Here is a 70,055-nt window from a genome sequence, read left to right as displayed (position 1 = left end):
AAAGAAGACAGATGAAGACAGAGTGTGTCCTTGTGTTTGTGACAATGTGTGACTGAATTTCTTTTTGTGACAACTCTGTCATCCTTGGCCTTCCTGACACTGACTCTAAAAGACAACCTAACTCAAGAGACTAGCTTTGAAAGCATGCTGTATTGCACAGTGCAGTCAGGCCTGTCTCAAAACTGAGCATATTTGATTCCACTGTGAATTTTTTGAGACCAGCTGCCATGAAAAGTCCCTTGACCTTTTTTTTTTTTTTTTTTTTTAAACATATTTGTCAATTCATCTGTTTCAGTTTCAACACATGGTTTGGAAAACCAAGTGTTCCATGAGATGGACTGAACTCATATATGTAAAATCAAATTCAGCTTTGGAGTACTACTTCCATAACATTTTACACCCTGTTCCTCTGTTTTATCTTAGGAGAGATAAGCACTGAAGCCCCTTTGTTTGCAGGATCCTAATGCATGCAAACAGAGAGAGCTGAGTGAGCATAGGTTCACCGGGGGGAGAAGGAAAAACAATATTTTAACACACACACAAACACGCATGCACAAAAAAATGCACTTACATCCACACAGCACGAGGGAGGCTTATAGTGGAGAGGAGAATAGTAATGAGGCACAGCTTTGTAATATTCTAAATTTGGCTGCGGATCTTCCGACGCAGGTAAGTGTTCACATCGCCCCCTCTTTCCCCTGCATTCCCTGCTGTGTATAGATGAGTGGAGCTGTCTTATGCTAGATATTTCCCCCTTAAGGCTGTTTCCATTTGGGGTGCCCGGAATAATGTTACACACTCCATTATTTTTATAGGCCTTAGGCAGCTCACTCAGATCCGTTCACGAATATATTGACTTTCACTTTGCTGCATGATTGAGGCTTGTTTGCCTTGCTGCTGGTAGACAGCACGGACAACCAGACTGTAAAGGATGAGTTAAGGGAAAACTCCACCACATACAAACACTACTCTCGGAGCAGTGTGGTTGCAACGCTATGTGAACTGCTGAGATTATCTCAATCCCCTGCAGGAAAATTTAAGTATTAACTTTTCTCTTTTTCTTTCTTTCTTTCTTTCTTTCTTTCTTTCTTTCTTTCTTTCTTTCTTTCTTTCTTTTTCTCTCTCTCTCTCTCTCTGTAAAGAAATGGAGACCGATGCTCCACATATGATTAGGTTAAGATGGGGAAAACAATAAACATTACTTGGATCTCTTATAAGGACCAGAAAGAGAACTTATTTTAGTGTATGGAAATGTGTCAGTGTTTAGTCATAGGTAATGGTGCCTGTATTCAACCTAATTTTTATATCTTGAACATTGTCTGTGTGGGTAATGACAATCAGCCTGTGTACCTATCTGTCCAGAAGTATGCTTCTGTCTCCTGCAGTATTTCTGGGGCCTTTTCATGCATTTATTTGATCAGGGCAGTGAAGACAGACAGGAAATCTGGGGAAAGAGAGTAAGGCAGTGACATGCAGCAAATGGTCCAGCCAGGTGGGAGCTGAGCCAGTCAAATGCTGGTGGACATTTACACCAGTGTGGTAAGTGCCCTAACCACTTGGCTGTTGGGTTGCCCCTGCCACCAACAATATTACATCTTGGTATGTGTGTGCATGAGAAAAAGGCAGGAAGAGGAGTTGCCTTAATATAAATTTCCACTCAGCTTGCACACAAAAACAGAGACAGATTACCCACAAATCCATAGAATTCCTCTATGTTTTCCTGCTTATCTGGGTTTGGAATGTTGTGGCGGCAAACTAAGCCGAGAGCCCCAGACAACCTTTCTCTCGAGCCACATTTTTCAGCTCCTCCTGGGGAATCCTGAGGCACTCCCTCACCGGATACATAATCCCACCAGCATATTTGGGGTCTGTTGTAAGGTTTCCTCCCAGTTGTGTGTGCCCAAAATACCCCTACAACAGTGAGTGAGGTTCCCAGGTGGTGCCCTCTTACCACTATAACCCCATGCAGAGACTCCAAGCAGGCCTGGTACTCCAAACTGTTTCCACCTGCATGCTGCAGGTGAATGTCAGGCTTGCTCTCAATTACCACAAGCTCCTTTTTCGCTGTCTAGTATGCACACGTGGCATACCTTTGCATACGTTTGCTCATGCAGCAGTGTCTTTCTGTTTATCTATTTATCAAAGCACATGCTCTTAATTATGGGGATGTTAACAAGAACGCTGCCCCTGCTGGTGAGTGAATTGTCCCAGGACACTCATTTCCTTGTGGGCAGCCAAACGCAAATATGTCTCTGTTGGTGTACTGTGACACTATCATCATTAGTCACATTTATTCAATGTGACACTGAAACCCCTGTTACATCAACTACTGTGGCCCTTACACCCTTGGGTAATGAGTAATTCTGCTAATGATGAGTGAAAGACACAGTCGCAGTTGCGTTAATGTGTCTGAAAGTGACACCTTGAATGCAAACCATGCAAGTGAGGAGAAGAGGAACCTCTGCTGTTGTTAGGTATTGGTAAATATGTTTACATTTTATTGTGTTACTATTTTTCACTACTGAAGCCAGCTCTATTTCCTGCAACAAAATGCCACCATTAATTGAAAAAAATGAACCCTCTTAGCATATTCCAACAACAAAAGGAGAGGGGAACAGCATTGGCACTATTTAAACATTTGTGCCTGTGCCTAAATGCCTGAAGTTATGCCTTGTAACTATAGTTCTAGGATCAAATGGGGAGCTTAGTTACAGGGCTTTTATGGCAAAGCACTAAATATTGCATTTACATGCTTAGACAGTGAAGATGAATGAAGGCTGGAGTGGAGGGTACCCCTGTGAAAGGGCAGCAACAATGTAACACCAGCACATTATGTCCCACACACCCACCTTCTCCGCTAAAGGTGTTAGAAGCTAAAGGCTTTTCTCCTTTTTGTCCTTTCTTAGCCTACCAGCACACACAAACTTGCAATACATCCATTTTCTAGCTGCTTATTCAGGTCAGAGTGGGATCATAACTAGTCACAAGAGCTCCCAGGCCACCTGGAAGATGCATTTCCTCCATGAACCTGGGTCAGGCCAATGTCCTCCTCTCAGCTGATCAGACCCAGAACACCTCCATAAGCAGATGGAAAGTATATATTCTTACCAAACACCCAAATCACTTTCACAGAGGTCCTCCTATATTCAAGGAGCAATGGCTGCTCAGCAAGAAATTATTCTCTTAAATCAGTGTATTAGGAATCAAAGACAGGGAAGTGGGCGATACTTACCTGAATATTAACTTGGCGCATTTGGCCTGATTACTTTGATGAATGGGGTTTGAAGACATTGTTTTGGGCTTATATCCACCCTTGCTGTAGGACACATGATCAAAGAAAATATCAATGAACACTCATTAAAAAGAGGAAATTACTGCTTTGTATTTGTAACTTATCTTGATTCACTGAAAGATGTCTTTTAATGTGTCTCTCTGCTTATCCCCTTTCCCCTTCCATGTGATCGCAGTTGTTGGTACTTTTATGTAACAGCCAATTTATACCACTGACATAGATTAATGATGGGAATACATGCAGTTTAAAATCATTTTGTAGCCACATTAACACTCTGACACTGTTCCGGAACAAATGAGGAATGCATAGGACGGGAGCCAATTCTCACTTACGGCGGGTTCATTTTCTTGATTGACAGTATCACATTCAAACATCTGTGTAGGCTCCAGCTGCTTATGATATTTGGATTACGCTCTTGAACAAGAAAGTGACTCCCCCCACCAGCTTTGAGGGGTCGCTCTTCTTAGGGTGCCTGCAGAATCAAAGCAGGCTGTAACTGTAAGGAGCCTCTGCCTCACAAGCTCCATGTCATCTTCCTCCCAGGGGAAGGTCGAGTGAAAAGAGAATTTACTAAATGGGAATCAGTCAGGGATCACAAAACTGTAACGCTGCTGCAGTTTTACTGGAATAATGAGAAGCCAACTTTTAACTGAATCTCATCAATACTTAAGAACATTTCAAAATGCTAAAATATTGAGTCCCCTTCAGTTCAAAATAGAGCACAGACAAATCAGTTTTATCACACCCAATTCCCATCACCGCTGTCTTCGGCTTACTTTAAATTATCACAAGACGCCCAATACGCAAAGCAAGGCTTACATTCCAGACACACAAACTGCACGGCACACTGTGAGTGCACCGTATGAGGACTAGTTGAGATGTTGTGGTTATGCTTCTATAGATCTACTTTTGAAATGTAATGTGACTAATTGATGTGACACGCAAGTGGACAGTGTCACTGATCCACAGGCCTCATGTGACAGGTTCCAAAGCAACATTGGGGTGGGTACTGGGGGTGCCAGGGGTGCTGGGAGGTGGTAGCCTCTGTAGTATTTCACACCAGCACTGCTGTTTTGATGCAGTGCTCACAAGGAGTCAAAGGAGGACATCCATGACATGGGTGACAGGAAGAACAACTTCCCCTACAAGGCTACTGTTGTTAACCCAGTGCAATGAAATTGGTCACTGAAGCCCATAACTTCATTCTGGTAATTTGTTGTGCCGTGCATCTTGAGAAAAGTCCAGCAACTGTGCGGCCTAGATGATGTTCAAGCACCTTTTATGAGAGTCAGTTAGATCATGTAAAAAAAATTGACTGCTTGTTATGTCTTATATAATTTACATAATATAAAAACAAATCATCTCCCTATTGACACAACTCACCTTGAGACCAAGCCAGGATGAGTTGATGTGTGTAACTGTAATGTAATACAGCCTCCTTCTCTACTGCAGGGCCTCGTATTCAGAGCAGCCGCCTCCTGAGAATAACAGGCAAACGGAGCATGAAGGGAAGGCGAGGTCTGGACCAGGGGAAGACAGCATGACTGTCTGACAGGATGTGCTTAGTTACACACTCTCTGTTCCTACTAGAGCCCAGACAGCCCACCAAGGCCACACATGGGAGAAGAGAAGGAGAGGGAGGAGGCTGCAGGACGTGTGTGTGTGTGTGTGTGTGCATCTGACGCAAGAAAAGATATATCGTCCCCTGCTTTTGCCTGGAGAGGCTCTGGGACGCATCCAAGATGCCAACAGCAGTGACAGCATCATCAACAAAATGTAGCTGTGGCACGCGCGCATACACACACACACACACACACACACACACACACACACACACACACACACACACACACACACACACACACACACACACACACACACACACACACACACACACACACATACATACACACACACACACACACACACACACACACAGATTGCTGCTGAGCCACTTGAGAAAAACACTCCAAATGTGTTTAGGAAACTGCTCTGCCCCGGGAGGGAAAATCACTTTTTTCCTTTTTGTCTCAAGCAAACAAACAACTACACACTTTCCATCCTCACTCCACTGAGTGAAGATTCCCTCTCGGTGGAGCAGCAGCATGAACGTGAAGTCTGTTTTTAGAAGGAAACTTTTCCCCTTCATCGTGTCTACTGGCCATTAAGCCAATTACAGCCAAATGAAACTAAGTGGGGGAGGCTTAACAGAGTGTCAGATTGCTCCTGAAGGTCAAACAACACTCAGAATGAACGGCCTCTGTCTATAAATCCCACCATTCAGATGTGTTGCTTGTTGGCAGTCTACATCAGCACACCTGTTTATCTGATGAAGCTATTTCCCTATAAAGGAAGCCTTTAAATGTCTGGCCATTTGCCCAGTTTACCTTTATGGGCCAAGTCTTGTTCTCATCTCTCCGTCTCCTGCTCATCTCTGTTTCATTTCCCAAGTGGGTGATTCAGTACCTCGAAGCAACAGACATTTTTCACTCTTAGAATCACCTGAATACAACCAGCCAGCATGGGCAAGGACTTAACAAGAACGTAGAAGATGTGAGGACAAGAGCAGAAATGCTGACTAGAGGAAACGATGATGAGAGATCTAATGAAGTTGCTCTAAAGTAGGTTTGACTCAGCTTCTAGTAATATAATTACTATTTCTGCCTTTGCGTTTTTAATATTTTGAACTATCAAGCACATTAGATTTTAAAAAAAATCCTTTCTATTTCTTGCATGAATACAAAGTAGCCTAATTAGCAGCAGATATGCCAGTGAGGGGGTGGTATTGCTGAATAGGCCAAATGCTTAATGGTGCCAAATAGATCTCAGGGGAATAATGCCACTCATGTAAACAAAACACTGTGTATGAGAACGAGGGGAAGGGTTTTTTTTTAAGGTGAGTGACCTATTTTAGATTCTCTAGCTGAATGAATGAGTGAATACTGGTAAATGAATGAATGATGCAAGTCTGAATGAGTACGGAAAGAACTCTGACACCACGAGTGGGAGGAATAGCAACAGAGGGAGCAGCTGAAGCAGAAAAAAGCGAGAGTGAACCAGAGATGAGAGCAACATATGCTGATGATGAGGACTTCCCAAGAAGGATTTTAATATTTCATGTGTCCTAGATTCCACCATAACCCCCCCCCCCCCTCCACCACCACCACCGCCTCCACCCCCCGGGACCAAAAAAATGACTGAGGAGCCAGGGATGGAGGGAAGGAGGAAAAAAAAAACGAGTGAGCGATTTTAAAAAATGGGAACATGAACACTCAGTTGGTATGAGTTAGACCTTGTACCCTCAGAGGATCAAAGTAATACTACACCAGGTCATTTGTTTTGTAACACCTATGGGAACTTATGTGCCACTGAGCACTGAGCTGAAACCCAAACAGCGTGTGACGATACAGACGATAAAGTGAGTTTTTACTCCTTTTGCAGTTTACACTAACAATGATTGCAGGTGGCCCGGTAGGTTTTTTTTTACAGATCGAAAAGGGACTCTTTACTCACAAGTTTATACGTTTTTTTTTTTTTTTATGCATCCATTTGGCACACAGAAGCAATTCCCTCCTACCTGACTACTATTCAAAAGGCAAAATTCAAATTTTCAGGAAATGCACGTATTCACTGCCTTGCCAAGAAGACTTTAGATATGAGGCCAGTAGATAGTTAGCTTAGCACAAAGACTGGAAACAGGATGAAATCAGCCTGCATGACTCTATCCAGTTACTGCCTACTACAACTTCTAAACCTCACTGATTAACATGTCTTGTTTTTTTTTTTAATGCACTAAAACTAGAATAAAAATAACATATTGTGTGGCTGATAATTTCACTACTGTGACGGCAAGATTCTAGGAAGTCACTGGACCTGCCCAAGAAGTAGCCCAGCACATGAACCCCACTAAAACTACAACCTGTCATTTTTACTTTTTTTTTTTTTGTACAGATCAATTAAACATAATTTAACAGCTGTTTTCCCCTGCCGGCAGTCTTTATGCTCAGCTGTGCTTACTGCTGGCGACAGCTTCATACTTACTGTACATGAGAGTGGTGTTAATCTTTTCATCTAATTCTGCTGGAAAGCAAAAAAGCCCATTTCCCAAAATGTTCCTGAAAATTTTCAGTATTCAAATAACTTTAAAAATTAATTTAACAGTAACAAAAGGAAATGCGAAGATGAATCTGGAAGATGAATCAGCAGTATTGAGAAGAATAGAGTAGAAAAGACCTTCTGGAACACGCTGACCTTGAATGACCTTGACGTTGTCATATCCGTGCTGGGAGCAAAAAAGCCTTTTCTGCAGGATGCAACACTTCAATAGTTGTTCCAGGCAGTATTTTCCTCTCTACAGTTCACTGCATATTTTAATTCACCAAGAACAAGCCACCAGTAGCTTGCCACCGATATTTGTCTCTGCCACGCGATCAGACAGCTAATTAGCATGAGAAGTAATGCTTCTGCCACTCTCTCAGTGTATTTATGTGTCTGTCAGCCTGTCTGTCCACACACTTGTCTGCCTGTGTTTGTATCTCTATTTGTCTGTCTCTGTTTATAGCCATGAATGTGTATGTGAGTGTGGTTGCTGCACTTTGTGTTTTGCTGGTCTGCTGCTTTGCAAACATTGTCTAGACTGGGGCTGCCTGAAGCCCCTGACCCTGCTGATCAGCTCAACCCACAATAACCCTCCAACTGGCACCTTAATTAATCACGTTAGGCTGGTGGGATGTAGTCTTGCATCTCAATGTTCTGCACCACAATAACGAGGAAATATTAAAATAATCATAACCGCCTCCACCCCACTACCTTCTTATTAGATGTCAGTTTCTCTCCTGCCCGTGTGAGCTTCAGTCTGTAAGTGTTAGTGTAGATACTGCGCTTGTGTTCACCTGCAGCACAGGTAACGACCATAAAAAATGATTTAAAGGTGATGAGAAGCCCAGCACCTCTCTGCTGGCTGCCACTCTGTGTTATCTTTTGGATTACCCTGCAACTCACTTCACCATTTCATTTATTTCAGAGATAACATTTGCAGCCAGCAGGTACAGACGCACTCACACATGGAGGCAAGCATACACACACACACTCACACAATGACTTGCATTCATTACCTGGAAGCTAACTTTTACCTTACTGAAACTGAAATAATGACAGAGAACATTTTAGCTAATGTTGCATGCCACTGCAGTGACCACAAATAAAGAACACTGATTTCATCTCCAGCTAGACAAACTATCCCTTCTCGCTGTGTCAAAATGTGTACCCAGCTGAGAATTGCAACGCAAACACACATCTTTAGACTATTTTTGATTGTAAAGTACATTCTATGTTTGTGACAGAAAGCTTTCAGATTAAATATGGCCCAAACCACCACAAAATTATTATTCTCCTCATGGAGCTCTGTCTGCTAAATCTGCATGTTTTACACTGCGCTGTCATCCCTTTATGGGAAGGCATAATGATGAAGATACTGTTTAGATATTCGCTTATTATCTCCGGGGCTCAGCTTGCAGACAAGTTAAGGCTTCCTGTACTAACCAGAAAACTGGAAATATCTCAGGCTGCCTTTTCTCTTTCTATCACCGGACAATTACAATATTTATGAGAAAGACCCTGTAGTGGAAAAACACAGTTTTATTCTCTAGCTATTTCTTTCCCCCCTTGTACTGTAGGTTTTTTTTTTTTTTTTTTTTTTTTTTTTTTTTTTAATGAAACACCGCCAAGAAAATCACTCAAGCATTTGTCAGTGTAATTGTACAACACAATGCCATGAATGGATATGAGCCTGCCGTTTCAAACTGCTGACAGGCACAGAATAAAACACCTCGCACTGAACAGGGGATTAGGGCAGAGAAATAGAGTGAGTTAGAAAGACAGCAAAGGAGAAATGATGAGAGAGAGTGTGTGTATGAGTGTATTTTTTTTTTCATTTCTATTATTTCCTTCAAGCTTTTAGAAAAAATAATTCCGTTTTAATTGAGTGGGAATAAAACACTGATTAGGCTGACCTTTTTACACACATCACGAAAACATTTAAAGGAAGAGCAACAGTTGTGCTGGGGGCTCCTTCATGTCTCTGTTCAGCAAGTGATGTTCACCATTATGGGAAACTTGAAAGTGTAAGCTTGCCATCCTGGTGAAACTGTGTATATAATTCTTTGTAATTGGATGGATGTTTGACTGGAGGTGTATTTATTAATGATGATACAGATATTCATAATGTTGGTTTTGTTTGTTGTGTGTTTTCACCTGGACTCCTGAGTTGTTGCTATCTTTACATCAAGGACCACGGTGAACTTTACACTGTTATCATTGACCTTTTTTTAATTAGTGTGATTTGACGTCTACAGAGACTTCAAAAGGGCACGGTGGGATATTATTTCTTCTCCACTTTTGCGTTCCTTAGCAGTGTGAAAACTTGGATGGCTGTGGGAAGGGATGTCATGAACTCTGATGGAGCTATGGTTGTGGCTTTGATTGTTCTGATGACCAAGGCTCTGGCATACTGCATTAGGGGGCTGGGCACGGTTGTGATGGCTGAGCGTTGTGACGAAGCTGTTCCTGAACCCACCCCTGTGGTACATATTGGCAAAACATCTGTCAAAACTGACAAAACCACTGGGCAGGTGTCTCACTTAAAGGTCACTTGTGGAGTTTTTCACCCCTGGTAGTACTATGGAGCAGTTTTTCAATGAGTGGATCTCTATTTTGTTTGTCTCATGCATATGCACTAGGATGTACATTTGTGCACATGTGCTCACACGAAACGCAATACATCTTTTTTACCGATGGTGTTACACTATTCCACTGATCTACAGGTGGTGGTTATGCACAAGAAAATGCACCAATGGGCCAGCAAAAGTGGGAAAGAAGAAGAGTACATATTCATCAACATGGATCTAAACAATACAGGCTTTAAACTCCACTTTGCAAGTGTCTTCTGAGGAACATAGAGTGCTCCATCATTTGTTAAATCTCACTGGTTACCTTCAACAATGCTTTCTCAGTTATAAAACACATAGACACAAAACAGCCACGACAGTCATTTCCACAGGACCTTACAAACAATCACATCTGTAGCCATTGTCCCAGCAAAAACCAGATCCATGGCTTCAACCACAGCCAGTCAGAGCAGCTGCAGTTGTTATCATGGCCCCAGTGGCTGTAAACTGTCAGAGCTCGGCCTTTAGAAAGGAATAATGAGCAATAAACGCATATTGTATAATAGTGTCAGATCATTTCTCCTTATCTATCCTAAACTGACAGTGTAATACAACTTTCCCAAGGACTGGACCAACACACTCACACGCACTCTGTTCCCTTTCAGGCAGCAGTGGTAAGTAACCAAGTACATTTACGCACGTTCTGTACTTAACTACAATTTTTAGATACTTGTACTTTAGTTTTTCCATTTGATGCTCCTACTACTACTACTATACTTACTATACTTACTTACTACTATACTCAAATTTTCATTGTAGTTTCACATTTCATTGGAGCTTTTCTTTCTTTTGGGGGGGAAGTGGGGGGTGCCCGGAGGGGGTGTCGCCCAGGGAGTAATTCAATGTAGAACCGCCACTGACTATACATATTTTTCTTCCCTCCTTGTCCCTCCCAGTCAGTAACTACACAAAAAATTGTATGTGTTTCATGAGAATCAGTCCACACTGACAGATGTCCTGGCTCCTAAGGGATTTGGGAGGCTGGATAGCCAGAGACCATCTATAGAAAAGCAGAACACGCAGTGATTGTAAATCAGACCTCAAATGGTTGCTTCACAACAATGCAAGCCTTACTGAAGCTTCCCTTTTAACTCCAGAGATATTTTGCTCTCCTGCACTGATATTTCCTCACAGCTCATTGCCCCAGTTTTGGCTCATCTCTGGCAAAAGAGCAGGTTTACCGTGTAATTTGTGTGTTTAGTATGTTTCACTCTGCACGTGGACTCTTATGTGGGAAGACAGAGAATTCAGCATCACCTGCCCGGGAGCTTATTGCTCTTGATTCGTATTTGCATTGTAAAATGCGAGGCATCACAACACATTAGTAGACACTTGAATGGAAAAAGCATTCTCAGAGAGAGTTGTATATGTGCAGAGTAACTGAATATAAATGTGGCCTTTTTATGAAAGCATGTTTCACAGCCAGACTGGGGATTGGATTTAATCAAGTGAGACTTCTAACTCTACTTTGCTCAATAACTGGGGGATTGAATAGACTGTAACCTGTACTACATGCTGCACATCACATGTCCATGTTCTATTCTATCTCGACCCACCAGGTTCTTTATATAGCCTTTGGTGAGTTTTAAAGTCTATGTACACGTGAGTAATAGCCATTTACTTTTTGTAAATGGATGTGTCGCATTGAATTAAGCACCTTCTTTAATTTCATCCCCTTCCCATCAGGGTTCCCAAAGCACACTGCAATTTCCTTTTGATCACTTGCCTGTGACACTGCAGATCAGCGTGTGTGTGCGTGAGTCTTTGTGTGTGTGCGTACTGTATGTACTTGCATTTTGCTCATTGTGCATGTGTGTGTGTTCATGCATACATTGCGCAGGGATTTCCTCGTCAGGGACCTGCAATGACAGCATCCTGCAGTCTATCTCTATCATTATCCCAGAAAAGAAGAAAATCACATCACACACAAACCACGTTCTCTCATCCGTACCTGAGTGAATGATGGATTGCACTCATGTTTAAAGTCGCCAGTGTAAAGTGAACACTGAGCCCGTTCTTTTTGACCACTCCTACCTCTTGTTGTACAACCACAAGTACCACTTAACTCAACCTGCCACCCAGAAAATCTAATTTTGCATCTGTCAACAGCAGCCAAAAGCACATGGATTCATTGCTTGAGAGACGTTTGGGTTTTAATGTATTCATAAATATTTCAGTGACATGTCTTTGATTTACAAATTGGCAATAATTTTTGAGCTGGCCTTTAAATAAGTTATCTATTCACCTTTCAACTTCCAACAGTTTCTAGCCAGACTGTTGTAAACATTTTTTTGTGTGTGACCTGCCTGGAAAATAAAACCTTAATATCAGTGGCTGTAATGCCCCCTGAATGTTGCAATGGGGTAACAGCTGAGGCAGAGAGTTTGTTCGGCATTTGCAAATCAATCATCCATCCATAAAAAAAGTCATCCGCAGCTACACCTTTTATGACATGAGATACATTTTATTAGCCTCGCAAAAACCAGAGCACTTGTTACAATCACTGTGGTCTGGAAACATTCAACAGGCTTTTGCTTGGGACAGACAATTAAGAAAGACAGTCAGTGGTAGATGTTGTGGTTTTGTTTACATTACAAAGCCATTCAATATGTTTGGCTTCGTTCTGGTGAGTCTATGGCAGAGAAGATCATCATTTCAGGTAGGCTGCTTAATAGATGACTGACAGTTCCCTCCTTCACTCAGACATTAATCCCTTCTTGCTGATGGTTCACTGCACCTGTTCCACATTATAACAAGTTTCTCTTTAAAGTTTCATAAAATTTTACAATAAAAACTGTTTTGAACACATTTACAAAAAGCTTCTATTTACATTCATAACAACTACATTAAATTGTTGTGCATTCAATATGTTGGCTGGCATGGGTTAAATACCATATGGATCATCTACTAAATCTGTTTTGAAAGAAAACAGACCATGAAGTTGCACAATCAGGCTTAATTTTATATTTTATAACATCTAAATTAAATGTTATTCACATGTTTCAGGGGTGACAAGAAATAGTTTGTCATATCATCATCTGAACACTCCCTGTAGTTTACTAATTGGTCTGTTTTCCAGCTGCTGCGCTCAACCATCTCTCAGTGGATGTTGTTCAGAATATATTCTTGTTGAGAAAATTGAACTGGCAGGATGTTGTCCTCATGTACCGGAAAAAAAAACAAAAATCACTGTAGTACCATTTGTCTGTTTATTTACCATTCAATACAAAGTGATCCCTGGTTTTGTAAAAGCACTCTGGACGTTTCTATCTTTTAAGAGGACATGAGACTGACTGTGGGTATATTGTGTACACATTTCTCACAGACATGAGAACTGTAAGTGAAAGCCGTGTCACGACCAGACAGCCAGGAACACGAGGGAAGGGAGGACCCAAATGCAATACCCCCAAGACAGGCGATGAGAAAACTAAAAGTCTTTAAATTAAACTCAAAATCACTGAAGGGCCAAGGGCCAGAGAACAAAACTTAAACAACTAAAAATCCTCCATGAAGGAGGAAAAACACAGGTAAAGACACAGGCAGAAAAAGGCAAACTGACAAGGACACAGGGAAACAACGAGACTTATATACATGAGGTAATAGGCAACAGGTGAAAGCAATTAGGGTGGGGCAGACAATCACAAATGGAGGGAAACTTGAAAAAGACAGGAAGTAGAAAAGACCAGATACACTAGGGACAAGACTTCACAATAAAACAGGAACTAAACAGTCCAAAAGCTCCAAATGTCCACAAAATAGTTCAAAACAAAACAAAAGGGTTCAGAAAACAGCCCTCTTAGGGGCTGGTCATGACAAGGCTAATACTCCATACATGAATCATAGCACTTAATGTGACTCTACATGTGTGTGCAAAATGGGGATTAGAACTGTGGAAATTAAAATGCCATGGTGAATTAATCTACATGTTTCTAGGGCTTAGGCACCCATTGCACATTTGACATTTGACATAGCCTTCTTTAATCACAGCTCTTATCTCCAGCTTGGCAAACGCAGAAATCGTGTTAATTATATTTGATGAAGATGCTATCCCTTTGGAGCCTTCTTCTTCGTAATCCCTCACAGCTAAGTCTCTTGCTGTCTACAATAATGGGCTGCCATCTTGAATCCCAAGACTCTAAGCGCAAGTTAGACTGCTGATGACAGAGACTGGGCTTTCATGGGATTTTAAGGGGAAGCTGGTAAGCCACTTAACATCCCACAAGTCAGAACATGAGGCGGGCTGCCAATGGCTCACCACTTAGATTTCCAAGAGCTGATTGCTAGAGCTCCTGCCAAGTGTGGTGTCACAGATTTCAATTTAAAAGTGCTGCACACACATGTGAGACACTCACACAAACTTCCACAGTGTAACTGCATGGATTTGTGATTTCAGCATCACACAGACCAACAGGATGGTTTTTCTTTTTTTTTCTTTTTGTGTTTTCAGGCTGTCACAGTGGCAAGCAAAGGTTTCCCTAGCAGTAAACATGTAGGGATGGAGCAGCCTATTGAAACCGAATGCAATTCTATTTATGTTTACTTTAAAATTCCTGTCAGTGTTGCAGTAAGTTGGTTACTCGAAGGGCACAGAAAAAAAGAAAGGCAACTTCTCACAGAAACTAAAGTCGTGAGCTCAGCTGTTCCCTGGACCTTATGCCTTTTTTCACTGAAGACATTTTGACATGTAATATTAGGAAAAGAGCCACTGTTCATGTGCTTTTTCTACTGAAACAACTTAGAATATCTGCTGTGAAAAGGGAGACTAGGTTATAAGTTAAACTAGCCAGGGTTAATGTGAGATAATGAAGTACTAAGGAGAAAGCATGGTAGAGAACATGTGAGTATAGGTGTGTATGTCGTGTGTTGGCTTGGTCAATCCCCTGTAGTAAGCCACAGGACAACGAGATGCTCTCTGAGCACTGTAGTCGTTAATCAGCCACTCATTATTGAGCTGTGCTGTGAGATTTACAACCTTAAAGCACACAGGCATTCAAGCCGCCCATGTAAACACATACACACTCACATATGTGCACAAACACACAACACATGGTTTAGTTCTGCTTCAGCCTCCCAGCTCTGACCTCCTCAAGCCCCTCCTTATATCCCACAAATACATAAACCATTAGTCAGCATGTGGGGCTGCTGGGGAGAGGGACACAGAGGGCAGAGGTATAAAAAAGTATGTGCACCCTTTCATGATCACCACAAGGCAGATCTCATTATTTTCCCCAGACCTCCTTGGCCGTTGAACGAGTTTTCAGCGGACCTCAAGTGGACCACTTAATGTTACCTCATGAATGTATTTATGAGCCAGAAACCCAATGAATTTCACTGTTAAAACATTCGTCGCTTCCGCTTTGCTTAATTAGCATGCCGCATATTTAGCATTTCCAAATTACCATTTAATATTTATCATTTTAGTGTCAGCTGTCAAGGCTGCAGGTGTTCTTGATTACATACCCCCAATCTGTGTGTATGCACGTGTAAATGTCTGAGTGTGTGTATGTGTGTGGCCAGAACACATCATTATGCACCACCTGTTGGGGCAGGAGCAATGTGTGGCCTGTCACTCATCACAGGGCCGCTTGGCCGAAGAGAAGGCATCTAAAATGAAGTGGAAATGTCTCAACAGTCAATCATTCTGTGATAAGAGCTTGATGAATGATTTCACAGAACGGCTTCCGTTCACCCCATTACATGAGGACACTGTCACATTCTGCAGCTCTTTCCCTTTCCTCCTCAAGGACAGAATCATATTTATCCTTTAAGCATGGTTTCAGGAAGCAGAGCGTTTCATGCCCACTCTGTCTTGCCTCAATGCATTCCTAACCTTATTTCCAATTCTTCAAGCAAAATATTATCATCAATCAGCCACACACACACACATGCACATCTGTCCCCGCTGTCTTGCAAAGGTGTCACAAACAGCCTTTGCCTCTTGGTGTGGGATGAAATCTCTTTGTTCCATACAAGACAAAGATTTATAACAATTCCCAGTCCGTCACCACCTACTCCTCCTCCCCGTCCACATACTTTATAAACCATCGCCATCTGTGTCAGTTTGGAATGAGGAGGCTTGACTGCCCAGTGATCTACTGCGTCCAGTCTAAATCTGTGTCCAGCATGTTGGCCCCAGTGAGCGTCTCAGCATGTGCACATATGTGTGTGCACACGCTTTCATGTGTGTCAGTGCTGCGGCAGTGCCAGTCAACACGGTGCTGTCACGGAGGAACAGAGGGCTGTATCTCTGCTGCCTCACACAGGAGAAAGGTTGCTACTGCAGGCCGACTCATGTCCTGCATCACATCTAACACATGTAGAATGAATCTTACACAAGCAGTTCTCCAGTGTCCTTCTTCGTCCCTCAGGAGGGCTGATAACGGTGGGAGGACTCCAGCTGCTTCTTCACTTATGTGCGCCATGCGTGAACACACAACCGAACACACAGGGCAGAGAAGCACCGATGTGTGCGGACACACGCACACATACACACACATACAGACATGCACACCCCTCAGAGTCCCCTGCTGAGAAGGTGGAGAATGAGAGGATCACACTGACATTTTCTCTTCAGGCAGTCCCTGCCAGGTGACTGCTGTATTGTTTTGTGTGTGCGTGCGCGCGTGCGGGTTAGAAGCCAGAGAAAAAGAATGCTAAGTAAAAAGGAGGAAGAGTGGTTGAAAAGGAAAGATACATACAACTGCATAAAGCAGCAAATGCTCACACAGTTCTATCAGGTCCTAGGAGTTTGGCCTTGAGAGCATTTTCAACTCATGGATGGACGTGAATCATCAGTACAAACCATGAACAAAAAAGAAGTATGGTTCATTGATAAAATGTCAAAGGTACAGGTTCTTTTACATAATGTCTTTAGTAGAGAAGACAACTACGAGGCCCAGGGAACACTACGGCAAGAGACATCTAATCATCAAGCTGAAATACTCATGCTGCCATTAGAGGATTGACAGTAGAGGTTGATCTTTGTAAACCTTGGTAAATAGATTTATCTGCTTGAATCAATTTAGCAATGATGGTGCTGTGTTTTTTTTCTTCCCAAATTACAAAGATAAAATGATCTGGATACACTACAGCCCTGAGCCTCTGGCTGACCCCGTCTCTAGCACAGTGACTGCTAAGGCTCAGTTGATGTAGTGTAGTGTTTAGAGTCATTCAGTATGCTAAATGAATGATAAAGAAACTAAAGCAGTTAAGGGAAATTCAGGCATCATTATGCTATGACATGTTAAAATATCTTCCGTGAATGAGGCCCATGACAGTAACATAACCCTATAGTATTGTTAAAGGACTGTAACAGTGCTTTTACATATTTCAGCCCCTTTATTAGAAATTCTGAAAACTTTACAACATATCTGCCGGTTCTTACGTGTCCTGTGTTTTCAGATCCTGTCATTCCCTGCCTGACTCGCAGTAGACCTCAGTCAGTTCTCACCATTTGAGAGATTTGTTTGCCTTCATTCATTAGGTGGATAGATTTCCATCGAATTTTTAAATGGTAAAATGGTAAAGTGACTGCATTTCTATGGTGTTTTTCTAGTCTTTTTGAAAAGTCACATTCACCACATTGACACACACATTCATACAGCACTTTCTTACTCTAAGTACACAGTGCTTTCAACTAGCGCATACATTCACACACTGATGGGCACATCGGGGGCAATTTAGGGTTCACTATCTTGCCCAAGGACACTTTGACACATGGAATGGAGGAGCCAGGGATCAAGCCACTGACCTTCTGATTAGTGGACAACCCGTTCTACCTCCTGAGCCACAGCCGCTCAAATTTTTTTTTAATTTGGCACATTTCTGTGTAAATCTGCACTTACATTGCTTCTGGTCAAAATTAATATCAGTGTGTGTGACTATGTAACAATGTGCAAGTTTACTTAGCATACGAAAAAAAAAAAAAAACAATGGCTTCCTGGAACAACTTTAAATTATAAAGGAGTTTCTGAGTTTAGAAGGTATTCATCGAAACTTTACATCCAAACATTAATTTACAACCAAGAAAAATACTTCCCAGCCTTGCAACTCAAAATGGGACATATGTATGGACAATGGGACATATATATCACAGATTTGAGTGGTATATATGATGCGCTCACTCTTAAGTACTAACATTAGTATTGCATACACCAAAGCAAGGGACAAAATAAGTACAAACATTACATCTTCCCAAAAAAAAAAAAAAAAAAACCCCAAAAACTGGAGTGGTTTCTGGGGAGCAATACTGCTGACAGATATCTTCAAGAAAAAATTGCTCATATAGAGTTTTCTTTCTATTAATATGTGTGGGCATATTCTCAATAGATTTACAGCAAAACAAACAAACGCTGTTGATAGAATATCAATCTCCTTTTTCCTTCTCCAGTGACTGTCCTTTGGGTATTCCAGCCGAGTTTGCTGTTTTGTTTTGTTTGTTCACTTTTGGTTTTTAGGCCAGCATTTCATCATCCATCACACTACAATGCAGAATATAAAGTCGTTCCATCCACCGCTTGACAAAGAGCTTCATTCTTTTTCCTGTGAATGATGCAACTTTATCAATATTTGCCGAACAGTGGGACACTGAATGCTGATACAAGCGATGATATATGATATAGCTGTAATACTGCTGAGAAGTGAATTACGTTCCCTCAGTGGGTCCTGTTTTCTTGTACTACTCAGCAGGTAAGCAGCACAGATAATTTCAGGTAGAACTCAGAAGCTGGAGACAAACACTGACTGTAGCTTTCACTCAGTTTCACCATCCTGTAGTTTGTGTCTAGTAATTACTGGAATGATCCTGTTAGATGTCCACATTCTGCACCAGTCAATAGCTTTTCTGCTAATGCACTCCCCGAACAATCAACCCATTTAGACTCCTTCCTCAAGGTAATTAATGGAACTTGGCTCTGATATGGCTTCTCCTGAGCTGACGTGTTCATAGCTGCTTCACAGATATGGCGTTGTTGCATAAAAGTGAAGAGCAACTTAATGTCAACCCGATCCTTTACTCACTCTCACATATAACAGTATGAAAACTGAAGCACAGGATGTTAAAAACTAGTATCAAAACCCCTCACAAGCAATGCAGCACCTGGACAGCCACAGCAGGGACAGAGCAGGAGACAGAAGATCACAGGTGTCTTATATAACTTGATTCGGATTAGGAGGAGTTGGGAGGGACTAGCTCAAGGCTGCACTCAGCAGCTCCACCTAGAGTAGGGGAGGAGTCCCCACCACACTAATATTGGCTAATTAGCACAGAATGTACTAATGTACCAGTGAGACTCATGGGTTGTCATTAGTTTTGCAGGTATTTGGTCATAAACTAAAGTGTTAGACAATTTGAAATTTAGACCCAGTGACTGCTCTACATTTCATGGTAATTCATCCAACAGTTGTCAGGATATTTCATACAAAACCTCATGATGGCACAAGAGGAAAAGTCAGAGGAAAACCGAAATCATAAGGCTTCACCCTCCAGGAAATCATGAATGTCCAAGTGTGGTGCCAGCCCCTCCACTAGGCAAGATGTTGAGATGTTTCCCTGGATGAGAGAAAACTTTGACCTGCTGATGGCACTGCATGAAAAGTCAGAGGATTACCAAAGTCATTAAGATTCATCCCTGAGGCAAAACAGATATCAACACAAAATTCTATGTCAATCCCTCTAACAGTTGCAGAGATATTTCAGTCTGGACCAAAGTGATAGGCCGACTGACATTGCCATCCATAGAGCCATGCCGCTGGCTAAAAACAGACACGTGCATATGTAAATCCACAAGCCCAGTCCTTCACACTTGACATTCAGGGGCCACTAGTTTGAGTGTCTCAGTGGGTGTCACAGTTTCCCTATCTTATTTGACCACAGGGACATTTAGTGCTTTAGAAGGTTCAGTGGGATTTCCGTGTGGAACAGCAATGAAGAACTACAGTAGCTACACATGCACAAGTATGATGCATGAAACAGGATACTAGAGAGGACTACTCAGAATTGTATAGATAATTTAAGATGCATGAATAATACATTAAAGATGTATGAATTATATGCAGTTCTTGCTAGGCATATGCAGCCAAATGTACCTTAAAATGTTTTAATGCTCTTGGTGAAGCTTGTAGTAGTTCATGCCAGGCATGTGAGTTATGGCATCACATCAGTGGATCATTGATCAAAAGGGCACCAAGTACATTCTGACATTTCAACGAGGCTGCCACTTTAAACTGTCATCTTCCCATTGTTCCCTGCAGCTTTGACTGTACCTGCAACACGGTTACTACTGTTTCTCCATGTGAAACTGCAAGAACTTGCATCAAACCCCTGTCAACAAGTGAAAAACCTACGAGTCATCTTTGACTCAGATCTCAGTTTTGAGCTGTACCTTTTTTTTTTCATCTGGAGAACATTGCCAGAGTCAGGCCAGCACAGAAACGCTTCTGCACGTTTTATTACCTGTAGGACCGACTACTGTAATGCTCCATTTTCTGGTTTCCCTAAGAAGAATTTAGAGAGAAAGAGAGACAGAGGAGACACATTACACTAGTTTTAAAGTCTCTGCATTGGCTATACCTGTCTGCTTCAGGATTGATTTTAAGATCCTTTTATTGGTTTGTAAAGCTCTTAATGGTCTTGGTCCTACCTATTTATCAGATTTGCTTTTATCCTACAAACCTTGCAGAGCCCTCAGATCTTCTCTTAGTGGTCTTTTAATTATACCCAAAGACACAACAAAGACTTACGGTGAGGTCGCCTTTTATTACTATGGTCCATGTCCCTGGTACAGCCTTCCTGAAGAGCTGAGCGCAGCAGAGAATGCTGATGTTTTTAAAAAGCAAACTCAAGACCTACTTTTTTAGTTTGGCTTTTAATTGAATTTTATTTATTTATTTGCCTATTTATTTATTCATTTTATTCTGTTTTACAACTTGGTTTACCCTTTTATTCTACTTTTATTTTCTGGATTTCTGGTTTTACTCACTTCAGTACATTTCCTCTATGTTAGTATTTAATTTTTTTCATACTTGATTTTTCTTGTATTTTATATTATTTGTGTTATTTTGTTTTATTTATAATTTTATATTTCACTTTATTTTTCTATTCTGAATTTTGATTTTTTTTTTTATCCTGCCTCTTGTGTTTCCTCATTGCACATTCCTCAACATTGTTGATTATTGCTTTGTGCGTGGGTGGAGGGTTTGGTTGACTTGTGTAAACCACTTCGTGTTATGCTGCTATACTGTGTCTGTATGAGAAGTGCAATACAAATAAAATTTGATTGACTGATTGATTGATTGATTGATTGATTGATTGATTACCCTGTCCACCATTCAACTTCCTCCTCATTTATCATCATGGTAGGATTGGAGGGGTCTGTGGGTCTGTCTGTTGAATTTGCTGTGAGTCCTTCTGTATATGCTGTGGGGACTTGGTGGTCTTTCCCATGGAATCTGTCACAAGCTGTCTGGAAATCTATTGGGGGCAACCCAAAATCATGTACCACCACGTGTAGCTGTGAAGCCATTTTGCCCATAAATGGATCTGATTGCCTTACCCGTGTCTCTAACTGAACATACATTGGGAAATTGCGTTTTGAGTTTCAAACTACACAAGTGTGTATGTGGGCTGCTGTGTGTTAGCATCTGTGTATTGTGTGTACACAGTGCAGACTCAGCAGATTCCAGCCTTCACAGACTATTGGCTTGTACAACAGCATTACTCTCCTCTTTAATATCTTCAGTTAATGCGAGTCTCTGGCTAATTGAAAATGAACTAGTCTACGTCTCCCTGCAGTGCCTTTATAAAGCTGTTAAAGAGACACACGCCCTTTCGATGCAGGACAAACATCAGAAACCTCCTACTGTATGCAAAGAATAGCTTGCTCCGGTGAATAAATCAATAAATCCTTTCGTACAGAGGCTCTTCACCAGGTGAAGCTGAGGTACTATTATTCCTTGCCAAAAAGGAACAGATGATAAATCAGGAATATGTGGAGATAAAACCACACATAAAGCCAGTGCAGGGCGTGCGTCTCCAGTGGCAGTGATTTACGGCAGGCTGAGCTAAACTGCTTACCGTCAGGAGCTGTAATGGATGCCAGCGTCTGCTCTTAATTTCTGTGGCTGGGGATAGATATTGCTGCTGTTATTCTCTCCCAAGGCGATTTCACTGATGTCTCCCAAGGTACCCTACTGTGTTATATTTGAACCATATGGGCACAAAATGGTGCAATTAAAAACACGCTGAAAGCCTCTGAAATTGATCACCAAGACAGGCAATTTTGGTTTCAATAAGTATTGTAATATACAAATTGTCTACTGTTTCTCCTACTGTGGATCTCATGATGAGTCCCCAGAGCTGAGGTAATAAGAGACAAACATTAGCAAGAGATGAGCTGGAAAATTTAGAGCAGACTAAAATAATGTGGGCTCTAAATTGTATGTAAAAATGTGCATAAGAGAGCAGTATGTGTGTGTGAGGAAAACCCGTCCTCCCTCTTTCTCTATCTTACACACAACAATTAGCATTTTCACTGCCACACTGGAAACAAATTTAGCAAATGGTATGTTTGTGTTGGCCCTGCAGGCCTCTGGCTGCTCTGGCTAAGATAGGATGAGGATGTGTAAAGCTGTAGAGTATCAGTGCCACGGTGAGCCTGCATATTCACAAACAGTTATTTACAACTTAAAGGGTTGCACTATACTTTATGGATGTGCTGCAACAGGTTTGCCTCCAGATAGTGTTCCCTCCTGCCACCTGCTGTTTATGAAGCCCACTGCACAGCTTCTTGAATGTCACCTATCCTCCACTGGTTCGGTTCTTCACTGTTCTCATTGTCTGCAGATCTTTGCTTGTCACAAGAAATCCAACATTCATCTGTCTGCAGCAGATAATACATGTAAATTGTGGGGGGAAGGGGGGGTGGGGGGCGGCGGGGGGGGGGGGGGGGGGGGGGGGGGGGGGGGGGTGTCCATTAATCAATTCCCAATTTTAAGTGGGGCAGAAGGGAGTACGAGAGGAGTCAGATCATGTCTCCACCCCACCCCTTTCCAAATGCTCTAATATCAAACCCCAGCGTAATACCAAACTGCACCACCAGGTTATGGAGAAAGAGAGAGGGAGAGAGACTCTTCCACCTGTGCCTCAAGGATGATGCAACCGAGTTTTCGGTCATGTGCAGTTCTCTTAAATACCCAGTAGATGGCATCAGCAGTTTAAGATTAACACTTGTGAGCAGAAAGCTCACGATCAACACAGAGTACTATAATAGCTGTTAGATTAAACATGCCCATTGTAAATACTGCCAAGACTGAAACAATGATATTTACCTGTTTGCCATATGACCATTAATGACTGTGAGGAAAGTTGATGTTGTAATTATTATCATCAATACAATTATTAATAGTGTTGGTGTGGTGTTGATGTTTTATGACTTGAAGTAAGGTGCAAAATCATGTCAGTATTACATGTAACCCAATGCTAGTTTAGCACATGAGCCTGAAAACAATCAGAAAGCACATGGTTATGGCATCTGTCTGTAGCTTATGTCTCAATGCAGAGAGATGACAGGAAGAGAAAACTAAAAAAGAGGTGGCCATGTGAGTGGTTTTGTGTCATACATCACCTCTGCTCCATGAATGAATAATCTGGGACTTGAAGGGACAAACAAGATGATGCAGTTTCAGTGGCCAGCTGGCATCTTTCAACTCTGTGGTACAGACTAACATGGCCTTGCAGGGAAATCATCTTCTCTGATATTGTATATCACCCCAGAGAAAGGTTCTTTCTTGATTACAATGAATGAATGAACGAATGAATGAATGAATGAATGAACGAATGAATGAAAACTCCACCTCACAGCCACAGGCTGGTCCGCTGTGGCCGATGGGGCCTTTCTTTTCTTTCTTTTTTTTAAAATCTTCTTTCTTTTTCTGATGGCCGTTAACTAGGTTCAGGGTCTTGCCTCTCCTCCCACACCCCGCTGCTGGCTGGGCTGGATGACCGCTCTTTTGCTATTTTTATCCCCGTGGTGCTGTTTCTGTTTCTCAGCCAGCCAGCAGAGAGAGAGGAGAGCAGAGGTGCGGGCGTCTCTCATCACACCCACCTCTCTCTCTCTCCCTCTCTCTCCCTCTCTCTCTCTCTCTCTCTCTTTCCAAAAATAGCCGTGAGTCGTGATCAGCTCGTCCTTGAGAGAGAGAGAGAGAGAGAGAGAGAGAGAGAGAGAGAGAGAGAGAGAAAGGGAGAGAGATAGAGGGAGGGAGAGAGAGAGGGCTGTAGTATTGCTTAGAATCAGAGGAGGGGTTATGGATTGATACAAATAGTCACCCCCGCCGAGCCAACCCCAGCGCAGGCTGAATTAATGTGTTGCTATTTTTGGGAGCCCCGTGTTTCCAGGGGAGACCTAATGACGCAATGACGTCAATGCGGGTCAATCGCAGACTGGAGGAATTGAGTGGCTTCCATTTGGGGCTTTTGCAGTATTTCCTACAGAAAGGATGGAAACGAGTGCAAAATGGAAGTATATTTCCTCCAAAAAAAATGCATCGAAAACAGAGGTGAATCAAAATGCAGAGGTGAAAATGATCACAGTGGCATCACGTCGCCCCAACCCTTCGAGCATCAGCGATAGTAATGGGAGGTGTGTATGGATGCTTTTTTTTCTCTCTTCCTCCTCATCCACAGCGCATCTGTGGGATAATACCTGCCACTGACTAGCCTTGTGGAATAACATTTTTCGAGAACATTTCTGTGTGTTGATTTGATTTGATGGAACACAGCCCCGGCTGTTTGCTCTTCGTATGATCTTTGTGTGTACGTATTGTGCTGCCCCCCCCCCCCCGCGTAACGCTATGTACTGTCTGTCTCTCTGCCGTTAGCTATATGTGATTATATTCTGTTTTATTTGCATTTTCTGTGTTTCTTTTTTTCTCCCAAGGGCTTTACACAGTCCCGACCTATGCCAAGCGCTCGCATCTAGACGCACAGAGGTAACGAGCACCTTCTCCCTCATCTCACATCTCATGAAATAACACAGCTATTGGCCGTTTGTTCTTGTGCTCTACATGATTGTATTCGTGTGCCAGATTTTTTCTTTTTCTCTTTTTTAGTCTTGAAATTGCTGGTCAGGATTTGTATGGTAGTAGAAGGCATATCAGCTATTGTAGCTGAAGATTGTGCGCGTCATGGTTGCTCGCAGCTCGGCGACCTGCCGACGCGCACAGCAGCCAAACGCTGGTGATGCGTGGAGAATTTCGTCTTTTCCAAAAACTTTAAAATTCGCCTGTGGATCACCTCTTTACAGCGAAAGTTCAAAGTGTTTATCAGCTGTCCATTGTGTCATTCATGTGTGTGTGTTTTTGCTTGTTTTTTTTTTATATCCCACTGCGAGCACATCCATGATTAGAGCAGGGTTATTTTTTTTTCAGTGGGTAGTAAGTAGGCTAGTGGCAGGTGACGTGGGTATAGGGCAGGATGAATTGACAGTGCAACCCCTTGCTACAAGAAAAACCCCAAGAGGGATGCATGTTGCATACAGCAAGAAGATGGTGTTCCTGCTTAAACAGACACACATTGTCGGACACATTCAGACAGACAGGCGCATACACATACACATACACATACACATACACATACACATATACACGTACACACACATTAGCACACTTGCACAGTGTCGTGAGAGGAGGGGGTGGGGGGGTTGGTTGGAGGGGGCTTTTAGGGCGTTTACCGGCAGGGATGGTGTGAGGCTTTCAGAACCATGGACAGCTCACATGAAGCTCATCCAGTGTGGTCTACTCTCTACTGTCCGCACTGGCTACAGCAGCATCATTGTGTGGCAACAGCACTTCATAAAACAGCCGAGACAACTCTGTCTTTCTCTGTAATAAGAGCATATGTTCCCACAGCAGTAATACAGATGTTTTACCTTATAAGCAATTTATTGACTCCACACCAGAAATTTCCTTGTGGCCTTCAACCTCTTGCTACAAGGCACCTGTGTGAAATGACGTCAACTGACCACAAATTGGGTAATAGGTGTATTTAAAAATATATGGATAGAGATAATGTTCATTTGTATGACATTTAGTTGGATAACTCTTAATATTTGTGTTCATGCACCATCTCTTCTTTACACCAACTTGTGCTCTTCAGCAGTGTGTCCATATTTAACGTCCCATCACCTGAAATCCGGATTTGTCTCTCTCTCTCTCTCTGGCCTTGCTCAAAACTATAATGTAAAACACAGTTTCATGTACAATATACTCATTTTCTCTCCCTCTTTTTTTTTTTTTAAACTTTTTTTTTTCTCCCCATTACTAATTCATGAGCAGTGCTCATTCTTATCTTCAATTAGAAGAAAGTCATGAAGGGCTCCAGCATGCTCTGGGACATTTCAGTGTTATTCACAGGTGCTGCAGTTTCATTGAATTCAGTTTGCTCCTACAATAGCAAAATATGTCAATCGCAAACGCTTTTTTACTTTATGTCGTGACAGTTGACATTACACCCCATGGTCAGTTACTGGCTTTCGGAAGTGCAAGGTGTAATGAGGGTAAATCACAAAAAAGGGAATTTAGGGAGCCACGTAGAAACCAGTGTTTCACAAATTGACAGCTATAATCTCTGCTTTTAGTTATGATTTTTTATTTGTTAACAAACTTGATGATATGTTTGCTATACATTCAGTTTTTTGTGTATTGCTGGTCAGTCGGTGATAATCAATACTGATAGAGCGAGCGTACAATGGTCAGTGACTGATTTTATGCATGTTGACATCAGTCTGCATTTATATATGACTGATGTATTTATTATACATGACTGATGTATTCTCTCTTTGAAAACCCGAATCAGCCAATGACTCCAAATCGTGCTGAAATCAGACACAAGCACATTCATGCATGTGACTGTTTAGTTTAAATGTGAAAGTATTAATCTGCTCAGTCTTTCTGTTTTAGCCCATTAACATATATTTCTAAACAAAAACAATTACGTCTAAGAGGGAAAAACAGCCTAATGAACAGTAATTGCGCAAAAACATTTAGACGACATCAGAATGAAGACCCGGGTGCTGACCTGACAACAATGACCTTTGAGTTAAAGAGAGATTAATAGTGTTATTAGTATATTCATGTTCAAATTGTGTATAAAAGAAATACCAAAACACCACTGCATGCTAATATATGCCTTTTTTCCTTTCCTTTTTTTCTCTTTGTGGTCATACACAGTGAAATGTATAACAAACGGCACATACACTGTCAAGTTTCAAGAATTGTGGTCAGTCTGAAAATGAATGCCCTTTGGTACCATATGTCATATGACCCACAATATAAACTAAACTGATCAAGGAAGTTGATAATAAAAGAGTTCTGAACTTTATCAGAATTCTTCTTCAAAGCCTGATGTTTGGGTGCAGGGTTTAGATCCTGTCTTAGGCCTTTTGATCCAGTAGGAGTTGGTAGGAAAAAGTAAACATGAAATCTAAATGAGGATTGTTACATGTGACTCATTTTGTTCCTAATTTACATTAAGTCTCATGGATCTGTAACTGTGTGTTTCAGATGCTGTGTTTGGCATCAACTGCGTATGAGCGTGGCCGTGAGTTCAGCTCAGTCGTCCTGTTCTTTTCAGGTCTTTTTGCGGTCTGGGCTTGCTGTCAAATGACTATCCAGGAAGCCCTTACCCCAAAAAGCATCTGCAAGGGACCCTTTCATCAAGGAAGGTTGAAATTCAAATTCTTGAGCTCAGTTTAAATATTGTGAACCACTGTTTTCTCAATTTGTTCATCAATTACGTATGAGTATATATATTCTATATTGTGAAATAGTGTATGTGACTTTGACCTATCCAACACAAAAAGGGTGTGTGTGGTTTAGGCAGTCATTTTGGTTTTAAATGTATTTTTGTGCATTACATAGTATAGACCATGTCAGTTTAGGAAAAAAAAAAAAATCATACTTGCTGTAAATCCAGTGGTTCAGAACCTGGTTGTGTTTACAGAGAGTAGGACTGATTTTCCTCCTGACAAAGTGGTTTAAACTTTTATCCAAGATATAAATTATTCTCTGATTTAGTTGCTTTGACTGGAAACCAGCTGGTTTCTGTATTCTGAGGAGCAGCACTGAGTCCCGTAACTCCTGCTCTGAATGCATGTGAAGCATCACTTCATTTTTCCAGAAGGTGGCAGCATTGCTCAAGTTTTCTTTTTCTTTTTTTTTTCCACTAAGAAGTTGGGCTTAGATCCACACACACAGCAAATCCACTGACACAGCTAGAATGATTCCTTGTGTGCACCATGTTTATTGTCATAGATTAGTAAGTGAATGAACCTAGTCATGGTTGTAATCACAATGTGTTCATGTAACCGAGTTGTAACATTTCTTTACTTTTATTTGTGTTTGGCTGTAAAATAGATGTGTAATACTTTTAAAGAGTCTGGAGGTATGAGTTTGTCCATAAAGTGAATGAACAGCTGTTGCCTCTGCCAGTGCTTTAGCAGCCTACTCAGCACTGAATTAGAGAAAGGGAATTCTGAGCTCTTGTGAACACGTCCCAACTCAATAAACAACTTCCGCAGAAATTTGTCATTTCCTATTTATTACTCATTTCAGCAGCAGTTCCTTTGCCAAGAACTTGCTTGGTTTCGTGCAAAGCAGGATAAAAGCACAACTAAAAAACAGGTGCAAACCAATTGTTTTGCCACTTCTACGCAGCAGTGATGCAATTTTGCTTCCAGTAAAACACTCACGCAATCACATTATTAAACAATTCTTCATTCACTGACTCCAGAGCTATTCCACCAAACATTCAGAAAGAAGTCCAGGTTTCTGTTTTCTGGAATGGAATAACTTTTGGTGTTGTTTGATCTACGTACTGAAGAGTAAGAACCGATCGTTTTCTAATGTCCTGAGATGTATGAGAAAACATCGGGTCTCTTGATGGTGGTGGAATTTTTTTTTTGTGTGTTTTTTTGTTTTTTGTCAGGGCCTGTTTCTGTCAGTTGTATTTTTCTGGATGGGCTTATGTCCAAATGTCCCCCTTGCATGCAAAAATGTGAGTTGCTTATTATTAATTCACTTGGATGTTTGACCTTCACTGAGCGGAATGATGTACAGTATCTGCAGAGTTTGGCACTAAAAGGACATTTTCACATTCATCTGCAGGAAAGTTTGTCTGTGCTCACCTTAAATGTGACTTTGCGGCACGTGCATGTGCCGTTACATCCTGTGCCTTGTGAGTTAAGGGTGGTCCAGTGTGATATGGAAACAGGCACTGCACACACATTATGAATGGACTTTTTAGTGAAGTTGGAGACATCGTGTGATTTGTCAAACAAAACATATTTGCACGTTCATAGAGTCTAAAATTTTTAATGAAGATAAAGGGGTAGGTGTAATCATAAGAGTTTTTAACAAGGTAGTAGAACTTTAATTTTTTGTGGAAAATCCATATCAGATGCACTTTGTCATTCTGGTATTTTTTGATGCCATGAAACATGCTGGGAAAAAGATAAAGGAAGGTGAACGTACCTTTAAAAGGACATTCATTCTCAGAGTCACTGTCAGGAGCATTGGCAAAATTACATCCAGACAGCAGAGGTCTCATTAACAATGAGAAGGGCACTGGGCAAGTTCTTCAGTTTTTCAGTGACAAAAGAATAAATCAGAAGTGACCTTTTGTTATACATTTATTTTTCAAGTTTATTTTTTAATCCTGTGTGACAATGAGTTTTTTGTAGCTTCTCAACCTGTGAGTCAGCAGCCGCCTCTTCCCAAACATCACTCTAAGGCAGGGGTGTCCAAACTGTTACACAAAGGGCCGGCGTGGCTGCAGGTTTTTGTTCCAACCAAGCAGCAGCACACCAGACTTGACTCATTTAATCAACTGATCTCAGTCTTCAGATAGTTGATTGGTCACACTGCGTGCTCTTCATTGGTTGGAACAAAAACCTGCAGCCACACCAGCCCTTTGTGGAACAGTTTGGACACCCCTGCTCTAAGGTATTAACACTAGAGATACCTAATCAGGACAATCTTGTATTAAGATAGTCTTGGGGGGGAAAAAAGTGAACTTATCCTTTAACACACCCATGTTGCATGTTTAAGGTTCTCCAGACTTTCATTTTATGACATTTTGAAGAATAAAATACTAAAGTTGTATTACTAATACACTGTTCGCCTCCATGATCTGATCTCAAAAATTATCCTTACTACATTTCACTCTCACAATACTGGACCATCTGTTCTTATTACTTAAACATTTAAATACAAGTAGAATATATGCTCTGGTGATTTCAGCCCATGAACTGCTTCATAAAGTAATCATATTTCCTCTGAAAATAACATATGTCATTAAAATCACAATTTCGGTGAAGATTCTCTTTCAGCTGGGTCATGGTTTTCCATGAAGGGTTGAAATTGAGGGCTGCTGGACTTGGTTGTAGATCTTGAAGATGTTTCACCACTCGTCCAGGAGGTTTCTTCGGTTCTGACTCACTGGTGGGGAGACCCAGGTATTTATCCTCTGTAAGGTTGTTATCAAGGTCACTGATGTCACTTTGTTTGTTAGTGCCCCCGGCCATTGTAAGGACAGTTGTTGGAGTTTTTGGATTCACACAAGGCCAAGCGTGAATGGTTGTGAAATTTCCAGAGAAGGGATGAGAGGACAGCGTTGTGGGTGTGGGGGACACATGGTGTCGTAGACCTCTTCCTCTGCTGAGGGATGGTTTCTCTGCTTGAAGTGTGTCCCTCATCCTTCAGATATAAACTGCTCAGTCTTGACTTGTGGAGTCTGTCCTCCTGTGTTAAGTCATGTGTCTGTTTAATGGTTGTTTAGTTTCACAGACATACAGACCTGTGCAGTCCTCACCGCACTAGGCTGCATAAACCAGATAACTCTACTTGTGTTTGGTTGTACAGTCTTTCGGATGGACCGGTTTCTGTCTGAGTGTGCTGCTGAGTTTGAAACACAACGGGATGTGGTGCTTGTTTAAGACTCTCTGAGAAACTCAGATACTCCAGTCACAGTTGGGATGGCAGTGTTTGTTGTTGGGTTTATTCTTCTTGTCTTTACCATCCACGGTGTTGGTGGATCCTTCCTGGATCCTTGTGCTCCTTCTCTACATTCATATTCCTACAGTAGAAAAGGGTCAGTTCTAGACATGGTGTTTGATTTCAGAATTTTATTTACATTATTAAAATCTGTTAAAATATCATGTTTCAAATTACTCTGCATTCACTACACAATGGAAATTTGGGGGTAACATTAAGCGGGCCATATATTGCCTACTGCTTCCATATCCCATAGAACTTAAAGGATCAACAAAAATAATGTACAGACTTCCTTTAAAACAGATTCATATAAACTCTCACTCAAAACTTTTACACCATGGTTACACACACACATACTGAAAGAAGAGCCAGATCCCAGGAACAACATCCGAGGAACAGCTAAGAGCTCCCAGGCTTCTGGTAGAGGCCTGCAGGGGTGAGTGGGGAACACATAAACCCTGAATCCTGCGCTACCAGTGCTGCTTAACGTGATATGTTGTTAAAGATGTTGTGTGCATGCTCTGACTGGACCTGTGCAGATCTCCGACTCATGCTGAAGCACAACACCTCAATGAAATGCTGATTCAGGCCTTTACACATCGGGTTTTATGGCATTAGCGTCACTCAAGCGTCTGGTGGGTTGGAGTGCTGGACGCGTGGGGGGGTGGGTGAAAACAACAGCAGCACATCCAACATCACTGAATCCGAATTCCCGTCATTCCTGTGACTCATCCAGACAAATCCCGCTGAGTGGAATTCCTGGTTTTCATGCTGCATCTGGACGAGTGATCCGATGCTGTGTCAGGCCTATTAACACGGCTCAGTCTGTGCTGCCGGGGGAACGTGTCAGTTAACCTTTGGCTCTGTATGTTATTCTACGTCAGTCACTGCTAAAGTAATCACATCCCCTCTCAGGGTTAATGGACGCCAAGCATGCAGTACTACAGTGTGCGCAAGGTGCGCGGTTTGATAGAAGACGTGCCCAAACTTCTTATGAGGGTGTGACTCATACGCTCCCATAAGTCATGTGACACAAAGTCCTCATGAATTATTAATGACGCCTTGCAGTGTCCTCCTCTCGTCCTCTCCAGGAGGCGACTTCTTGTCTTGCAGGAGAAGGAGTCTGATGGATTCTCCATGATCTAAAGGGGAAGCCAGACATAAAACTCTGGACCCACAGTTTGTTTCAGTTTATGGTGGTTTACAAATGCAGCCACAAAAGTGTGCCTTTGCTGTTTGGAAGTAGTTTGTGTACACCCTGAGAACTGTGGGGCTGAAATGAACAGATTCATAAACTGACAACTCTGTCTGGAAGAGAGGAAATAACTTTGACTCATCCGTTTTTTTTTTCTAATAAGCCCTTGAGGTCAAATCGATAACACTACAGATACCACAAACCCATCTAACATATAAAAACAAAGCATGATGCTGTTTGTTTACTGATTTACAAAGGACATACAATGAGTGTGTATTCCATTCTGTGTGGGAGCATTAAATGACAGTCATAACCTAGTCAAGACTGACCACTGCATTATCTTAAAATGTTTCCTGTATTCTGAGACGTCACATACTGGCAGGAAAAATCCTGATTTAAAAATAGTTTCTGGTGACAGGCAGCTTTTATTCTTCCCAGATGTCAGCTCTGTTGCTGGCAAGAGAGCTTCCTAAACCACCAGAGAACAACTCTGAAGAAACTTTTAACAATATTTGGAAACTATCCATCCAATTATATCGCGCACTTCATGTTTTTCTTTCATGAATAATACACTATTCCCGTTGAAAAACACAAGTGGGACACTGTCACCCATTTACTTTTCTTCCCAGAAATATGTCCTGTTCTCAGATCCTATCAAATGTTAGTTTATCTGCCCAGAGCGTGCAGTGACCATGTGTTAATCGTTTTATGGGACCTCAGTATCTGTGTGTGTGTGTGTGTGTGTGCACTCTCAGCACATCGGGGCATGTGCACGAGGTGGATAACAGTATGCAGGATTTACTGTAAATTACCTTGAGAAAAAACTGAAATTACCAATATGGTTCTGTTTTGTTCCCTGCAGAACTCGCTCTAACGCACAGACTTTTGGCCTCCCTGACCTCCTTTTGCTTCAGAGAAAAAGAAACTTGCCCGGCACAGCCACTCCCCTCCTTCTCCATGGAGCAACAACAGAAATCTGCTTCCAAAAATAGCCGCAGTGTGTGAAAAATACATAGATTTCAAGAAGAGCAGTGAATTAGAGCAGCATGAAAGAATTTAGCAAAAACAACTCAAACGGGGGAGAAATGTTGCTTGAAATCTATAAAGACAGGTGGCCTGCATTAGAAACATCTGGCACCATGATACAACAATGCAGTTGTTTTTCATTGGAAGGCCGTGCATAAGCATGAGCTGATGTGTGATAAGATGGTTGAAACAGACATCAGATACTGGTATTTCTTTTAAAATGACATCCAATGCTGGAAAAAAAAATCATTTCATGCTGCAGTACTGGATCCTGTGTGCCAGGGTGAATCCTGGTTGGTGCACATTAACAATCTATATTTATCTCCATAAACACATTGCACTAATTTTTCACCCACAAAGAATGTAAGTTTACATAAAACAATGTTTTGCTATTCTTGTTTTTTTTCTGGTGTGTTAAAATATAAAACATAATACTCTGAAAACATGTCTTTATCATTGCAACCACATATCCAGTGTCATAGTATATGTGAAATAGGTTTAAACAGATATTGCCCTGTGACTCAGATGCCGTATGTGTGCCTGGTAATCACCAATGTGTATTGATTATACAAGCACGTCCAAAAAAAAAAAAGAAAAAAAAAAAGATATATGATATGATACCCAATCATACTGAACCATCTGTGTATACAAGAAATAACCCATTGAACAATAAAAGGTGTATAAAATACACAAAGACATAAAGACATATAAGTTGCAACTCATTTATTTTTTCAGTCATTTTTCAGTCATTAGACTTAGTATTAGTTATACTGAGCCCCTTACATGTGGGCAAGCAAGAATTATACAGTTATAGAGATTATTCTGGGATTTTTATTTTTTATATTTTTTAAAATTTTTGGTGGTTTTATTGTTTCCGGTCTTTGTATTCTGTTCCTGTACAGCCCAGGTGTGCTTAAACACACTGTGTTATGGCACATGCTAAATAAATACTGACATAACTGATGTTGGACCATAGAGCCATTGCGTAATGTTTAGAAAGTGAAGGTCGGTACAGGATATGACATATAAGGGATGTTAACTCTTTGTTCACTTTTCCTTTGTACCAACTGCATAAGTTTTTTTTTTTTGAGTCACAAATAGCAAGAATATTGTTGTTTCTATCTGTGATAAATTAGCGTTTTAGGAAGGAATTTAGAGGTGTTGTGCAATTCTGGATTTGCTATGTCAACATGTAGTGCTTTCCTCGATTTTTAAAAGTTATTGTTGAAATACCTTTGACTGAAACACTTAACCTCTTACTGTTCTGGTGAAGTTGTTCTGTGGCTACTGTGAGACTAAGAGACATGATTAACTCTTTTTCCAGTTTTTACTAAAGGGGGGAAAAAAACCACAAACACAGCTAGCGTTGATTAAATTGTTTGTGTACATTTTTTGCCATGTCACAGGATAGTTACTGTCAAATGTACTGCAAATTCAACTTGCCTCCTTCCTCCTGCAGTGCCACCAGGGGATTTAGGGATATGAAATGGGGAAGAGGTAGGGAGGGGGGGTAGATGAGGGGGGAAATGGGGGGTCGAAGAGAGGTGAGTAAGAGATGAGTCAACAGCCCTCCACTATAAGATATCCTGATGGAGCCTAACAGTGGCATACACGCACCAGCCAAGGTAAGGTCAACTCTCTTCTCCGTCTCCACTGTCCATCTCATTCACCATCGCCTTTACTCAGGCTTCAGCTCTTTCACCTTTGTTTTGCTGTCTGTGTTCTGGTCTTTCTCCATTATTCAGTTTGTTTTAAGAGTTCTCTGGGATGTTTAAATGCTAGATTTATTTGTAAAAAAAATGTCAGTTTTATTTATTTATTTTTTTTTTTTTTAGAGACAGTCTTGTAGCTCTAGCTGAGGTTTTTATGAGCTTACCCTTCTTCTGTGTATTCTTTACAAAGCCTGTGGCAGAGATTTGGAAAACTGGGGGTTGAGGATAACAGAGTTAGCCAGAGTCTGTGATCTTTGTACCAGTTGCAGAGGCGGAAATTCACAGGTGTCTCTATCACAAATATTTGCTGCCACAATCAAACATATTGAGTAAATTACTGGAAGGAAGCATGTTTATAAGTTTGAACTAATGACATGATGATATGAACTCATACCGCTGTCTTAGTAAGATGAGTCAACAGTGAAACAGCAAGTGGAAGATGGAGAACTACAAACAACATTTAGGCAGAATTTAGAAGAAACCTGTATAATCTCTGATCATGTCCAATGTCATTCTTCTCCTAGGAATATCAGTGCTATTCCGAATTCTGTACATCCTGGGAAATACCACAAATATGGACTACACACTGGCCCTGTTGTTTTCTCTGCTGCAAGTTTTAAGTGTGTGCACAGCTGCTCCTCTGCCAGCAGACGTTGTGACGATGAAATCTAAAGTAAAATGGATGGCTGAGCAGCTGGTTGTCAGACTGAACAATAACTTTGAGGTAATATTTGTAGTTCTGCTCATGGTGACAAATTCTGAGGTTTTTACACTGATGTTGTATAGGATAGAGGGACTGACTCATGTCCTCTCTCTCTTGCTGCAGGTCCCTCCTGGACTGACACTCAGTCCACCTGCTGATGATCTGGATGGACCTTCCTCCATAGTGACGGTCTTGGACGGTTATAACAGCCTGATCTCTGACACTTTTAACGGGGTCTCCCAGGTCAAGTTGGACATCTCTTCGTTGACGGGTTACCTGGATCAGTGGAGGCAGGGGCACTGCAGCGAGCAGCAGCCAAAGCCCTCTGTGCCCGGGCCGCTGCAAAAGCTTCAGAGTCGAAAGGAGTTCATTCACACGGTGAGCATCGAAGCTCTCATGAGAGTGAAAGAGTTCCTCAATCTGCTGCTGAAAAATCTGGACCGTCTCAACACTTGCTGACTTTGGACCAATATTTATAAGTTGTTGGCTTGATTTTTGGACTGGCCATGTTGGACTTCTGCAATGTGTTTTGAAGGAAATTTATTCTTGAACATGAGCTTATTTATACATATATTTATTTATCTACTTTATTAAGGATATATGTATTTTGTAACAAACATTGTCTTTTCATCAGCATGCCTGCAGCCAAAGTATAGCTTCCACAGGAATGTTTGTATGCAAACGGATCTACGGCACGCTTTGGACACACAGATAAATCAGCTGCTTGTAGGTTTGTATTTTGACACCACTGTTGTGTCAACAAAGAACCCACCGAGTGAAAAATATGAATCTAAGCATTAATTCAGACCTGAAGCTGAATCAGCAGAATAAGGAAGCATCACAGTGGACAGTGATATCACGTCTGGAAATTCCTGAAAAAAAGGAGGAAACTTGCCAGGAATAACAGATGTGTTTGTATGAGAACTAGATGGACAGGAAGGGTAAAGGGCGACTTCAATTTCAGTGCAATACCAGGAGCTCTTCCAAAAACAGCTATTTATATCCAATTTAAATATTTTTGTATATTTTTGTACATTGACTTGTATTTTTTATTGAATTGGGTTTGAACTTTGAATAAATATTTAACAAATGTATTAATTGTATATGAAAGTTTGTCAGTGTTGTGTAATGAGTGAATGATGAGATGAGAGGGATCAGACTAAAGTGGGAAAAGACACGTAGACCAGGTTAATATAAAATGTCATTTGTGGGTGTTCGTCTCTTGCTTCACTTGTATATTCAGGGTTCATGAGTGGGAAGTGTTTATCCAGAGCGACCGGCTTATGATTAACTCCTGCTAAAAAAGTAGCATTAAAAAAAAAAAAAGTGAATGTGCTGCCATAATCAACTGACACGTCTTTGAATCCTGCAACAAATCAGGATTTAATACAAAAAAAAAAGGATTAACAACAATTTTCAATTGTATATTTTCTTAAAAAGACAAGGAAAACTCCTTACATAATTCAGTTTGTTTTAGAGGTGAGAAAAACAAACAACATGAGCATGAGTTACAGAAATGTGGGAACTGAATGAATGAAGTTAAGTGATCGAACAGTTTCGAACACGTGAGCATCACGTACTGTACAATCTGACACTAAACAAATGAACAAGAACCATTGTATTTCTTATAAAACCTCTGGATGTCAAATATAGAGCATTAAAGTAGCCTGTCTCACACACACAAATACAAACATACAGTGCACACACACACACACACACACACACACACACACACACACACACACACACACACACACACAGTATTAACTATCGAACCACTTGTTTCTTTTTAAATTGCTGCTCTTGTCACTATTACCCATCAGTTTCTTCTTGTACTGCTCCACCAGGCTGTCAAAACGGTCCCCGTCCCGGTTCTTGAAATGCTTCTTTGCTGCTCTAACCGTCTGGGGGAAAAAAAAGTAAAGACAGTTATGAGGTGTAACAGGACAACTCTGATAAAGTGTCTCCAAACTGACATGCTACTGTCATGACATAAAATCAAAGAATACTACATTCACACGTCTTGTTTAATTGTTGTCATACAGCATGTGCCAGAACCAGTTTGTTAGTAATAACATATAATTTTGTCTGACAAATGTGACACATATCCATATTTAAGCCTGAATTCACATTTCATTTTGCAGATCATGTGTACAATTCACAGATATCTTGGTGGAATATTTGCTTACTTTGAACCAACTATTAGTTCCTACATGTTTAATGTAAATGTTGTAGAATAATATTACTGCGGCCTTACAGCCTACTCCCCACCACTATCGTGGTAATCCCACTACAATTCCACTTGGTGGCGCCAAAGAGGAACATTTTATATTGCCTGCAGGGAAACGTGAATATTCAGTCTTCAGTGAATCTGCTGCAACATCTTCTCATGCTTTCATCCAGTCCATTTTTTTGTGATACCTGTTTGGTTAATGCCAGTTCTGTTGAATCTTTCAACATCTACCAGACAAACTCCCAGCAGCCAGTTTTAGGGTTGTTTGGATTTAGTTTTGGAAATGTTCTGTTGAAGTCTTCATGACTAACTTTAGCCTTAGGAGTTGTAAAATTAGGACTGAAAAACCCACGGTTTGTAATGGTTTCTAATAAATCAATGCCTCAGCAGCTACTCTTCAGCATGTGAGTATGATCCCAGATTACAAAAAAGCAAATACAACAGGATATGTATAAACCTGGTTTCTGGGCTGTGTGGGCTTTTCCATCTGTCGTCTCTGACGCTCTCTCTTGTTGGATCCAGGTCTTGCTTTCTTGGGTGGCGGAGCCTGCTGCTTTCCTTTATCACGCATTCTGCAAAGGACAACAGTTCACAATCTAATAGTTTGTCTGTTTTGTTTATTTCGAACATGAACACATCACCACGTGTGAAAATCTAATCTTTCCTACAACATACTTACATCATCATTACACAAACCAATGCCTGACTTAGTCTTAAAGTAATTTCCCCAATCAAAGGAAACAAATGAAAAGAGAAAGAAAAAGTTGATGCTGCTGAACAGCTTTGACCACAGAATTCCTCTAAAATGCACTTTGGTTTTACATCACCTGCCAAAGATAGAGTGTAGACAGGAGACTCGGTAAGGAAATAAAAACTGCACCTGATCTTAGGTCCCCGATGAGAAGGGAAAGGTAGAACCTTCTTTCGTTTCTTTCCATTCTGCAAATCTATGTGCTCGACCTCAGGGGTGGTCTGGAAACCAGAATAGATTCTTTCTTTTTTCTGGTTTTGAGGAGGAGCTGATAAACACAGAGAAAGGGGGTTAGAGAGAAAATTAAAAAAAAAAAGTTAGAAAGATGTAAATGGTAACAGCCACAATAAAAAGCTGTACTGTATCTGCATTAAACCCTCATGTCCAACTGACAGATAACGTTTTCATACCTTTCTCCCTTCCTGTCTGCTCTGATGAGGATTGCGGCTTACTTCCACCTTTCCTGGGCGCTTTTCCATCTCCGGCTGCCTGAGACTTGCCTGCCTGGGGTTTTGCACCTCCTTTCCGGTTTTGGAAAAACTCCTGCAAAAAATATCCACACAGGGTTAATTTTTCATTTTTACATTTGAAATGGGATACTAAGCTGTGTATGACACAATCTAACCGAAACACACCTTGTTCTTTTGTCGTCGCATTTCTTTTATTTTGAGTTTCCTTGAATCCTCCAGGGAAAACTCAACAATAGGTCTCTGCAGGATGACATAAGATCGAGCCAGGAAAATAAGAAAAAAAAAACATTAAAAAAAAGGGGAAAAAAAAGCGGCTTTTAAACACACTGATAATGATTTTAGCACTTAGCCACTCCAATGCAAACATGTACCTTGTGTGACCCAAAGATATCAGGGTTGTTGTTGAGGTAACGAAGCGTTCTGAGAGCATGTTCGTGGTCCTGGAACTGGACAAAGCCGTAACCTAAAGACTGTCCCATCACCTGACCCTTCTCTGGTTTCTTGTCATACATCACCCGGCACTAAAAAGAGAAACAGGAGGTACATGAAAAACAAACAGCATGAATATGAATGGCAACAACGCCCCCTACTGGGCACAAAGGCACAATGTTTCTAATCCTGTAACTTGTCAAACAATCATTAATTCTACTCCCACAAAACTATTTCCAGGAATGTTAAGCTGCAGTAAAATAGTCATCTAATCAACACTGCTATATTTAACGAGGTGTCTACCAGCATACCATAGGATTTCTCACCTCTGTGATGCGGACTCCCTTGTCTCCCTTTACAGCTTGAAGGCAGAGAGCTTTGAGTTTTTTATTGTCCACTGACTTGGGCAGGTTATGGACACACAGACGACTCTTTGACACAAACACATTTATGTCCCGAAGCTTGGCCCTCTTTATTTCTTCAAACTAAGGCAAAGGGACAATACAAAATATTTAGGGGCAATGATATTTAATGAGACGTATGGTCAAATTATGCATAAAAAAAATCATTCTCCAAATAAAAAGGTCGATAACGCTGATGACAAATTTACTCACTCTGGTTCTTTTGATCATGTCTGCTTCAGGCACACCCTCTGCAGCCTTGGTTCCAGCACGAATCACTTCTCAGAAGAGAAAAAACATTCAGCATAAGAACTAGAATCGATCTGAAACCAACTCTGACATGACTTTCCTCGCTTTGAATCTCACTGGGGACATTTTCATGTGGAATACGATGAATGTTACATCAAATCTGCATGAAGGAAAACCTTTAACCAAATGATGAAAGGACCACAAGATAGAGAAAGCTAAGGAGGAGAAAAGAAGAGCGTGAAATGGGTTTACTCACATCCCTCTCTGGCCAGGTACAAGTTCCTGGTGCCTGTTTCTACTTTCACTTTATTGACCTTCAGCTTGGCTGCATCATCTCTGCTCACTGCTGCCACGATCAACAGCTTTCTGCCGTCCACACGGATGCCACCATTCTGCAACAAACAACCCAGATACAACAAGACAGCAACATCACTTCATTGCATAAAACGCAAAAACAGACTATGCCATACCATTTTTTAAAAAAAAGGCAGATACAGGGAAATATTTATGGCTAATCATTCACAATTCATGCACATGAGATTGCAGATTACCTCTGCTTCGTCCTGTGCTGCAGCTATGCACCTGTCTGCAGCCTCTTTAGTCTTGAACTGGGCGAATGCACAACCTGGCAAAGCAACAAAGCCAAAATGAGCCAATTAGCCCGTTTATCAAAAGAAGCGAAGAGTGTTTCACTGAAACGCTGCTGACTAACCCTTTGAATGTTCTGTGTCTGGGTGGACAACAATCTTTATGTAGTTAAGCTCTCCGTACTGGAGGAGGACTTCCTCAAGGCCCTCTTCCTCTGTGTCGAAGGACAGGTTCCTAAATGAGCCACGTGAAAGATGAACAAATATGGTGATAACAAAATTAATGAGTGTGAATGCTTGTAGAGAATTTGAGAACGAAACAATTTTTTAAAAAATTGAGAAACGGGGCAGAGTGCGATAAACAAAAGGGGTTTGTAGGGAGAAGAATCACCAACCTGATGAAAACTGTTCTGCCCTCTTTCACATCTGAAGGAAGGAGTTTCTTTGAGGTTTTCTTTTGAGCTAAAGAAGAAAGTACCAGACAAACTGTGTCAAACAGCATTTCTATAGTATTTAGACTATATGCAAGGATATGAAAAACACAGACTGAGAATTTATACCTGCTTTCCCTTCTCTGTCGTCCTCATCCTCCTCATCTTCTTCACTTTCATCTTGATCCTCATCTGAATCAAGACCACTCTCATCATCATCATCATCATCTTCTTCCTCCTGGGACATATCATCCTCATCATCATCAGCTTCTTCACCGTCATTATCTTCATCCTCATCCTCCTCCTCGTCTTCATCACTGTCTTGTTCCTCGCTATTATCTTCATCATCTGATTGAGATTCGTCCACCTGCTGCACAGCTGGTTTCAAACTGACTCTGTGGAAAAGTTCGGCACAAAATCGGCTTGTAAAGTTTAGTTTTTAAACACCTCGCGATGTCTGAACAGAAGCAAGCACATTTGGGGTTCTCACTTTTTCCTCGCAGGTGCTGCCTGTTTCTTTTCTTCATCATCGTCCTCAGGGTCACTTTCCGAGTCTGACTGTTTTCCAGTTGCATTCTCTGTTTTCTTATTTCCTGTGAGGTAAACAAAACAGTCTTAACGATCACAATCTTTATTTTGATGTTAATATAACTTCTGATGACTGTGAGGGCATATAATGCGTTCTCTTTTCATTTTTCAATGTGCTGTAGATATTAAAAAGAGTAAGGTTACCTGCACTTGAAGACTGCTGTGTGGCAATAAATTTGTCCTTAGGCACAGCCCAGTCAACTGCTACCTGCCGCCCTGTGAATTAAAACAACATTTAAAAATTCAGTAACACTATCCAAACTAAATAAAAGTTTGATATTCAAAGTGAGAAGACAACAACCTATGTGTCTCAGTCACTAACCTTTTATCTCTTTCAAGTTCATAGTATTAAGCGCTCTTGCTGCTTCAGGCACATTTTTAAACAGGACGAATGCAAATCCTCGCATCTTCCCATCTATAGAAAAAAAGAAAAAAGAAAAAGGACAATAAATATAGGAAAGACATTATTTACTGCCCGACCCAACAGTCACAAGACAATTCAAAATGTTGCTCATCACGCTTGTAAGAAGTAAAAGCATTTTTTACCAGGTTTCAGGGGAATTTTGGCCTCAAGAACTGTTCCAAACTTGGAAAATACTTGCTTCAGATCATCTTCTGAACACTGCAAAAGAAGACACTTATCACCCTTCAGGTCAAGCAGCGAGTGTGCTCAGTGTTCTCAGCAAATAACTGTGCATTTCAGAGAATGGATCAACGTGTGTTTGCCAGTTTTTGAATTTCACACTCTTGCAGTGTACCGCACCTTAAAACTGAGGTTCCTTATGATGAGTTTGGATTTCAGTTGTTTCTTCTTGAAGCCCTTATTTTTCTGTTCATTCTCCTTTGGTGCTGCAGCCGGCTCTTTGGGTGCTAAATCAAAGACATGAGCAAGGTTATCAAGGAGACACAGTGCAAGAGCGCGTCCACACAGCTGCTCGTTCACAGAGACATGTCCTCACACCTGTTTTCTGTTTGTCTTTGATTTTCTTCTTTGCCATCGACAGAGAAAGCTTCTGTCCGTCGTATTCTTTTATTTCTTTCAAGGCTCTCTGTGCATCTTCCTCCATGGAATATGTGACAAAGCCAAAGCCCCGACATTTCTCCGTGCCTGGTTTACGAATGAGAATAAGTTATTTATGTTGTCATTTATGTTTTAGTTTCACTGCGACTATTCAGTATGGTGTCTCTACATTTACAGGCTTAAGTGTCAGTCTATCTGATCCATGCCCACTTAGCTTGGGTTAGTAAATGTTTCCCGTTAAACTCGTTTATAAAATTCAAAAAAGACCCCGAAGAAATGACAGTGGAAACATCACCTTTCTCTCTGACCACGAAGCATTGCTTTACCGGACCAATTTCGGAGAATATTTCCTCAAGACGCTGGTTTGAAGCTGAAGCTGGTAGAGAGCCGACGAATATGGTCTGGGCAGGCATGGCTCTCTGCTGCTTAGCTAACGTTAGCACGACAATGTTAGCCTTTCTGCCTCGGTAATAACTCACAGACTGATGCCTAGTTTGTTAACAACCTAACGCTGGAAGCTAACGTTAATCTATTCGATACCACACGAGTCAGTGAGATGAATACATGCCACTGAAGTGTGTAACTTGAACGCCATTAGCTGCCAGATTTAATCGCATGTTTACATGTGTGGGCAGACATCTTAGAAACTTAACGGAAGTTGTCACTTGTCCCTTCTGTCAGCAGAAATCCGGGCCATGGCGCCGCCTGTGGCCCTGGAGGTGTCAACATGTTAGGTTACTGACTTAAAGTAGCAACAACAACAATAATAATAATAATAATAATAACCATCACACCTCAAAAACATGTCCTCATATTTATTTCCAAAACACACACAAGAGAAGAGAAAATGTTTAAACAAACTATTTCTTGAATGTAATTGCAACTGACTCAAAGCTTTACAACCAGGCACCATTTCATGTTCAACAACCACCTTCAACAGACATTTCATTCATTCATAAAACGTTAAAACTGTGGAAATTTCTAAACTGAGCTATTGTTAGTTTTCAAGTTGTAACTCGTAACTTGCCACGAGTAGTGGTAGTTTGAGAAAGTACTGTTTGTTGAAACAGATGTACCACTGAGGCTCACTGTGCCTTCCTGGAGGTTAACTGGTATAATGTAACACACACAGAAATAGGACTAATATTAAAAGAAAAAGTGAAAACAGATAAACCTTCATAAAGATCTGACAACTTTGGCCAACACCCAAATTACAGATGGATACCACAAGTTATCAGTGCAGTACAAATTGCTTAGTAAAGAAACAGTATAAAAACAAAAGGCCTGCTGAGACACGTCTGTCTATAGAAACCATCCAACTCCTGGATGTATTAAAGTGTTATTGTACGGTTTTTGTTAAGCACGTTAAACAAACATCTACATGGTGGAATTTCTTGTGTAAGAAAAGATATTCTTCAAGGCACTGGTATCCAGCAAAGAATCAGTGGTCACTGGAGATTTTTTGTTTTTTCTTTTACATAAACATGAAAGGTTATGTAGTGAGGCAATTATGTTCTCGCTTACAGACAGTAGAAAACAGACCATGTACAATGACTCGTTTTCTGCTACACAAAACAATGTGTGGATTGTGCTATAAATCTATTATAATATAACTATTAACATAAAATCTTCCCAACTGTGACGTTCAATGAAAACACTGGATGGTTTCACAAGTGACACAGCAGGTTTCATTTCCCCGTGTTCCCTGTCACAATACCCCTGTGAGAAATGTGAAGGTACAAGTGTAATATGCAGCAATTCAGTACGTTTACTACCTGAGATGAGAGTATAATCAACCCCCAGTAAAAAGAGGAGAGAAGATGAAAGACGGAAGTGTCAGGCAATGTTAAAATAGATGGTGTGTTGATGAGTTTGCTCAGAACATCTTAACATTTCTTTTAGAGTTTCTGTTGATAAGGTCACTGAATTATACGTTTTGAAAAGTCCTTCAAGCTAATTATTCTTTCTCTTGTTTTTCTTCTGTGCAAAATTACCTGCAGCTGCCGGACACAAAACTGCAGCACTTCCTGTTTACCAGAGAATTTTCGTTGGAGAGACACACCTACAGTAACAGTGAATACACAATCCTTCATAAACGTCTACTGTGTTGATTGTATTAAATAGGAATCAAGAGCACCAAGATTTACATGAACAATAATTTTCAACAATTAAAAATGTCAGTATTAACTAAAGCTTAGCAATTGTTTATACAAGTAATGCAAGTTTGGAGTTGAGCACATTAGAGCTGTTTTTGTTGTTGTTGTTGTTTTGTACAACATCTGTATTCTCACTCCAAAACAACAAGCAGGGAGAATTTACTGACATGAATTTGACCACTGGAGTGGTCTGACTTTGAGACAATGAGACTGTGAGTGTCTGAAGTCCCACTGACTGTGAGTGAGAAGTTTTTGCTATTGCGACATAGCCAACATTAGCATCAACAGCTGTTTACATACTAGTGTAGAAGAAACAAAGCAACATCAATGTAAACTATTGTTTAGCTTATATTTCTATCACTTCTTTTCATCTCCTGACGTTAGCATGCTAACCAGCTACCCCCGGCCTGTCCCATCTCACAATACTACTTTCCGATAGCGATCACTGCAGTGTCAGGTCTGGCATTAGTTCAGGATGAGAGGATGAAGAAATTGCACTGCCCAGAGTGCGTATTCTACCCTCTTATCTTGTAAACGCAACAATGGCTGAATTCTCAGCAAGAAACCACTGTCATCGCTACCACCACCACCGACTCCCAGCAAGAAGTCACGTGTGGTGGCAGAGAAAACATAGCACCTTTAATGTAAAGCATGTTCCTTTTACCTGGAATGAACCGTGTTTCAGAAATAAAACTGTCCTGCCTTGCCTTAGTTCATGATGCCTAGAGCAAATGTGTGGCTATCTGTGTTCACGTCTCCACCGACTTTATCTGCGTTCATCTCTGAAAATAGCTTTGAATTTGAAAATGCAAATGAACAACAGTATCCAACACATTTGCTTTGGAAATTAGAGTTTGGGGCTAAACTAAGCTGTTAAGGGAGAATGTGATGTAAAGTTTGTTGAGATATAAGATCCTTTTCTTGCTTGTATTATGTATATGTATATATATAAAATTTAATATTTTAAGAGTCTATTATTTAAACTGGAATAGAGGTGCAAGGATTAGTTGATTAGTCAGCAACTATTATGATAATGTGTGGATTTGATGATAAGACATGATAGGAAACTGAAATGCACTTTTTTAGCTTACTGAGGAATGAATGAGATTTTTTCCCCCAACTGAACAGATTTGTACCATTAACCAATGTATTTTCCCAAAGTTACAGCAACACACCATAAGCTAACAAACATTTCAGGTTAAATACAGAAAACAAGAAAAGCTAATATGTCATAAGGTTGTAATGAAGCCAGCTCACATCTTGGCCCTCAGTGGAGTGATCTGAACTGCTTGAAGGAACAACTCTAGGGTCACCAGATACTCCTGTGGATGCCTCTTCAGGTGACCTGCATGTGTTGAATTCTCCCACTTCTTTGCTGTGATGCTTATCCCGCGCTTCTGCCAGTAATCGATCAGTTCCTCCGTAGCTCGTGCGTCGCTTAACGGGTCGTTCTCGCAAAAGAAGAACAGTGCAGGAGCAAGGATGGGAGTGTTCCAAAACACATCAATGCCTGTGTTAAAGTAGTCCACCGTTTGGCGTTTGAACATGCCAAAGTATAGCATGCTAACTTGTTTTACCAGTGTCTCCAAATGAGGAAATATAGTCTTACCTAGACCTGGGTAGAGAGGAGAAAACCACACTTCATTCATTTCCACTGAAAAGAAAAACACTCACTCCTGTTCATACATGTATCATTTGTATGTGTGATTATGCATAATTGATACTAATGACATGGAATCAGTGAATACCAAACTAACCTGTAGCCATCGTCTCCAGAGTGCCCACCACCAAGCTATCGAAGACTTGGCCTTTGATCCTGTTTGTAAGTGACTGATACTTCTGTGCATCCTGGGATACATGTACCAGCAGCTGAGTAAATGTGTAGCCACCGATAGAGAAGGCATGGACAAGTAGTTGGCGGGATGCAAAGCGTTCACTCTGGAGCAACTCCAGCAACCTCTTTCCATGATCCAGACCCCAGCGAGGCCACAGGAACTCTTGCACCTTGTGTGTGACACAATTAGAAAATTTAAGCAATTCTGCATCTGCATGCTATTTCAGCTTCAGTTCTGACTTTACCCCAGACTCACCCTTAACTGTCATACAACCTCCACAACAAATAATCCTTGAAGTGAACCTTTGCACCACTGACCGTGTGATATGTCTGATTTGTTGTTGTAAATGTGTGCATGTGGGTCATTTCAGGCCGTGGGCGTGTTCACACTGATGTTGGATATAGATCTTTTCTAAACATAAGTGTGAACAGTCATGACTGAAACATCAGACCTGAGCAAAAAGAAAAAAATGTAGTAGTAAGTATTAAGGTTTGTAATCCTGTAATGTGAGTTTAAATTATTCAGTTCAAGAGGAGCTCCAAATACCAAGGTCTCACTGACCTCAGATGTCCGAGATTAACAATTAACAATTACCTCTTATCTTGTCTGACCAGAAATGGGCTTCTTGGAAATCAGTACTAATTGTAGTAAGTTGTTCTTAATGTTGAGAAGGCAAAAACACAATATGCATGGATGATACACATCCAATAACCAAAATAATATGCAAATGAAATATGCAACCACTTATATGCTGTAAAAATTTCATCACAAATCTTAATAATGCAACTGAGTCATCATGAAGTTATCTTAAGTTTAACATATAACTGTTCTTTGTGGTTGTGGTACCAAGCACTATGTACAATATCAACTTTAATGTGCATTAAAAAAAAAAAGTTCTCTCAGTCACTTATTTATATTGTCCTTACCTCACTCTCCACTACAAGCACATCAAAGCCTGTGCGGAAGTAGATTTCACAATACTTGGCCACAGCTTGGGGACGAGCACCCAACCAAGGCAGCATCAGCATGAGGGGTTTGTGGTCTTCAGAGGCTTGGTTCTGACATCCTGAGGGTGAAGATGCTAATTCGTTCATGTAGAAAGTGACATTCTTGGTGAGGCGGTGGGCAGTAACTCCTCTGCTCAGGGCTGTCCTGGCCAACGTAGCAGACAACATACTGTAGATGGAGATGTCAGGCTTCCCAGTGGATTAAAGGTGACTAGTGAGTCTGAAAACAACGGACATAACGGGGGGGGGGAAAAAAAGCAATGGACGTAAAAATGAGAAAGCTAGCAGCACGTTTGTTCATGATGCCTTGTTGTTTAGGGCTATCGAAACATCATGCTGGAGAATTAACCCTACATGCAAACGCTAGCTTATTTTGTAACCTAGCTCTACCAGGCTATAAATAGCGTTAGCAGTGTGTTGAGAACACATACGTTAGGATATAGTGTTAGCGAGGGTGTTCACAAATTCAGGTTAGTTTACTGATTCAACCTCCCGTAGGTTAATAAATGTTATAAACCTAAAATTAAGCACTGAACGAACAACTATGACAGTTAGGTAATCGGAATAACTTAATCCGTGCTACTTTTTAAGAAGGGACACAATAATGAGGCACACTACAAACATAATCCTAATTTTTTTTTAAAAAAACGCCACGGCTAACTTAACTTTAACTTCACCAAACGATTCGTAACTTCAGCATGAAATGTTAAGCCCCTTACTTTATTCTGTGTGCTGGTTGAGTTACTAACCTGGTTCGGATGTTGTTCATTAGTGATGCTCTAACGAATTAGGAGGGCTACTACCAAACACATCGTTGCCGGTAGCGTAAACTTAAGCTGGCCAAACACAAACCTGTCAACAACCAAGTGTTTGCCGTTGTTAAAACCACCGAACTCGCCTCTCGTAGGCTAAAGGTCCCTGTTTCCTCTCCGCCTTCTTCATCAGTGTTGTTGTCCTCAGTTGGCTTTCAGTGAGATCTCAGGCGAACTGCTGCCCTCCTCCGGAAACAGACCGCCATGCTAAAACTGTGCTACTCTGACCGGTCTAACTGGTCTCTAATCTGATGCAATACCTCCTATGTTGTTCACACTATCTATCTATCTGCAGTATTTATTGGACACATTATGTCCTTTATTAATCTTTCCAAAAATATTAATATTTTCATACTGTGGTGTTGTTTTGGTCTTGTAGTGTATACAGACCAACATTTAAGTGTCTTATTAATTGTAAGTTACAAAGCTGACACTAACCTTGCATTAGCTCACTCACTTAGCACTATTATGCAAGAGTATTTCTTACTGTAGCTGTGATATAACCCTTCAGACTTAAAAGGAACCAGCAGATAAAGAAAATGTGTAGATCTGGGAATATGATTTACAAAGAAATTAAGATTTGAAGTGTTACTGTTTTACTTGCTGCTGTAACATAACAATTTCCCTCTGAGGGATGAATACAGTATATCTATCTATCTATCTATCTATCTTACATCATCATTATATTGTCAAATCAGCCAAACCTAAGACATCAACCAGTATATTTACCTTGATCATTATGGCCTATATTTCCAGACATAATGATGAAGGTAAAAGACCATGCTTGAATGGACATGCTTAGTAGGACTAAATATAAAGTATAAAACATTATCTTATCTACGCCCTTTGTCCTATCGTTCTCTTTGCTTGTGCAGCTTTGTTTCTGTGTCTTGTCCTTTTGTCCACATTCCCAGCTGGACCCCAGTCCCTGCTGACTTTGTCTTGTTGGAGGACGACTTGTCAAAACAGAAACCAGTTGCCCAAAGAGTTAGGATAGCAAGTGTGAGGCGGCAATAATTTGGCCATGTCCCTCACTGAGCTCATATGTTTGGCCTGTCATTGTCCCTTTCCAGCCCCTTTAGTTACGGCTGGGTTGGTGCTTTCCTGTGTCCTCATCAGACAGTGGGTTATTCACACCGCTCGGGAAGTTGCTATCTTCACCAGTGACTGACAGTCTAAATGATCTGAAATAGCCTTTGCTGTCTTTCAGTCTGAGCTGAGGTGAAATCTGAATCTGTTATAAGCAAAGTGTTTTTTAATCCTGCAAGCAGAAGCCTGTGCAGAGGCAGGATGAAATTTAGGAGACAGTTGATGAACTGCCCTCTTCATTACTGGCTGTGGTATTTGCTGTCACAGCCAACATTACTCTTGGCATGCTGAACCATTCTTTGTGTGTTCATGTCTTTGTGCTTTGTCCTAAATATATGTTTGGCAGATTTGTTTGGGAAACAGTTTGATCCTTATTTATCTATCTATTTTTTAGTTTTTTTTGGGGGGGGGGGGGTAGAAGAAGAATCAATGTGCATTTGGCAGAATGCCCCCATAACAACAATCCTGGCTTGAAAAATCCTGTGCACTGCAGATTCAACAGTGGTCAGTGGAGCGTTTATAACAGAACTTTTGCCAATTCTTAGATCAGCCAGTCAGAGGAAGTATACAATGTGTGACTGTGCTTTAAACTCTCTGACTCTAAATGCATCCAAAGGTATGTGGATCAGGGTCTATTTTAGAACCATCCTTGGGAATTGAATTAGGCCACGAAGCTACTAGATTTCCCCCATTGTGTAAAAACAGCATGTGAGCAAAAGTCTGATAACTTTGGAAGGAGGGAAATAAAGAAAGCAAGTAACATGGCAGTGCCAGAAAGAGATCACCCATAGAAAAAAGCTCTTTTCTCAGTAATTGATAGAGAAACAAGGTCATAGTTTAGCATTTCCTTGCTAAAAAGTGCCTGCACTAGGTGAATGGTGCTGTATGTACATACATTCACAAGTAACCGCTATCATGCATTATGCATGTATGCCTTTCAGAGAGAATATTCTGCTTGATCCGTTGCTGTGACATGTTTCAAACAGAGCAGCTGATGTGATTGCTACTTTAAGGGGAAGGGCATAGCGTCAGTTGTAAATTACACTCAGAAGCACGTATTGATCTGTAGCACTGGTTAGTTCAGTGCCTGTTGGCTGATGAGCCTGCCTTTTGCTCCTATGACATACTTGGGTCTTTTCATTTTTTCCTTTCCTTTCTTCTTTTTCTTCTTTTCTTTTCTCCCACTAAACACCACGTTCTGTACATCATACACACCAGAGGCATGTGTGTGAGTGTATGTGGGAAAGCGAGACAGTAGCGAGGTTCCTGTGCAACTATAAAAGCGATGATACTCAGTGTGGTGTGGATGATGCCTCAGATTTAGGATAATGGGTTTGTGCAAACAGTCAAACTCACTGTCAGATCAGCGCAGCGGCAGAGTGCGGGACAGCACGGGGGTTGTCAAGAGGAGGTGGGGTCTGTCCCATGTGTCGGCTGTCTGATGGAGAGAAGAGGGGCACAGCACAGTGAGTATGAAAGGACACAGAGTGCTACGCAGAGAGAGACTGCAGGCATGCAGCAACACAGAGCAGCATATATGTTTAAAGAGGCTGCAGCAGAGTGGGCTGTTGATGAGGTAAGAATGCTGAAACGAGACTGGCTACAGGAAAAATAGCTGTTCTGTATTTAATATCTCTTCATGTGCTGTTATTGTGAATGTAGCTCTATCACTCACGCTATAATGTTTGTACTGAGCGTATGTCACAGGATTTTATAGGGTATAGGGTGTTGGAGTGTCTTCATATACCTCACTAGAATTCTTTTCGTATACAATATTTGCATTTTACTTACTACTGTTTATTGCAGATATCCTGTCAGTACACAGTACTTGATCAGGCTTTACATTGATTGTGTCTCGTATGTGATTTATCTCTCTTCTATCACCAGGCATGTCGAGCATGATATCCTTGGAGACCTGACTTTAGAGATCCGTCAAACATGTGATTGGACAATAACCCCGAAAACCTACAGCATGTGACTTTGCAGTGGAGTTTACGGACCTTCACCATGCTGTGGAATCTTTATCTTCTCTTCCCCCTCTCCTTGCCTCTCTCATTTCATGTCATAGCCTCAACCGGAGAAAATGTCAAGGAAACACAACAGCTAGACACGGACACAGCAGTGCAGCATCTCACACAGCCCTCACAGAGACCTCATAGATCTGAAATAGCACTGGTGAATCCCATATTTGGACCCGAGAATGTTGACTTCCTGGGTCTATCTTTGAGTTGGCCCTTGTCATCATCTGAGGAATCAGATAGACAAGGTGTGATTGGCGAATACACCGATTTACAGGAGAGCACAGAGACATCTCTTTTATATCCTCATGAGAAGGGACTTTTCATATCCAGACCAACAGAGAGTGCTACAGAAGATGCTACCTATGAGGAGAGTACACAACCAAAAAAGTCTTCATCAGGAGCAGTACCACCTCAACCCAAGCAGGAGCAAACATTCAAGTATCAGCCAGCTGAGACCAGCACTGGATCTGTATTGCATTCCACACAGACTGAAAAGAAGCAGCTAACTTTCCCCGCCTTGCAGAATGAGACGACTGATAGCCACTTACCTTTTCTTATGTCTGGCTCACTTCCATCAGACAGACCAGACCAGGACTCAACTTCACCGCTGTCTGCTGGACCTGAACCCAGCCTTGAGTACACCACTCCACCCGTAGCAACGGGCATTTGGGGATGGACCACAGACCCTTCTGTTACCACACAGGGAAAGACACAAGAGGAGACTGTCCCAGTGAAAGTCAATGTTACAGACCATGCTTTACACAGAGGAGCTGTCAGCATGGAGACAGGAAAAGGTAAGAGTCACTCCTTGAGTGAAATTTAAAGCATTTGGAGCATCTATCATTTACCAAAACTTCACCAATCAGAGTTAACAAATTTCACTTTATGGTCTATTATGAATGGTAGGATTTGTAGTGTTGCCCTCATTAAAAACCTAAAAACAAAGACTCCAAGTCGATGTGTGACTGCAGTGTTTGTGATATGCATTCTGCTGGCAGACACAGTTGTTTTACATTCACAGAATGGTTTGCACTTCACTCCCCAAGCTTTCTCTCAGCCTTTTATCATAGACGCTCCTACTCAGTCCTCCTCTCTCCTGTTACTGTAGAGACATTTTATTCCCATTACAACCAGTGCCCGGTACCCACATCCAAAGGTTATTGGATAATGTGGTGCACACCTGAACATGCAGTATTTACTGTACACACAGACACACAATATGGCACTCACTTGTCAAAGTAAATGATGTGTTGTGTGCACAAGCATGGGGGTAGGAGGGCTTTGACAGAAATGTGTGAGAAATTACCCTTCCTCAGTCTGACAATGCATTTAATACTACATGCAACTTTGAGCCTAACAGCCAGTTTGTTAACCAGATATTACCAAAATTTGTTGGTACTTGCGTCACAATACAGGTCAAGATGGGGTTTATTTTTTAGACTTTGAAGTGAACACAGAGAAATTCCCTTGCTTTGAAGGTTCTCTCGCCGCTTGTTTACTTTTGATGCTGCTGCATTAACACAGTCACTCCACAAATTCACTAATGGAGGTCCAGAAATAGGACACATTCCATTTCTAACCAGTAGGTTCCCTCAGTCTGATGGCTCCACACAGCTTACATTGAACGTTATTTCACATAGAGAATGAGTTGCTTACATTATTTATTGGTGACACATTCGCAGTCAGATATGAAAGTTCATCATGTGCAGATTCCTCTTGAAAAGATCCGACATCAAAGGTCGAATAACACCTTCCATGCTTTATAATAGCCACACAAAATGAGAGCAGCAATGAGGTCAATACTGGCTAATCAACACACATCTCTTACACGAACAGACACACATACACTACTTGCTGATGCTCCCCCTCTCTCTGTGACCCAGTTAAAGATTCCCAGTTACTAGCCTGCACTGTTTTATTATGGATTAACTTCGCACACTGCAGATTCCACTATGCTCTCATTTTGGACAATAAGGACGGTGAACAGAATTTACTTTAGCCTGTGTGTAGATTGTTATGCTGCTTTTTTGTCCTTGTTATTAAAATTGCCAATTTGTAACTCGGGACCAAATCCATAATCACAAGAGTACACAGCCACACTAGCAGCAAAGTGAGGCATTTGGACATAGCAGTACTTTGACCTAAATGCTAACATCAGTATGCTAACATGCTAATGATGACAAGGTGAACACACTGATACTCTGCAGGTAATGTTAAGCATGTTCACTATCTTACTTTAGTGGTCTAGCTTCATTTTACCTTTTGGTTATCTGTTGACACAACTGATACATTGGTAACATGTTTATTTTATGCTACTTGTTTTACAGAAGACTTCAGGGACGATGGCCTGCATGTCTCAAAGACCAATGGCACACTTTTGCGTGATGGTAACATGGACACATCTGCCACACCCTGCAAAACAACCAACCAGACCTGGACTCCCGCCTACCCAGATGATTTTACTCCCAGCGAGTCCATGCACCCTGCTCTGCCTCTGAGCCCTGCCCTGTATGTACCTCTGTATTCAGACTGGAACTCTGCCCTCGCCACATGGGGATTTGCATGGGAAGCTCACATTTATGGCCTGGGTTCTGTCTTCACTGCATTTGGCCTTATCTCTGTGGTCTGCCTGTTAGGCCTTCCCCTGCGGTGTCCCCCAGGAAGCCCCTACTTTACTCTCCTGCACTTGTTCCTCCTAGCATTTGCAGGGATCCAAGCTTTCAGTTTGCTCTATGATGCTTACAGTCACCAAGATCGTCTTCCCCCTGTGGGCTCTCTTCTGCTCTCTGAGTTGCCCTTCCCCTGTTTGATCTCAGCCTTCTCCCTGGCCTTCCTCCTTCTTTCATTGCGCTCACGCATGCGTCTTTCACTCCCACTTGCTATTTCCACTTCATTTTCAGCCTTGCCCAAACCTCGCCTGTTACTGTGTGTGTCCCTGCTGCATTTTGGAGTTGCTCTAGGATGTGTTGGCTTGCTCCAGCTCTTCCAAAACCTCCCCACCATGATCCTGCTGTTCCCTCAGGGTCTGTTTGTGTGTCTCACCGTCTTTCTCTCATGCTCCTACCTCATCTTCTACTGCTTAATACGAGTCGACACTAAGCACATCTACAGGCTGAATGACAATGGAGAGAGTGGAGGATCCCCTGAAGTGATGCCACCCGCAAAGTGTCCTTTTGCCAAAGTGGAGGACTGGCATAGAGCAGCAGGAGCTGGAGTAGGAGCTTCGTTGTGTTTGTTGGGGTGTGGCGGCCTACAGCTTTATGGGATCCTGCACGCTCTTGGTTTAGGTGGGGTTGATGGCTATGGGTTCCAGCCCTGGTCTTGGTGGGGATACCAGGTGGGCTGCAGACTCTGTGAGGTTGGGGTGTGTCTAGGTTTGTCCCTTATTGGCACACACCCTCTGTTCTGTCACAACAACTCTTCAATCAAGACCATAACTCACCCTCGGCCAGGATCTTGGTCCCGCCTCTCCTGCAGCTCCCCTTCACGAGGGCTTACCCTGCCCTCTCACGAAGGTGCAAATTCTCCCGTCCTCTCCTCACATGATTCGTGGTCTCAAGGTAAGCAGGAAAAGCTGGTGGTCTGTGATGTCATCACTAAGGGACAGTCAGAGGCTCTTCCTCTTTGCTCAATGGTGGATCCTCCTGGAAATGGGCTAGATTGTTTCCCAAAATCCAGCCAAACACGGACTACTCTACTACCTCTACCTACACCCCCAAGCCCACCTCACAAGCCTAAAAATGCAGCTGAGTCTCAGCTATCATCACTGGATAGCTTAGGTCTGGAGACTGACTCTACTGTGGACCTGCGCCCCCCATCTCCCATAGACTTGTCCCGCAGCATTGACCAAGCTCTGTTCAGTGAGGCCCTATTCTCTCACAGTATCTTTGGTTTGCCAAGGCTGTTCCATGCTTCTTCAAGCCATTCACTGAGCTCTCCTAACCAAGGTACAGCAAAGCAAGGGCCCAGTTCTGTGGAAAATGCCTTATACCGAACCTCTTCCTGTGGAGACGTGGATCAAGAGAAAACCCTGCCCAGTTCAGGCTCTTGCCAGCCACATGGCTCTTTGATATCTCACAGCAAGACACCAGAGCAATGGGATTGGAAAGGCAGTGTCTCTGGCTCGACCCAGGGTCTGTGCAGCAATCCCAAGGAGACAGGAAAGCTGCGCTCACATTCTTGGGCCAACAGAGGGCAAAACTTTGCTCAGCACAGCCTTCCACGAGCAATTCCTCACCTGTCTTACCACAGGCGTTACCGAACCCTGAGCTTAGCCTCTCGCGACAGCCAGGGTTCTGGCCGACTGGCAGGGACTAAACAACTGAGTGAGAGCAAACAGCTGGAATGGGATCTGGCTGTACAGGCAGAGTTTGTCAATGTGTGCAGACAAATTGATGCTCTGAGTGTTTGCAGTGACACCATTGAATTGTAGGAAGTTTTAAAAGTCCAGCTGTGATTGGAATGCACATAACATTGTACAGAAATAGCAGACTCTGGTTGTCTGCTTTAGATTGTACAACATAAAAGTTATACAGATGAATTAATTACCTAAACAAATGAAAGGCTAATGAAAATGACTGATACAATGGTAAACCCATCTTATTTTCTATAAATACTGTACAGTTGACATTATATATACATTTATATATATACATACATATATAAATCAATTTTAAAGGCTAACTTTGTCACACTGTTTTCAAGAACTTCTATGCTTCTCTTTGAAACAATGTTTTTAAAATATTGAGGCAATAGTCCAATTTAAATCTGTACTTGTCCACTTAGACGTTTCTGAATGTTAAGGATTAAATATTTGTATTTAAAGCTTAAGCTTAAGCTTTCTGATGTTGAAGCTTTTCTGCAAAAGAAACTCCAAGAGGAGGAGAAAGGAACGTAAAGTCTGCTTCAACCGTGAGTGGCCAAAAAAGGTTTCACTTAACAATACTGAGAATGAGAGATGCCCATCAACATATAAAGTGATATTCCCCTTTGACCCTCACCCCCACATGTGACAGTATCACCTCAGACACAGTTTCATCTGTATTGGGAAACAATATGCGGAAATATTCAAAATTACAGTGAAGCATCATATTTTGCCAGTACAATTAGTACCTTCATGGCAAGTAAGTTGTGAACAGAATTGGTGAACTTATACTTACTACTTATTTTACTGGCTTGTAGTACTTTACACATGGGATTATATGTTATTTCAGCGTGGTGTAATAAATTCAAAGAAAAACCAAACCCGTGGGATGAATTTGTATTGCTTGCTATACCATTTGAGTGGTATTTTTTAAATGTTTACTATATTATATTTACTATCTTTACTATATATTTTTTAATGTTTTACTGTCTAGTGGAAATGATAAACATCAACTGCTTAGAAAGGTCAGCGTCACATTTTGATTCCTATATTTCAGTTATGGCAAAAATGTTAAAACAATATCATTGTCAAAATGATCTTTATTCATGCACCACTATTTACAGTAAGTATCATTCTGAAGCTTTAGCGTGGATGATAGAAGTAGACAACCATACTTTATGTGTATTCTGTAATCCTGACTTAAGAAATTTTTAAGAAACTGTCAAATCATTTTTTCTACCAGTACAATGATTCATTTAATTTGTTGCAAGTTACTGTAAAATTAAGATTCAATGTTTATCATAGAGCAACATATGTAATACCAAAGATGAGTACCTTTCAAAAAAAAAGAAGAAATCACATTTTAAAACTAGAACCCCCCCCCCCCCCCAAAAAAAACAAAAACAAATTTTGTCTATAATTCTACAAAGAAATAAATCTAACCACGGTGACTGGTTTGTTACTACCTTAATCTACTGACTCCATAGCCCTGTTTCATTGACTCACCATTTAATTTTTTAAATAATGGGCTAGAAAAAAGATATATAACTATCTGTATTATGTATTATGTACAGTCAAGAGCCATATAATTAACAATGTGGTTTTGTAAAATGAAATGAAAATGAAGACTCAGACTTATTTGAACAATGAATTTAAAATTGGGGATGATGTATGGAATTAGAATCAGATGACTGAAATGCTCTAAATTACTCTTAACTCAGTAAGTTTTATACACAAGGTCACAGGCTATAAAATATGACCACGGCTACATAATTCAAGACTATTTTACACCTCTGGAGTCTGATTGTAACATCAGCAGAAAGCTGTCATAAAGCTGTTTTTGCTTTTATGTTTCTTTCCTCTTTTAATAAAATAAAATGTTAAACATTTAAAACACTATGTCAAAGATGCTTCTTTGTAAAGTCTTTTTTTCTGTAAGTAAAATATATAATTTCCTGAAAAAAAAAATCTTGTGTGATGTATTAAATGAGCATGGAAATATAGGGGTGCAACTCTAAAAGGTTTATTGTATACTCTTCTGTATTAGGCTGCAAGTCAGAGCCTAGCAGGGACGTGGGCTTCTCATTAGGTCAGCAATAGTTAGCTTGTCCTATAGTGGTTAATGACATCCATTTGCTTGTTAAAAGGAATCAGCGGAACAATAAATTACATTAGCATCACTACACCTTGGCCGCAGCAGGAGAAAGACAGACACAGAGTTCATGTGCAGTCACGTCCATTTCTTTTCTTTGAACTTCAGACTCAGACTGAAGTGTTTTGTTATGTCTATCCTTAAAGGGGTCAGAGATGGGACAAACGAGAGGAAGAGAAGAGGACACAAACAAGTAGTGTCAGATTTTAGAGTGTGGATGTTGTGATGACAAGGACAGCTCTGCATTTGTGTGGTTTGATCACATGCGCCCGGTGCATCTGCTCACAGCTGCCGGAGTCGGGACGTTAGGTCCTGATCGTGTGTTTCCTCTTCCTCCCGCCTCAGTAAAGCCGCTTCTCATAACTACATTTGGAATAGAAAAAAGTATTAGTATTTTATGTGTTGTGATAACATTTCACTACTACAACAACAGTCTTGAATGGAGATGAATGAATGAAGAGAAGAAGATGGAGGTGTGATAACTGCATGGTTGTACTTACATGGCACAAAAGAATATCTAACATGATAGCATGGGTAAGAAAAGAGGAAGAGAGAAGAAGTTGATGCTGCTAACCACAGGTAAATTACATTGCATTTGACAATCAAAGGTTTGTGACAAAAGGACTTAGACAATAAGAGGAACCAGATGATGACAGACTCTTCCTAACCATCACTGCCACTAAAATATTTAGACATATAGTAGAAATAAGGATCACAAAAATGAGACACATGGGGTAAGAAGGACTTGTAGAGGAGGGGAAAAGGTCTCCAGGGTCAGAGGTCAGACTTACGAGTGGAGGCCGTGAACGCCTCCCTCCATTTGAGCAGACATGGTTCTCTTCTCGAACTTCAGCTCCCCAGAGTACATCATCGACCTGGGACAAAGAAGTACAGCTCATACCAGCCAAAAGCCCATTTACAACATAAACTCAGAGTACACAGAGTTCAATTTCTTACCGTAAAATGGACAAACTCTTTGCTCCTATGTCCTGACAGCCGTGTTGGATACCAGCAATGAGGTAAGGAACAAACTTATGGATGGAGCCTTTATCTTGTACTGAGCCTGAGACGCCTTGAGCCACCTTCACCTTATCTCCCTCACTGGACACAAACGCATAGAACCATTCACACAAAGTAAGAGATAAATATGTCACAATGATTTCCTCTCACTGTAGATCTTTCCAGAATAAGTGTTTATACAGCAAGGTTGTCTGTAAAACACCACCTGAAGTAACGTTTCTGACTATTATTTTTCTCCATGGCATCCAGGGAGCCCATTCCTCTGTACTTCTTCAGGCGCACACCATCTGAAAAGAAATATTCTCCTGGAGCTTCGGTGGTTGCAGCCAGCAATGACCCCATCATCACTGAAGGCAGAAATATAATGATGGGACAAAAAAAAAAAATGGGATGAGGTGATGTTGGTTGTCAAAGACAACAGAAAACAAGACAACAAATAAAAAAACAAATTACAAAGTCCGTTTGCCAAAAAGAAACATAGTTAAATGACTGGATCTGCCAACCAACAGCCATGTGTCCTCTGGATCTCTGCATCTTATGTAATTGCACAGAAGTGTCTACTGACTGTTTAAAACGTATGTCATGAAGGTCTAAGACTTCACAGATCAGGAAAAATATTTCATTTTTCTACCTGTAGATGCTCCCAGGGCCAGCGCCTTCACCACATGTCCAACAGTCTGAATGCCTCCATCAGCGATTACTGGTACTCCAAAACGTCTGGCATACTCTGCCACCTTGTACACTGATGTTCCTTGGGGCCGTCCACATGCCATCACTGTGGAACAGGAGGAAACAAAAACACACAAATGGTTTAGCTGTTTAAGGTATAAACTTGTAAGCTTGTCTTTATCTTTTCACTTATATGATCTTAAAAAAAAAGTAGTTTTGCTGACTTTGTGCAAATGTATATTTTATCCAAAAACAGCAGGTGTTCACAATACTGCACTCTAATTCACACCTTCCTGGGTGATACAGATAGAGCCACACCCCATGCCCACCCTCAGGGCATCCACACCCGCATCTATGAGGTTCTTGGCCTGTGCAGCTGTCACCACTAGAGAGAGACAGAGGCACAGAAAAGAGCTGAACAAGGACGAGATCGCCAAAAGGAAGATTTGAGTCCACAAAGGCAGAATGAAGCTCTGAGAAAATAAGGTGAGCTCACCATTTCCTCCAACCACCTGAAGTTCAGGATATTTCTGTTTAATGTAGTTTATCATGTTGATTTGATACACTGAGTTTCCTTGGGACGAGTCCTGTAGATAAAATAGTTGAAATACTTTCAGTGAAAGATGTATATATAAAATGCATTACACAGTAACACATTATACAGTGTTGAGCACTGTTATAATGAGAATATAATCATTAATTACACAAAAACTAAATCACAGTTCCACAATTATAACCTACCAGGACCACCACATCCACCCCAGCCTGCATAAGGAGGTCCAGTCTGTATTTGTCATCCTCCCTGGTACCAATGGCAGCTCCACAGAGCAGCTGCTTGCGGGAGTCCTTGGAAGCCAGGGGATAATCTCTGTTCTTCTTCAAGTCAGTCCTAGCAATGATGGCAACCAGCTCATCACTGTCGTTCACTATAGGGAGCTTGCCTAAAAAAGTGTAAAATGAGTGTGAGAAAACAGAAAAAAAGCCCAAGTGTGCGGGCGAGTCCAGGTGTTGATTACAGTGGTGCAACTTCTCTGAGATTTACCTTTTTTGCTTCGTTGCAGTATATCATTAGCTTCTTTTAGTGTGACTCCAGCTGGTGCAACAACTAAATCTTCCCTTTTTGTCATTGCCTGAATGGAAAATAGGTTAAAATGCTTAAAAACAATGAGAAATATATCACGATATATCATCACCCATGTATAACTGCTGCATGTATAATGTTTTCTGAGACATGCATATCTGAACACATCAGTCATACGCCCACCTCTTCCAGGGGTCTATCGTGGTCCTTCTCAGACAGAAAGTCTATGTCTCTGGAGGTGACAATGCCGACCAGCTTGCTACCCATCTTGCCGGTTTCTGTGACAGGGATCCCAGAGAAACCATGGCGTATCTTGGCCTCAAACACATCCCCCACTGTGTGTCGGGGACTCATTACCACGGGGTCTGTAATAAAGCCCTGCTCAAATTTCTGGCAAGAACAAAAACACACAAAGTGTTGAGTGGTTAGGAGGCTTCAGTGTACAGTGTTTTGAGAGTAACATTCTGAAAGAGGGCTGTTGTTGGTGTTACAGTGTCACAGATAACTTTCCCTGTGAACTGGAAGTTCATGTCTTTGTTGACTTGGCTGGTCATACCTTGACTTTGCGCACCTCATTGGCCTGGAACTCAGCAGTACAGTTATGATGAATTATTCCAATCCCGCCCATCAGCTGAAACCGGCCAATCAGAAAGAATGGAGCAAAAAAAAAAAAAAAACATAATAAATAACATTCAAAGGTAGAAGGTTTTAGTTGTATTTGCCACAGACTGTGGAGCAGAATGATGCTAAGGTGAGTGAACAATTAGGTACGACGTGTGTGAGGTTGCGGTGTGTACTCACTGCCATAGCGATGGCCATGGATGACTCTGTGACTGTATCCATGGGAGATGAAATGAGAGGTGTCTTCAGGGTTATCTTCCTTGTCAATGCAGAGGTTAGGTCCTAAAAGTGTGGTGCATTTGGAAACAGAGACATCATCTCATAATCTTATGACTCTGATAAACATATAGCAAAGTAAGTCTAAATATAATCTTAAATGTTGTGCTACAACATGTTCTGAATTATGATGCTGGGAGATAAATCAGCATGACACTACTTTCCCACAAACAACGGCCCCTACACTTTTGCGGCTGCAGCACAAAGGCAGCACAAAGTTTGTGTTTATTTTGCCATCCAATGAGGTTACAAGCCAGTTTGGACACTTAAGAGGCTGACTTGTTGAATTCATCTACTGAGTGCTAGATGACGCAGGTGTGTGTCTGTTTTGAACACCTGCTTTCCAGCAGTGACCCTTGTGACTGAGGCATGAAATTAATTTAATGTCCCAGCAGAGCGTGCAAAGACGAAAACAAAGCCAGTCAAATAAACAACCCTGTGCTCGAGCACCCTTAACTAACGAACATAGCAAAGAGTTAGGGATTAATTACAAGGCTTACAGCAAAATCCGACTGTGCAGGAGAATTACTGTGAATTGAAATATCAGCAAACACTAGCCTTTCTAAAATAAGGTCAAGGACAAAAGCATGTTTGTAGCCCAAAGGAATGATGCGTCTGTGTTACAAATGTAACTGTTCACATTTGCCTAAAGAAATTATGCCTTGTGCTATGGACAGAACAATCAACAATATCCTGTGCACTAGGAAACCGCATGTGTGGCATTTGACATGCTGCACAGTGTGATGATACTCACCACCTCATCAGAGGTAAAATCTATGAAACCAGGGAGGATCAAAAAGTCACTGAGAGAGGAGAGAGGAAACAGACACGTGTGGTCAAAGGGTAAAAACATGGAAACATCTTATTTTGGAACTGAAAGTATTACATAAATCAAATTAATCATCAATACTGATAGTGAAAGGCTCTATCATAAACAAGGATTACGTGGCTTTCATGGAATATGTGAAAAGTATCCATTCCCACAAAGCAGCAGTTTTTCTAAACTTAGCTAATAGTGAGCAGACATAATCTGTGAGCCTTTCAACCCACTGAAATGTTCTTCATTTATCCTCTGCACACTGATAAACCCTGCGTACGGCCTCCATTAAGGAAACAACACTCATCACCCATTAACACACTACATGCACAAACACACACACAAACACACACACACACAGATGCTGCTTTTAATGTCTGTGACACCACTCAGAGTCATCCTTGAAAGTCGTATTACTCATTATAATCCTCCATATAAAACCCAAGCAGATGTGTCATCAGTGATATTACTAAACATTAAATGGGAGACGTTGCATAATTCTGTGTTTCTGTGCGTGGCATGTATATGTGCCTTTTGTGCATGTGCATCTGCGTCAGTGTGTTAGCAGTCAGTGAAATGCATGTGTGGGTCTTTTAATCAGCATTTCTTACTTATATGTAAGTCCGTCGCCAATAGCAAAGAGTTGTTGTGCCGTTAACCCATCTTCAGGAACATAACCTGTGCCTCCACTGATCAAGTAGTCGGCCATGCTGAAACATTCAAAACACACACATGCACAAATATGAATTTCTCAATTCCAGGTCTGACTATTTGTGTGTAAAACTATGAATAGATGACATTTCTATCATGTTCTAATGTCTGTTCTAATGCGTGTAATACTAGATTTTAATTGACATTTATTATAATGCTTTTTCCAGATTTTGAATGTTTTGATGGACATTTTATTGTCTATTTTAACACAATCTTCAGTCTATTAATTTCCGTGGTTGCATGCAGTGCCCAGAAATCATGGGCAAATTTGTAGACACTAAAAAAATAACATGTTTGTTCAGTCAGCCGTTTATTTCTGGATATATTTATCCCTTGTGCAAAACACGCATGTTGTTTTGCTTGTCTCTTGACCTCTGTTTCTTACACACACACATGCAGTAGCCAGATCCTATTACAATTGTTGGAGTCCAGACAGGAAATGCTAACAAAAAGAATCCGTCCTTGTCAATGGAAACTCCTTCTATACACCAGTGACGGCAGTACAGTAGGTAAGAGGATTTGGTTGGTTGCCCAGGTTGCTGATAAATTGGCTTGTAAAAGCGCACAGCCAAAGCTACTAGAAAGTGAAAACATCTCAGTTGCTGCTGAAGATGCAATGTTTACGAGCTGTGAAGTTTCACATGGCCACTTCTGCAAAATTAGAGAAGGTCTGGAGAAGATGCTGAGGTCATGACCTTACAAGATATGAACAGTTGGTGAGTGTGACTGACCTTTCTGGTTCATATCCAGCTTGGATTCGTGTAGCGCTGTATCGCTGTGCTGCAGTCTCATGCCCATGTCCATGTGGCGTTGGGTGGGCATGTGCCCCATAGGGATGAGGTGGTTCCCCATCTCTGTTTGAGATGCGTGGCCTTGCTGGTTCCATGTCCCCTACAATCCTCCGGTAATCAATCTGGTAATTGTCCCTCTCCCCGTCTCCAAACCGGTCATAACCATGACCCTCCATCTCTAGGAAATCCAGGGCTACGACCTCCACAAGCCCCCAGCACTTCACACACACTCTTCAAGCACTTCTGACTTGTATCATGTACAGTAACAGAATCACACCTTCACACTCCAAGTGAACAGAGGCCCCGGCAGTTCCCAGTAGACACACACCAACACACTCGGATTGCTGTTCAATTATAAGCTCTCATAAACACCCAATGCTTTGAGTGTATGTTCAGACAAACACCTCTCAGACACACCTGACAAGGGAGGAAGCTGTCCTGCCATCTGTTTTGTTGTCAGCGCAGCAGAAAAACCCAAATGGCCAAAAATGTGAGATTTCACAAACTCAGGTTTGCAGCGGTATGGTGGCAGGTGAGAATCACCTGTATGAAACGGATGAAAATTTCTCTGTTTAAAAAAAAAAAAAATTAAAAACACAGAAGCAGTAGCAGCAGCAACAGCAGCAAAAGTCTCTTAAAACAATGTTGTTTGCCCAGAGAAGAGTCTGTATTCCAGCTTTTCAACACTCATCCTTGGAGGCCATCAGGGCCCTAAGGCAGTGTGGCACAGTTTCAAGCCAACCTGCTGATAATGTTGACTATCTTGACCCACCAAATTTAGTATTCCCTGTATGTTCCCCAGCAGGAGGCATGAACAGCCGCTGGGGAGAAGAGTCAAGTCTTTCCTTGGTGGCAGAGATTTGTCCCTGTGGAGAACCACAACGCAGTGCTGTTTGGTTATACCTAAGGCCGGGAGCTTCTCTCCACTCCGTTCTCCTGGTGCCTGCTGAGCTTAACTCTGTTTCTGACAGTAGCAGACGTCACTCTCCCACAAAGAGGATTGGGAGCATTAGTACAGGATGGGGTGGGGTGAGATGGGTGTGTAGGGTGGAGAGAGGCAGTAGGACTGAGGAGGAGAAGGATGGGTCAAGATGACACTTAAACACACGTTCCCCACAGAGGATTACCATGGTGTGAAGGTGTGTGTGTGTGTCTGTGAGTTTTTGCAGATCTCAAGGAGACAGAGCTATGAATGAAACAAAGGTCAAATCCCAGACTCCCAGAAGAAAGTTTTGTTCTGTGTCTATGTGTGAAGAAAGGCAGAACCTTCAAAGGCAACATGTTGGAATTGATTCTTTATACTTAAATCCAAGAGTGACTTGTATCCCGAGGCACTTGTGCATATAGTAGCGTAATCAAATATACTCACATATTGAGAATACTGTTGGTTGTATCTAAGAAGTTTTCTTTTTTTGTCTTCAGCATTTCAGTGTCTGCACTGTTATTTAGTATGAGAGTAGCGAACAACAAACCTGTACATTAAACTGAGACAGGAGAATAACTTTGTTGCCTAGGTTCCCCTCGACACCTTCATCTGCAGGTGACTGACGGACTGACTGCTTGTGACAGTTACTGAGGGATTGAACCAGAAAAGCCTCTTACCCAGTCTCTCTCTCTCTCTTTCTCTCTCTCTCTCTCCCTCTCTCTCTCCCTCTCTCTCCCACCCACTGGAAGAAAGAAGCAATGACCCCCCACCACAACCACCACCTCTTCCCCACCCTTCATAACATCAACAATGGAAAACATGTTTGTTCTGATCGTAAAGCATATACACAGGACACCACGTTACTCTCTGAACTAATAAAAGAAGAGAAGGTGAGGAGACAGAATTGTTTTTCTTTATTAAAGCAATTGTTCTCTTGACTTAACAGTTGGGGTATAGGACATGTTAATTACATATCGACAAATGAATACGAAATAAATGATTTCGTAAAAGACGAACACCTTGGAGGAGAGGCAGGGAAAGTGGAAGAGGAAAATGTAGGAAGGCCACATTTCCTTTGGAATTATCCCCCTGAGAGAAAAGAAAGCAAAATTTAAAAACTTGAATATTTTTCAGATTAAACCATGTTTGACTGCTTTAAGAGGAATTGTACCGAGCCTCTCCATTAGTGTGGACTGCTGTGTTTTGAGGATATCGTAGAAGGCGGCTTTGACCTTTTCCCCTCCTGAACGTAATGTCCTCTGAAAAAGTGCTCTCATTTTATCCTCGCTCGTCTGTTTTGCTTCAATCACCGAGTAGGTTTCACTGTGGACCATGCCTCCAAGCTCGTCTACTATCGCCATTACCTCGCAAACTTCTCTGATCAACACCGTCCTGTTGTTGTCAATGAACTTTGCTGTTTGAAAATGAAGCATGAAAGCAGGTTCATATAAAGCATGATTAAATTATAAATGTGATCCTCCATAAATGCTAATGTCATGCTCTTTTGGTTTTTAACACACAAGATATGTTAACAAAAAAGCAAAACAACATGATTTATTTCCATGCCAAATTTTAGTGCACCACTTCAGTGACAAAAACACTCACCTTTATCTGCATCACTCATAGTTTTAGCAGAAACACTGACTGACTCCTGTTGGCAAAAGTAAAAAGCTATTTTAGGCTATACTGTGCAATCATAGCAATGAGGTAGCACATGCAAAATGAAATGAAATTTGATCGTGAATCTTAATCTTACTTGTTTTTGCTTGTTTACTACTCGATTTCAATGAGACTACCTGCTTAAAGTTACTTCATTTCTTTTCACCTTTCTGTGAGGCAACAATCAAAGTGCACTTGGCATACTGTACCTGTGTGGAAGATCTTTTTGTTTTTAGAAATCTTACATGATCTACAGTATCATGTGACTCTGAGTCTTCTGGAAAAAAAAGAGAGAAAGAAATAAACCTCTTCATAGTGTGTCATTATGGACAAAAAAATAATTTATAAGATTCAACTCACTCAACCTACAGAAGCTATTTAACAATCTACCTGGCATTTGAGGAGAAAAACTGGACGGCACACTTGTGTTTGAATGTTGGTAACTGGTTGGTGAGTCCTAAAAGAGGGAGGAAAATATTATATATGGGAGTATTTCCCATAAATCATCATTCATGATTAATAAGCACTGTATCTCATTTTCTGAAAGGTAATTAAGAAGTTTTACTAGTCTTTCCAAAACTTGAGCGACTGCAGCATGAATTTGGCTCTTGTACTTTGAGAAAACAGTCTCAGTGACTTCAAGGCACTCTGAAATATAAGGCAAGTTCCATTTTAGAAGACACAGCGTGTGTGAATTATTATGTGCAGGAATGAACAGGGATTTCAGTAGCAAATTCTGGAGTAACATGTGCCATAACAAATATATACCTTTAAAGGCAGGCCTCTCAGAGGGCTTCTCATCCCAGCAGATTTTCATGAGGTCAACCAGCTCTTTTAAACCTGCTGCTTTCCTCTGGTCAATGTCCTCACAGGGCGGTCTGTCCCCCATAGGAATTTTCAGTGCCACATGACCTCTACCAGCACCTGTAGTATGTGTGATACAGTGAAGACATGTATCAAAACATGCAAATGCAACAAAGAGGCGGAAAATGGTAAGACAGTAAAATTAACTGACATACTTGTATAGGGCTCTTTTCCAGCAAGAACAGACCAGAGAAAGATACCATAGCTGATCAAGAGAGAGGAAGAATTTTTCATAACATGTTCAAAAAGTTTTGATCCAAACAGAATTCCTATTTAAAAGCATTAATTTGAAGGTTTACCTGTATATGTCAAAAGCACGAACAGGCTCATATGATGGGTCAAAAGCCTCAGGAGGCATGTACTTGTATGTGCCTCCAACCATTTCTTTCTTTTCACTCTTCAAAACACTGGTGGAAACCCTGGACAGGCCAAAGTCTGCCAGCTAATGAGCAAAAAGAGACACATGACATCAAATAAACAATCAAATAAGGCTTACTTGAGTACTGTGAGTTTAGGCTGATGGCTCTCTACCTTGGCGTTAAGGTCATCGTTCAGCAGCACATTACTCGGTTTCAGGTCATGGTGGATTAGGTTCCTTGAATGGAGGAAGTTCATGCCTAGAGCCACTTGATGAGCCAAGCGGAAGCTCAGAGGCCACAGTGGAGGCCCAGACAGGCCCTGCAACAGGTCCTGAACTGATCGTCTGCTCATGAGCTCCATGACTATTCCCTTTTGCATGGAGAATCCTTTCAATGGTGGAATTCCCTCGTAAATTCCATAAACCCTCAGCACAAACTCGCAGGAAGCCTTATCCATATGAATAACCTCTTCATTGGAATCACAACTTATTGGGGAAGGAGTGAAGAGAAAGCAAAAGTGAGAGAGCTGCTTGAACTACTATTTCACATTTATGGACATGTGAGTGAAATAACCATTTAAAATAAGTCCAGAAAATTTGCAGACATTCATAAATTTACCGAACATTATCCTGAAGTATCTTGATGGCCACATCAAACCCCCAGTCCTTGTGCCTGGCCTTGTAGACATGACCAAATCCCCCAGAGCCAACTGACACCCATTTCTCCAAGCTTTCACTTCCAACTCGCTCAGTCTTGTGGCTCATCAGTGCCATCTCCTGCTGAAACGGCAACCTCAAATCCTCAACATCAATCTAAAAAACTGATTGGAAAAAAAAAAAGCAATGAAACAGAAATAAAGTGGTTTAATGGCTACTTATGCATTTGTTTCTATATAAGTAGCCACTAAAACACTGCAATTACTGCTTGTACAGTGTTCTTGCTTTTATTGCAACATAAGAGCAACAGCAAGTTTCACTAATACTAACACACATTAACACACATTTTCCATTCACACTTCTCTTGTGTCTTGTTCTCATTTTATTATTAAAAATCTGACTTATACTCACCATATACTTCTTTATGTGTTGTCCACATACCAAAGCTGAGACAGAACAAGTTGCCACAACGTCTGGTTTCCTGTCCCCACTCCCTCAGCAGCATGACGAGTTTCCTGAGGGCGGGGTTTAAACTGAAAGACATGAGCTGGGAATGTTCTGCGCAGAGTATAAACCACAGGTAGTGAAAATAGTGTAGGTCACACTTCCTGCTGGCATAACAAAGTCATTTGTTATATGGATATGGATATGGTAAATGAGGTAAAACTGAATTAAAATACTTCCACCAACAAAGTTTGACTGCAGTTCTCTGCAAAGAAAATAGTAATGACCTTAAAAGGATTCCTATAAAACATGCAACAGCTCTAAACCTTTGATCACAACACTATTTTATAGTGGCTATAAATGCTGAGGCATGACATCACTTTCGTTTTTCTGCGTGAGAGAAGGTTCCAAAGGGCACTTTTTTTTCTTCTTCTTCTTCTTCTTTTTTCTTTTTTTTTTTTATCTCAGTGTAGATTAAGATGGATGAAGAATAAACATGTGACCTCTTACTAAGCCAACAAGTTACAGTATTGTTACAGTGAGACATTTGACAAACAACCCACCCACATACTATTAAATACCTATCATGAAGCTAGTTACAATAAATCATTAGCCTTTAAATTCTTCTGAGAAAAATAATAGATCATTTTTTAATATTATTAACTATATTTAAAGATTTAGGTACATGCACATGCACAGACACACAAAAATCCATGTAAACATGCACGTGCTTAAGCTTTTGCCCACAAGGGCCCACAATGATTTTAACAATATTAAAATCCGAGTCTTGCTTCTCTTCCAGCTATAGCATTCATCAGTCTCATGATAGCATGATTTCTGACCTTCCTTCAAGCATCTCTTTCTCATGA

General features: G+C 41.2%; 6 protein-coding genes across 10 annotated transcripts; 2 read left to right on the top strand and 4 right to left on the bottom strand.

The window, feature by feature from the left end:
- The first annotated feature begins 35,435 nt into the window (after nt 1-35,435).
- LOC121182524 (leptin-like) lies at nt 35,436-36,678 on the top strand. Its single transcript, XM_041039081.1, has 2 exons — nt 35,436-35,719; nt 35,822-36,678. Exons 1-2 carry the CDS (start codon nt 35,495-35,497, stop codon nt 36,155-36,157), a joined length of 561 nt encoding a protein of 186 aa, XP_040895015.1. The 5' UTR covers nt 35,436-35,494; the 3' UTR covers nt 36,158-36,678.
- A 386-nt stretch (nt 36,679-37,064) lies between these two features.
- On the bottom strand, nt 37,065-43,499 carry rbm28 (RNA binding motif protein 28). Its single transcript, XM_041039080.1, has 20 exons — nt 43,154-43,499; nt 42,799-42,945; nt 42,601-42,707; nt 42,384-42,459; nt 42,160-42,252; nt 41,982-42,053; nt 41,740-41,842; nt 41,379-41,644; nt 41,214-41,280; nt 40,944-41,053; nt 40,783-40,856; nt 40,488-40,623; nt 40,196-40,260; nt 39,908-40,066; nt 39,524-39,673; nt 39,318-39,392; nt 39,093-39,225; nt 38,812-38,950; nt 38,389-38,503; nt 37,065-37,602 (listed from the first exon to the last, which is right to left on the bottom strand). Exons 1-20 carry the CDS (start codon nt 43,269-43,271, stop codon nt 37,462-37,464), a joined length of 2,346 nt encoding a protein of 781 aa, XP_040895014.1. The 5' UTR covers nt 43,272-43,499; the 3' UTR covers nt 37,065-37,461.
- A 159-nt stretch (nt 43,500-43,658) lies between these two features.
- si:dkey-5i3.5 (uncharacterized protein LOC565091 homolog) lies at nt 43,659-48,797 on the bottom strand. Of its 2 annotated transcripts, XM_041039207.1 has the most exons (5): nt 48,606-48,797; nt 47,776-48,076; nt 46,772-47,018; nt 46,624-46,629; nt 43,659-46,524 (listed from the first exon to the last, which is right to left on the bottom strand). In XM_041039207.1, exons 2-5 carry the CDS (start codon nt 48,022-48,024, stop codon nt 46,268-46,270), a joined length of 759 nt encoding a protein of 252 aa, XP_040895141.1. In that variant the 5' UTR covers nt 48,025-48,076; nt 48,606-48,797; the 3' UTR covers nt 43,659-46,267. The 2 variants fall into 2 exon arrangements, with proteins under 2 accessions (XP_040895141.1, XP_040895140.1); XM_041039206.1 differs by having other exon boundaries at nt 43,659-46,629.
- A 2,925-nt stretch (nt 48,798-51,722) lies between these two features.
- On the top strand, nt 51,723-56,310 carry LOC121182396 (proline-rich transmembrane protein 4). The gene is made up of 2 exons (XM_041038866.1): nt 51,723-52,572; nt 54,106-56,310. The coding sequence occupies exons 1-2, from the start codon at nt 51,765-51,767 to the stop codon at nt 56,208-56,210; spliced, it is 2,913 nt and encodes a 970-aa protein (XP_040894800.1). The 5' UTR covers nt 51,723-51,764; the 3' UTR covers nt 56,211-56,310.
- A 2,216-nt stretch (nt 56,311-58,526) lies between these two features.
- On the bottom strand, nt 58,527-64,455 carry impdh1a (IMP (inosine 5'-monophosphate) dehydrogenase 1a). The gene is made up of 15 exons (XM_041038383.1): nt 64,220-64,455; nt 63,389-63,487; nt 62,715-62,763; nt 61,865-61,966; nt 61,620-61,694; nt 61,247-61,453; nt 61,025-61,112; nt 60,724-60,923; nt 60,479-60,569; nt 60,272-60,367; nt 59,945-60,088; nt 59,519-59,660; nt 59,251-59,394; nt 59,085-59,168; nt 58,527-58,656 (listed from the first exon to the last, which is right to left on the bottom strand). The coding sequence occupies exons 1-15, from the start codon at nt 64,453-64,455 to the stop codon at nt 58,635-58,637; spliced, it is 1,779 nt and encodes a 592-aa protein (XP_040894317.1). The 3' UTR covers nt 58,527-58,634.
- A 1,646-nt stretch (nt 64,456-66,101) lies between these two features.
- On the bottom strand, nt 66,102-69,237 carry LOC121182108 (receptor-interacting serine/threonine-protein kinase 3-like). Of its 4 annotated transcripts, none has more exons than XM_041038438.1 (12): nt 69,154-69,237; nt 68,705-68,865; nt 68,259-68,571; nt 68,027-68,169; nt 67,883-67,932; nt 67,632-67,787; nt 67,429-67,511; nt 67,254-67,320; nt 67,073-67,140; nt 66,810-66,855; nt 66,376-66,618; nt 66,102-66,293 (listed from the first exon to the last, which is right to left on the bottom strand). In XM_041038438.1, exons 1-12 carry the CDS (start codon nt 69,154-69,156, stop codon nt 66,286-66,288), a joined length of 1,341 nt encoding a protein of 446 aa, XP_040894372.1. In that variant the 5' UTR covers nt 69,157-69,237; the 3' UTR covers nt 66,102-66,285. The 4 variants fall into 4 exon arrangements, with proteins under 4 accessions (XP_040894372.1, XP_040894374.1, XP_040894375.1 ...); XM_041038440.1 differs by having other exon boundaries at nt 67,073-67,137; XM_041038441.1 differs by having other exon boundaries at nt 68,705-68,906; nt 69,154-69,234.
- Nucleotides 69,238-70,055: the final 818 nt, after the last annotated feature.

This window comes from Toxotes jaculatrix, chromosome 5 (assembly GCF_017976425.1).
Source record: "Toxotes jaculatrix isolate fToxJac2 chromosome 5, fToxJac2.pri, whole genome shotgun sequence".
In the NCBI taxonomy this organism is placed as follows: Eukaryota; Metazoa; Chordata; class Actinopteri; family Toxotidae; genus Toxotes; species Toxotes jaculatrix.
The sequence above is the reverse complement of the archived record's forward strand: the minus strand, read 5'-3'. Positions and strand labels throughout refer to the sequence as shown.

Bases quoted from the DNA above. Each gene is read 5' to 3' on its own strand.
- LOC121182524 (XM_041039081.1), top strand. From the start codon at position 35,495: ATGTCCAATGTCATTCTTCTCCTAGGAATATCAGTGCTATTCCGAATT. The intron at 35,720-35,821 runs GTAATATTTGTA...CTCTTGCTGCAG, and splicing joins GACTGAACAATAACTTTGAG to GTCCCTCCTGGACTGACACT.
- rbm28 (XM_041039080.1), bottom strand. From the start codon at position 43,271: ATGCCTGCCCAGACCATATTCGTCGGCTCTCTACCAGCTTCAGCTTCA. The intron at 39,393-39,523 runs GTACATGTTTGC...GTCATCCTGCAG, and splicing joins ATATCTTTGGGTCACACAAG to AGACCTATTGTTGAGTTTTC. The intron at 38,504-38,811 runs GTGCAGTTTTTA...TGTCCTTTGCAG, and splicing joins CATCGGGGACCTAAGATCAG to AATGCGTGATAAAGGAAAGC.
- si:dkey-5i3.5 (XM_041039206.1), bottom strand. From the start codon at position 48,024: ATGTTGTCTGCTACGTTGGCCAGGACAGCCCTGAGCAGAGGAGTTACT. The intron at 47,019-47,775 runs GTAAGGACAATA...GTCACACACAAG, and splicing joins TGCTTGTAGTGGAGAGTGAG to GTGCAAGAGTTCCTGTGGCC. The intron at 46,630-46,771 runs GTTAGTTTGGTA...CTCTCTACCCAG, and splicing joins TCTGGAGACGATGGCTACAG to GTCTAGGTAAGACTATATTT.
- LOC121182396 (XM_041038866.1), top strand. From the start codon at position 51,765: ATGCTGTGGAATCTTTATCTTCTCTTCCCCCTCTCCTTGCCTCTCTCA. The intron at 52,573-54,105 runs GTAAGAGTCACT...CTTGTTTTACAG, and splicing joins CAGCATGGAGACAGGAAAAG to AAGACTTCAGGGACGATGGC.
- impdh1a (XM_041038383.1), bottom strand. From the start codon at position 64,455: ATGGAGGGTCATGGTTATGACCGGTTTGGAGACGGGGAGAGGGACAAT. The intron at 62,764-63,388 runs GTAAGAAATGCT...CTCCTCTCTCAG, and splicing joins GGCGACGGACTTACATATAA to TGACTTTTTGATCCTCCCTG. The intron at 59,661-59,944 runs GTAGAAAAATGA...TTCTGCCTTCAG, and splicing joins GGCCCTGGGAGCATCTACAG to TGATGATGGGGTCATTGCTG.
- LOC121182108 (XM_041038438.1), bottom strand. The intron at 68,170-68,258 runs GTAGAGAGCCAT...TTTGCTCATTAG, and splicing joins ACGATGACCTTAACGCCAAG to CTGGCAGACTTTGGCCTGTC. The intron at 67,512-67,631 runs GTATATATTTGT...CTTATATTTCAG, and splicing joins TGAGAGGCCTGCCTTTAAAG to AGTGCCTTGAAGTCACTGAG.